At 36.1% G+C, this 72089-nt stretch overlaps 2 protein-coding genes and 2 pseudogenes across 2 annotated transcripts; 1 reads left to right on the top strand and 3 right to left on the bottom strand.

Moving 5' to 3' along the window:
* Positions 1-5262: 5262 nt before the first annotated feature.
* Positions 5263-7811, bottom strand: LOC114194842 (annotated as a pseudogene).
* Positions 7812-7917: 106 nt separating this feature from the next.
* On the bottom strand, positions 7918-10084 carry LOC114194841 (annotated as a pseudogene).
* A 14218-nt stretch (positions 10085-24302) lies between these two features.
* On the bottom strand, positions 24303-40708 carry LOC114193422 (LEAF RUST 10 DISEASE-RESISTANCE LOCUS RECEPTOR-LIKE PROTEIN KINASE-like 2.1). Its single transcript, XM_028083213.1, has 5 exons — positions 39782-40708; positions 38858-38878; positions 30925-30960; positions 25895-25918; positions 24303-25639 (listed from the first exon to the last, which is right to left on the bottom strand). The coding sequence occupies exons 1-5, from the start codon at positions 40566-40568 to the stop codon at positions 24378-24380; spliced, it is 2130 nt and encodes a 709-aa protein (XP_027939014.1). The 5' UTR covers positions 40569-40708; the 3' UTR covers positions 24303-24377.
* A 13418-nt stretch (positions 40709-54126) lies between these two features.
* On the top strand, positions 54127-55491 carry LOC114194840. Its single transcript, XM_028085251.1, has one exon. The coding sequence runs from the start codon at positions 54127-54129 to the stop codon at positions 55489-55491; it is 1365 nt and encodes a 454-aa protein (XP_027941052.1).
* The last annotated feature ends 16598 nt before the right edge of the window (positions 55492-72089 follow it).

Genomic DNA, 72089 nt, shown 5'->3' with positions numbered 1-72089 from the left:
TATAAAAATAAAAAAATGCGAACACATATACTGATAACACTTGTGTTTTCGCTAGTAATACAAGAATATCTTTGATTAATGACCAATTTTAGTGACTAATAATAATTAGTCATTATAGCGACCAATCTAAATATCAATTTATAAACTAAAAGTTATCGATAACTAAAATAGTTTCAAAAGTTAGAATTGATCTCTAAATTAGTAATTAAAATAGTTTCTATTATGAATTGGTCTCTAAATTAGTTAGTACCTTTAGCTATCTAGGTTTTGACTACCAAAAGAATTGGTCTATAAATTAGTCTCTAATTAGGAAATTAGTTTCTAAATAGGTCTCTAAACATATGTTTTGATCATAAAACTTGTCGTTATTTAATAATTTCTTGTAGTGATAAAATTTTAAAACATATGATTATCATTCACTATTATACCATAAAATAACTTTAAAAAAACTATCATTAAATATAAAAAATTATGTGATATAAAATGAACTAGAATAGTTGAAAATAATTTCTAAAATAAGTTGTAGATAATATAAAAATATAAATATAAATTTAATTTTAATATAATAATATGTAAACATAATTTTAAAATGTATATGATATATGAAATGAAAAAAATTGAGAGTCATAATTCCTCTATGTCATAAACAAGGTCTGTCTCCGACATCTGTCTCCGACATCTCTGGAGCGGATGGATACTACTCGTACCCGACATGTTTTCATTTATAATAGAATGATACTTTTTCTAAATTATGATAAAATTATGTTTATGGGAAATGTTTTTAAGTTTATTAGGGATGTTGAAATTTACTTATTATATTTAAGTTAACCATTTCTTTTCTAAATGAAAGAGAGAATACTTATCGGTCTTTATGTGTTTCTTAGAACAGACTTCAGTTATTTCTTGGAACAAACTTTTGGTATTGCCACATGTGGTATTCATTAGCCTTTGGCTTGACATTTCTGCGTCATTACTCGTAGAAGATAAATGACAACGTGCAGGAATTTAACTCACTGTACCAAGCTTCCATCACACAGTTGGACTTGTGTGGACGTGAATTTCGAAGAATTAAATAAGGTCGTCTTGAATATGACTCTCATTGAACTATTGTTTTGGGATTCAATTCTTGGCACTTAATATGCACGCACCTTGATATTGATAGAATTAAATGTATGCTTATGTATTTATGACACGTAATTAAGGGACTTCAATTTTTCCTTTAAAACAGCTGTTTGAAAACGCAGACTTTGGCTCCAGATAACTATAATTATTTTTTTATCTTTTTCTACATGGTTTCTCCAACTGATTGTTAAAGTACAAAATATAAATTAAAATTGCTAACATAAAATTGTATCTAACATCCTTTACCAAGATGTTCCACATCACTTCGCCAATCGTATCCAACAACGATAATTCTTAGCATTTGAGTTGGCCTGTTGCAATTCTATAAGTAAATGAAGAACTGAAACACTAACATAGAACCCAAAACTGTTTCTAGAAAAATATATTCAAAAGTAGAGAGAATTATAATATATATAAAAAAACTGAAAAATGTAATCTATTCTAATTTTTTCTATGTTCCTAAATTAATTCTAGAAAAATTACATTACATTATCTCAAAGATTTACTATTCTCACATAATTCATCTAAATAATAAAATACTAACCTTATCAAGGAGAGATTCAATAATAATACATATTTTGATCTTTTTCTCTTTCAAACTTTTTTTTTCAATCTATTTTTTTTTCTTAACTTTATTCTCTCACCCTTTCTTGATGATTAACAATGAGAAAATCTTATAACTAAGCACAAAAGTATAATATGTTTTTAACCTAAGTCCACCAAGTTAGTTAATATAAATCTTTATTTTTATTTTATTTTAGATTTTCATAATAACCAACAAATGTTTATATTTTATTAAATTATATTTGGACTCATCATAATATTTCACATGAATCATGTAATTGAATTAATTTATCAATTAATTCTAAGAAGAAGAAAAAACTCATGCAAGTTGCATTTGTAGCGGACAAATTTCATAACATGCTCAAACCCAATTGATTAATGCTAAGCAGAAGTCAAGAGATGTAAATGGAAGACCAAAAGCATCAGAGGAGGCTTTGAATGTTTACGAATAGAAGAGAATTCAGGTTTCTAAATCTTCTATTTTTGCTACTATAGGTAAGATACGAGACTCTTACATGTTCCGCTTATTAATATAGTTTAATTCCTTATTTCTACAAATTTGGATGTCAACAACCGAATGACATTAAAAAGTATAGGCGTAAGAATTGAAACAAGTTTAATGCTATGTTCTTTTCGGTAGATGTAGATGCACACGGAAGAACAAGTTTCATTTGTATTTGTTTCAAACTATTATCAATACTATAGCAATGCTCATCAACCACGGCTAATGAAAATATATGAACATGGTTTGAAATTCGTTGTTGATTAAGTCGTCGTTAAAAGTTTCTCACAACGACGACGATTATTACCACACCCGTCGTCAATATTTACTGATACCATGACGGTTTGGAGAGCCGTCGTTGAACTTTGAACAAGAACAATATGACCTTGGACTTGGACCAGAAACCCAAAAAACAACGACGACGGTTAGGATCATAATCGTCGTGGATTGATCTTTTTTAACGACGGTTTTGGTAATAACTGTCGTTAATTAGTGTTTTTCTTTTTTAAAAAGGCAGCTCTCTTTAATGTCTTAATCCGAACCTGTAATTCAAAAAACAGTTCCAATCCAAAATAGAATTTGAATCCAGACAAAGTTCCAATCCAAACAGTTCCATCAAAGTTACAAATAACTTATATGACAAAATAAGTCTAAACTACCTCTAAGTCTCACTAAACCTAACTCTCACTAACTACAAATAGAAAGTACTTCTCCCATGCTTTTTGAACATAAGCTATTGCTCCTGAATCCATTGGACTTGTGTCATTGAATTTCTGCAAAAGTGTTGAAAAAGCTAATAGCAGTACATATGTAAATTACTTCAAGTTAAAATTAGTACATTAAATAAGTTAGTATATTACCCCATCCCAACAACTTTCATAATTGCCTTGAACAATTGTTGCCATTAGGGATGTCAAAAAAATTCGTACTCATAGGCATCTACGAATAAAACCCGCAACAGGTAGAAAATGGATACTGAAAATGGATATCCACGGGTAACGGATACAAGTATTTTTTATACCCACATGTTAACAGGGCAGGTACGGGTATCATAGTATCTGTACGAGTGGATACTTGTACCCATTATACTCTAATTTAAATTAAAAAAATTAAAAAAGAATTATTAAAATATTAACACATTGATTTTGAATGGGTTATTTTTTATCAATTAGTTTTAAAAAATCTCCATTTATTTGTAAGTTGTATTTTAACACTATTTATATGATTTATTTGCACTTTGTTTGAAATTTATCAATGTTATGTATTATATTTTTATTTGAATTTATAATTAAAATTTGTTGTTTGTAAAACCCTAGAAAATGGTATTTTAGAAGTGATAGTTGTTTAAAAATAGTGAGACTTGATTATTTCAATATTAAAAGGTTTTAGAATAAATATAATTGTTATAAACGAGTTTTATTATTTTAAAACACATCATCTTTCTAGAAACCACTTTTCTAAAGCTCTATGACTTCTCTCTAAAAGTTTTGTTTTTCTAGTCGTTTAATTGAAGAACCGAGACCGTAGGATTGATCCTCTTAGTGAGCTCTTCAATTTGGACATATCTGTTGTCTTTTTTGGTCTTTTTCTATTTTGTGTTGCATGTAAGCCATCTTTCACTTGCATGCATCGTTTTATTTATCAGTATGAGTCTCTGCTGATCAATGATCATAATGGTATGTCCTGATCGTTCTTGTGATACTTCAATGTGTAAATAGAGCATCCTGTGGAGTTAGAGACGTTTGACATTTATAGAGTTGTTTAAGCATGATACTAGGTAAGGGAAACTAATTTCTCTATCTTAATTCGTAAACCTGTTAAGAATGCATATTGTATGTTTAATTTGTGATTGATTGATGTATCTGATATGTGAGATTGATTGTGATGTTGAAAACTATGAAGATGTGTGTTTTTCATGTTAATTGACAATACTTGGTGGTTTAAATGTGTTTTGCATTCAATTGGTATAAATAATTAGATAGAATTGATGTTTGATAATTGAATGATCTCTACACTGGTTTTGGAGTGGTATGGACTGGCTGAAGATGCATAAAATGGGTTAGATAAGTTTCTGTAAAATTCTGCAAAGTTGCACACTCGGTGGGCAAGTAGTACTCGCTAGGCGAGTGAGCTAATCTGTAGAATTATACATATTCGCAAACTCGTTGGGCAAGTAATTTTAGCTAGGCAAATTTCCAAGTTAGGAACTTCCAAACCTAGAAAATTAAATAATTAAATAAATAATTATTTAATAAATGCGGGTAGTAGAAGCCTTTATGGCATTTAATGTTAATTGTTGTGACGTGGAAAAGTACTAGCTCAAGTGGTTGAAAGTACTTGTTTGTGTGAAAGGACTTGGGTTCCAGGTTGAATTGGTTGTGCACTTGAACTACAAAAAAAAAGCTAAATTGCGGAGGTTTTAATTTCGTTTAGTGGGGTTTTTACCCTTCACAAAATAATTAGCAGGGGCTTTTCAAACCTCCAAAGATAGGTTCCCCACAAGTTATTTGTAGAGGTTTTCTACAACCCCTGGTACCAGATTTATATTGTGGAAGTTTTTTAATGGAGGGTTTATAACCTCTTATATTCATGACTATTATTTTGTAGAGGTTTAAAACCTCCTTTATTTCTAGAAACCTATTTGATTCCAAAATTCCTGTTTTTCATTTTTTTTGTGGGGGTTAATACCCTCCTCAATTCGAGGATTATACTGTAAAAGTTTAACCTAGTTCGTTTGTATTATTTAATTTGTGGATTTATTACTAAATTTTTCTTGCGTTATTCAAATCTCATAAAAACATTTTTTTTTTGTAATTAGAATTTCCTACTATACTTAACAATGTATATCACCATTTGAGGTACTTATATTTTTATATAAACAATATTTTTTTGCAAACTTCAATCAAATACTTCAACCAAAGTGCTCAAATATATATCATTAGAACTTTTGATTCTCAAAATCAACATATTAACATAAAAGCAATTTAAATTGAAACAATTACAACTTAATCCGTACTTACTCAAAGTTCATAATACACTAAAATAGTTTCATCCTAAAAAACATCATCAACACCCTAAATGTTGCTACCACCAGATGATCCTCTTGTACTCATAGAAGACTCATGCTCATTTGCATCACCGGTTTGCTAAAATTATAAAAGATAAATATTTGCTTAAATTAAAAGCGAGTTTGAAGTAATGTGATTTATTAATAAATTTAACCCATCTGAACAAAACCAGTATGCTTATTTACATTAGAATCATGTGTAATCACAAATTTCTGTTTGAAACATACATAAGATGCTTTTCAGAACAAGTTTACAAATGACAAAATCATGGTTAAAAGTTTGAGAGAAATGCAAGCATGCAACCTCGTGTACGCACAAGTCTGACCCCTGTGTATGCATAGGTAGGTCTGTCAGTGATCATTGATCATAAGTGGTACCTGATTTGCAGCATGTTTATCATCCCAGCTAAACCACGATATGCTTCCTAAACCGCCAAATGCTTTCTCATTCTGCTCTGTCACATAATTGAGATATGAAGTATCCTTAGTTGCATGATAGAGCCATACACCTGTCCATAAGAGTTCATCCCCAAAACCAGATGAGTTATAGTAGTTCCGCACTTGAGGGATGCTAACATTGTAGGAAACTCTACATGTATCAGCAAAAATAAACAACTGTTGAGCATGTCCGAGGAGAAACCTAGAATAAGTGAAGTCAATCTCCTTAAAAACAAGAGATGCTAAGGCCAATGCAGCTGTAGTTTCAGCCACAACTTTTGTTCCTGGAAAAGATAAGTTAACTTGAGTGAGTGGCCTTTATTCATCCATGTCTTCAGGCCTTTCCCAACAATTATGATCCACCTCAGGATCCCCCACCTTCAATCAACAAAACAAATACATGCTTGATTTAATTCAGTTTCTTTACAGTGTTTGATAAGAAACTTGGGAAATAAGTAGTTGACCTGAATGTAGAGCACTTATGGGAAAGGGTGTGCATTAACAAGATAATCAGTGATCCACTTCAATGAGTCAAGTGCATAGTGTAGCTGCTTCACTGCGTCCATGCGATCACCATATTCAAGAATCACCCAAGACAACACAGTTGCAGTCAAAGCCATGGGGAACCCAAATTTGATGTGGTCACCAGCATATTACATTCCTTTTGACAAATCCAAATCCGCTTCACTCCCATCTCGAAGCCCAGAATCCCCTCGCCACGAAATCCTCTGATTCTCCACCGTACCCGCTACAAGCACAATTTTTTCATCAAAAAATCAACTTGGGTATTTGCGAAACATAGTAATAACACCAGTGCAGTAAGGGCTTTTTGCCCCGGTTATTTTTCTCATTTTGCCTCGGGTCTAGAACCGAGGCATATTGGGGTGAGGCCAAAAGGTACCCCTTTTGGCCTCGGTTGTTACCTGAAGCCACAGAGTCACTTTTTTGCCTCGGGTCCATGAGAACCGAAGCCATAAGATAAAAATATTTTTTTTAATTAAATTTTTCGTGCCACAGATCTGAAAGCCAGCTAACGTCGAACCAGAACCAGAATCCTTTCATCCCTGCAACACCAGAATCAGAACGCGAACGCGAACCAGATCAGAACCCCCATCCCAGCAATGAACGCGAACCAGAATCCCCCATCAACGAACCACCATTGTCGCAGTGATGAACGCGAACCACCACTACAAGCCATCATCGGCGCCGCTATGACGAACGGCGAGAAGACAAGTCCGGTGACGGTGCATATTCACGACCTCTGTTGCAGTGACGGTGGCTTTCTGCAGCGGCGAAGATCTCGACGGTGGTTCCTCTAGTGGAGCGCGATGGCGATCTCGTGAAAGGTGCTGCCATGGTGGATCGCGTCGCCGCGTTGTAGATCTGGTGCCCTGTTTTCGCGTCTCAGTGGTGGTTCACGTTCGTAGTGGAGTTTCACGGTGGCTAGGGTTTAGGGTTCTCATATGGTTCTGTGCACGAGAGGAAGAAGATGGAGAAGATGAGCAGCGCGCGAGGAAGAAGTAGAGGGGTTCACGTTTTTGTGCCCTAATTAAACTATTTGGCCCCGGTTCAGTGCCACCCGAGGCCAAGGACGTAACCTTTTGGCTTCGGGTCTATTCAACAGAAGCATATAAGCACCTTTTGGCACCGATTTTTTTTGAACCGAAGCCTATAACCCCTTTTGGCACCGGTTTTTTTTGAACCGAAGCCTATAACCCCTTTTGGCCTCGGGTTTTTCTTGAACCGAGGCATAAAAGTTGCGTGAAATTGCAAAAATACCACTGCGTCGTTATATGCTTCGGTTCCTTGCTAACCGAGGCCTATAAGGCGAGGTAAAAATGCAATTCTGCACTAGTGTAATCTCAATGTTGATATATTACATTTCTGGACGTTGAAAAATTGCAGAGCCAATTGAAGAGCAGAGGCATATTTCTGAACAACATTGGTGGGATGAGAAGTGAGTTGAGCTGAATCAGAGTGACGAACCTCAAACTTGGTTACTACAGAAACAACAACAGCACCTAGTAGTAGACCTGTGATCATGGACACTGTTAACCACCAAAATAAGGCAACAACGTTTTGCATTTTGTTGGGTTGTTTAAGCTGTTGTAGTTCCATTCAATTGAAAATAAGGTGATTGCTATGGTTTGTAAGCTAAGTGATGGTGATTTTAAACCACTAATACATAAGAGAGTGTAGAGTAAGACAAGTAGAGGGTGTTGTTCTACTTTGATGTTGTAAAAATGATAGTGAAGTAAGACAAGTAAAGGGTGTACGCATCTAAGAATTTTTTTAAACCAATTGAGTATTCAATTGTATTCCGAGGCTTAGCAATCCAAGATTTATCCATTGAAATAGATACCTAAACAAAATGGCAATGAGTATTTTATAAAATACACAAACACTTATAAAACATAGAAGAATATAAGATTAATTTGTTAGGAAATGTACAATACACTTTTTTTGTATGATTGGAGTGATGCATGTGTAAGTATATATAATATGGTGGATGATTAAAAATAGAATAAATAGAATTCAAATTAAAACTCGTATCTTTTTCCTTAAAAATGGACTAGGATCCTAAATCTTTTTCTTGCCCATATTACCTCTCTCCCAAACACAATGAAGAAAGTAACAAGAGATACGGTATAAAAAATAATAGAGAGTTCCACCACAAGTAAAGTTTCTCTCCAAAAATTATAAATCTTCGTTAAGTTACACTAAGAAAAGGGAAAAAAAACAATTTCAGTTACTTAATACAGTTAAGTCACGGAAGCGAATACGCCAGTGTTAAGTTATCAACAAACATAGAATCTGATTCTAGACACTTACATGATGGAGATTTGTTTTCCTTCTGTACCATCAAACTGTAATTGAATTTCCACGTAGGTCTCTAAGGAAACCAACATGTAGGGGCTGCACCAGAAATCAGGAATGAAATAACATATCCTTTCAATTATAAGTTAACTGAAGAAAAAAAGACATTTAACCCCGCGATTGTAATTTTCACACAATGCATAGGAAATAATATATTGACTAATTACCACCAATGCTTATTTTAGAGTTTCAAGTTCTCATTTCTCAACTTACCTACCCATAGATAAACTCAAAGACTCTAATTTGCTACTCATACAAATCTAGGACAAAAGATTTGAAAGCCATAGTTACTTTTTGGACCAAGACTAACTTGTGTTTTTGATAATATTTTAAATAGGAAACAAGAAGAACAAACCTGATGAACATCCCCAGCAAAATGTGACAAGAACAGAAGTGCCTCAGTCAAATTATCTGTATTTGATAAAATCAGAACAGAAAATTAAAGGACATATCTTCATATGTAACTAGAAAATTAAGAATGCACTTTGTGAATGCATGCACATACATTTTAATTCAGATGAAGGGCCTGCATCAACTGATTTAAGTTGCATTGTATAGTTGTATATTCCTCCCGTTACACACCTATGTTTATGCTTGGAAGAATCATGGTCGTCTCCTTCAAGAATCATGAGAGTCGAATCATAGTAACTTGGAAAATGCGTGGTCATTGAACATTCTAAAGTCTTATTGGATAAACATCATAGGAAATACTAATAGAAGAAATAAAACAAGAAATTAAAATGAACTTAAAGTGTGTTATCCAAAGTCTTGTTGGACTTTTCTAGAAGTTCACAGTTTAACTTATAGAAGAAGTATAATTCATTTTAGCTTCTTATTTTATATTCATTTAAGTATCTGTTGATAAGTTTATCGAAAGAGAACCTACATATACAAAAATTCCATCAAAACCAATGTACCAAAGGGCCAAACATACTCACTGCAGTATTCGTAGTTACACTTGAAATTTGGCGTGTCAACATAATGTAAAGCACTACTCCAACGATAGTGGTAATTAAACCTAACCTCGTCCGCCTAAGAGCACACTGTAGCAAGATCACCTTCAGCAGAATCTGGAAGAAATTGTTTGACAGAAAATAGAGCATCTTCACTAAGATACCCCTGCAATTCAAACCCTCCAAGAATTTTTTACCAACACTGCGGTCTCAGGATAAACACATAGACATGGTAAAACCCCAAAACCACTTATACTCCTAAACCAACTAAGCTTCTAACAAACCCTTCATTTATAATTCATTGCTTTCACAGCTCGTTCTATACTACACTGGATCTATTATCATTTGTTATATATTGAAACTAATTTAAGAATAATTGAGACATTGATAATGAATCTAGAAAGAGATGTAAATGCAAAGAGTAGGGTGGTATTGTTACTTTACATGTGCAATCTTGTAAATGGCATAGTGACCCTCCTTTCCCTAACCCAAAACAGTTGGCAGTGGCATCAGCAACAGAAGAAAAAACACTGTTACTCTCTCATCACCCATATGCATCATGTTAATGTTAATATTACACAATCAATAGCAATAAGATGGAATCATAGTCAGACACAACAAATTTGTGCTAATACCAGGATGAATGACATGAATGAGTTTAGTGTTAAGCCTAAGATTCCTAAATAGTATATAAATCGTCTGTTAAAGAAAAAACAAAACATAAGCCATTGGAACATAAAATTTTAACCAGGAACATAAAAGATATATCGATAAGGAACCTCTAGGTAACAAAAAATTCCAGGTGTACCTTGACTCTACAGAAGCCACTGGATCACAACCACATGTGATGGAGGGCCAGAGTGACGGAGAGGGCGTGACAAAGCTGAATGACGGAGTTAGCGATTTGCTACGAAAGAGGCTACCACAGAGGCTACGACGGAGATGGCGCGACAGAGACGGGAAACAAAGACAGTGCGACTGAGATGAAGCGACGAAGAGAACGCCAACGAAGATGGTGCGAGAAAGACGGCACGACGGAGACGGTGCGACAGAGACAGTGCGACGGAGATGGTGCGACGAAGACGGTGCGACGGAGTTGGCACGACGAAGACGACGCGACAGAGATCGCTGCAACGGAGGCTACGACATGGCTTAATCACGGAGCGGAATCGATCGGCACTCTGAACTTAGGTTTTCGAGTGAAAGAACAAAATTCATTAATTTTTCTTGGGAGAGAACACGTGAATTCACTTAGAAGAATGTGTTCAATCTGCGGAGGTCATAAACCTCCTAAAAAAATAAAAAAACTCTTATATTATCAGTTTTTATAAAATCTATCATATTCAGCCCATATGATCTTTATTTGTGGAGGTCTTTTTAACCTCCATAAAATGACCTATGCTATATATCTTTTTTTTTTGTAGTGTTGCCTTGTGATTGAGTGATTATGTGTTCAAATCTTGTTGAGAACGAAATTGACTTCTTTATTTTTGCTAATATAGTTGTGGCCTGGGAAAAACAGCCCATAATGGCCTTTCAAAGGCAATTAGAGACATTTAAAATCAAATTTCGTTTTTTACCATTTACCATAATTAATGATCATATAAAAGGGCAAAATTAGGCAAATAGAAGGGTTTTGGAGACTGAAACCTAGAGTGTGGTAAAGAGCACGAGTTTTGGAGTGAAAAGTGAGTTAGAGGGAATCAAGAGAGCTGAACTTGGAGGGCATCAAGGGAAGTCAATTTTTGGGGCAAGAAGAGCTATTACCCTTCATTGTTTTAAGGAGAGGAAAAGCAGGTAAGGGGAGCTATTTTCGTGCTTATGACCATGTGTAGGATTAAGAAGCCTGCTCTTATGATTTTGTGCTTGCATGTCCTAAATTTTTCATGCTATATGTGATGGGATTGAAGTTTTGTTGTTTTGATGTTGGTTGAGAAGCATTTTAAGCTTTGGCATGAGAATAATAGGGGTTTTGTGGTGTATGATTGTTTATGACTCAACTCCCAGTTTGGGTAGTCAATTTGGGTTTAAATCACGTTTATAAAACTTGTGCATTATTGTGGATTGTTTGGCAATAATTGAGATGTGGTTTGGCAATGTTTCTACTAATCTCGCTCAGGTGAGTCAGGCTCGCCTAGGCGAAAGTAGCACAGTCTTAATTTTGATTCTGCTTGAGCCACTCGCTTAGGCAGAGAAATTGAGGGTTGTGAGGTTTTGGTTTGAGCATCTCGCTTAGGCGAGAGGTTCTTGCTTAAGCGAGAACTCGTGCGTGACTTTGTGTTCTTGTTTCACTCGCCGCCTAGGCGAGAGTTTTGGTTTTAGGCAAAGGGTGATCTCGCCCAGGCGAGAAGAGCTCGCCTAAGCGAGATTTCACAGTGAACCATTGGAGCACTCTTACTCAGCCGAGAATGTTTAGCTTAAGAAGGACAGGCTTGGTCGCTCAAACTAAGGGTTCTAGCCCAAGTGAATATAGTGCAGTTTGTGTGCCTTGTTTGTACGCCTTGATGCAGACGTGGATTAGGAGATGTTGCGCCATGAGCAGGTAGGTTCACGGATGGTGGTTAACATGTGATGGTATGAGCGGGGAGGTTCATACTTAGTTACTCTCATGTGGGGAAACGAGCGAGGTAGGTTCATATGTTCCATGCTCACATTTGAGAGATGTTGCATGCGAGGAGGTACGTAGCTGGTGGATCACATGTGTTGGACTACAGGCGAGTAGGTCCGTAGAGTAGGACTACGAGCGAGGAGGTTCGTAGAGGCAGGACCACGAGCGGGGAGATTCGTAGAGGTAGGACCACGAGCGGGCAGGTTCGTGTGAGCATCATAAATCCTGAGTCCATGGTTGACTATGTTATGTGATGCGAAGGTTGGAATGTCTTGGGGTGTTAAGGACTTGGCCAATGTCTAAATTTAATAATATATATCTGGGAGTAATTATATTATTTAACTGATGTGTTTTCTTTCTTATAATAATAAGCTTACCCTTTCTATTTGTGCTTGGCGATGATCAAGTAATTCTTTACACGGGAGTAGTTGATGATATAGGTGATGCTGCTGATGTTTAAGACGGAGAGTGGGGGCTAGCTTGGGATGGAGCTAGGAATTTTATTATGATTTTTATTATTTTATCAAAAGTGTGGAATTTGTAATAAGACTATTATTTAGGTTTAAATAAATGTTTACACATTGAACGATGTTTTAAATTTTCCCGCGGTTGGGAATAATGAAACTATGAGGTTTTTTATAAATTATGTATTCATTTATTTTAATTAAGTAATTTCCAGTGGGGATGTTAAAGTGGCTAGGCGAGTGTCACTCACTGGGCGAGCATGGGCTAGTGTTACTCGTTGGGCGAATTTCCAAGTTAGGAACTTTAAGACCTAGACTAGTGGCTGGGTGAGTACTACTCGCTGGGAGAGCATAGGCTAGTGGCTAGGCGAGTTCGACTAGTTGGGCGAGTAAGTGCCTACCTGAAACTTGTGTTGTTAATTGTTTTGAATGGTATTTTATGGTTATAGAAATTAATTGGGATAATGAATGATTGATTTAGATATGAATAATATATGCGGTGTAATATGAGATTCTTTACATGAGATTGAGAGGTGTTAACACTAATTCAAGGAGAATAAGTTATTAATTGTGGTAGTGTATGCATTGAGGTAGGGATTGTACCAGACAAAGATCCACGTTTCACCTCGCAGTTTTGGCAATCGCTGTAGGCAACACTGGGCACTCAATTGAGAATGAGCTCAGTCTATCATCCTCAGACAAATGGTCAGTTTGAGAGAACCATACAGTCATTGAAGGACTTGTTGAGGACATGTGTGTTGGATCACCAAGGTACTTGGAGTGATATGCTACCACTAGTTGAGTTCATGTACAACAATAGTTATCACTCCAGCATTGGGATGGCACCATATGAGGCTTTGTATGGTAGGAGATGCAGGACACCGCTGTGTTGGAAACAAGATGGTAAATCAGTGGTGCTTGGGCCAGAATTTTTACAACAGACCACTTAGAAAGTGAGAGTGATACATGATCAGATGCGAGAAACTCAGAGTACACAAAAGTCCTATGCAGATAAGAGGAGGAGGTCGCTTGAGTTTGAGGCAGGTGACCATGTATTCCTCAGGGTTACACCAACAACAAGTATTGGGAGAGCCCTCAAGTCGAGGAAGCTAACTCCTTGATTTATCGGTCTGTATCAGATCATGAGGATGATTGGACCAGCGGCATACGAGATTGCTTTGTCACCTCACTTGGCAAACCTGCACAATGTCTTTCATGTATCACAACTAAGGAAGTACATTGCAGATCCTACTCATGTACTAGAGGAGGAAAATGTTCAGGTACGCGAGGATCTGACCATTAGAGTTGGACCAGTGAGAATCTTAGATTCTCAAGTCAAGCAACTCAGAGGAAAGAAAATCCGGACAGTGAAAGTCCTCTGGGACGAGGTAACCTAGGAGATGACATGGGAAATGGAAGACCTCATGAGGAATTCGTATCCACATCTATTTTAATAATTAATTAATAAATGTAGGTAGTGGGAGCCTTTATGGCATTTAATGATGATTTATGTGATGTGGAAAAGTAATAACTCAATTAGTTGAAAGTACTTGATTGTGTGAGAGGATTTGGGTTCAAGTCCTATGTATGCCATTTATGTGCTATTTAATTGATTATATTTTTATTGATATGCTTGATTGTGATAAGTGATAATATAATTCTATAATTATATGAATTATCACAAAACATGAGTTGGTTGAATGGTTGTGCATTGATTTGATGTTGGTATGGTAATGGGTTCAAACCTTGGTAGATCCAAATTAAGCTTTCATTTATTTTTTGCTAAAATTAGTTTTGGCATGAATGTGAAAGAGCAAAGAAATCCTAGTTGACAATGGGTAGCAAAGAGGAGGTGGAAAAACAGCCACTAATGGACCTTGAATGGCCATTAAGTTAGCTTAATGCCAATTTTCGTTTTCCTTTCATCATTGCTAATTAAGACACCATTAAAAGACCAATTTTGGGTGAGAAGAACGGTTTATGAGTGTGTCATTGTTGAGCAAGGTGATGAGAGTAAATTGAGAGCTATCACTGTGTTCAGAGAAGAGAGTGAGTGTGGTTCGTCAAAGGAGAAAAGGTTGCCATTGTTGATCAAGGAAGACCTCTGGACATAGTAATTTTAAAGAAAGGAATCCAAGTTAAGGGAGCTGGAACCGTACCTTTTATTTCGTGTTGTTAATTGCATGAAATGTATGATAAATAAGATGCATATACTTTGCCTATTTCGTGTATTTTTGTGTTTTCTGGAATTTTCTAGAAACTGCCTAGCGTGTGATGAACCACTGCCAAGCGACTCATCATTTTTCTAGGTTATTTTAGGTTCCAGAGATGGAACTGCCTGGCAGCACGAGCTTATCTGCCAGGCGACGCATGCCTAATTCACCTAGTTTTTGGGTTTTGTTTGATCTGCCTGGTGGTGATGAACTTCCGCCAGACGACGCGAGCCAATTTTGACTCGACTTTGATGTTTTTGGGTGTTTTGGGCTATTCCGATCGGAGAGGATGAAACTATACATGATGTTGTACTGGTGAAGTACTATTAATGGTCGAATGGTAGGTTGAATTAAATTAATTGGAGCAAAATTTGGTACGGATAAATTTTAGGGTTGGAAATTGGGGATTTGGAGTTTAGTGATGATTGAAGCACAAATTTCATTGAGAACTCGTGGGTGCACTTTTAAACTAATAACAAATAGTGTTGGGTGTGCTTGTTACCTGCAGAATAGGGGAAACCATTAGAGGAACACATTTGGGGTATTCTTGGAGACATGGCTAGTGCAACAAAATCTAGGATTTTCCCAGAAACTGATGCACCGCCTGGCGGGGTGTAAATTGCCGCTAGGCGATAATGGTTGACCAGCAATTGGTGGTTGACTTGGTAGGGGCAGGTTGGAGTGTTGTGTGAAAATGTTCTGAGGAGTGAATTTTGACAGTAAGGTGAACTATATAGTGAGTTAGTGTGGTAATGGGAAGTGATATTATGAATTATGAGACTAAGGGTGGGAAGCCATAGAAGGAGGTAAAAGTCTTGAGATAAATCGAACCATATGATGTATGGATTGGTGTTAGTAGCAATTATAAGAGATTGTGATATTGTGTTCATAACAGTTGTAGAAGGCCTATTATAAACTTAAGGTTAAGTGTGGCTAGATATTACTAAAAACATGAATTTAAATGGGGATTTTGTGATGTGATAATTATGCTAGTGGGAAGGTACTGTAGGCACTCTTAATTTGCAAAGAAATGACCATTGAACTAGTTGAATGTCATTGTTTTGTATTCAGCACCGGTGTGTACATTCTTAAGGGAAATTGAAGGATATCATATTCTTGAGTGGAAAATGATAGTTGATTACATGTGATAGGGTAAATTGTAAGATGTGAAGGATGTGGATATAATTCCTAGTGCAGATATGGTATATTAGAATATAAGATTTAATAGAGTTGTGCTTGGATGCATAAACATCAGTACAACTCGCTATACTAGTGTAGCGCTTGGCGGTAAGGATTGGACCACCAAGCGATGGCTACAAAAATAGTGGGACTCAGAAACGCGTGGCGCCTGGTAGTGAAGCTGGTCCCACCAGGCGACACCTGCAAGTCAGAGGCATTAGGGGCGCTTGGCGCCTGACGGTACGTGTCCCCCGCTAAGCGGTCTGGAAGCAAGTTTCGTCCGCCAGCTCAAGAACAGCGTCAGGCGATAATGTAAAGGCCAACCTTGTGTTTGCTTGCTTTGGATGTGTGTGGTCTACAAGGCTTTGGTGATATCCCGAAGGTCGGCTTGCTGGTGTTCCTTGAGTTGTGGCTCTAAACATATCCCTTAAGTTGTTGCTCGGGATAGGGGTTAAACACGTATCATTCCTTGAGTTGTGGCTCAGATGACATCTTTTGAGTTGTGGCTCGGGATGGCGGATGAACACGAGGAACTCTTGAGTTGTGGCTCGGGTTGGCGAGTGTTGTCGGTGTGAGTGTGCGTGTTGTGGCACGTACGGATAGGTCCAGGTAGATTGCCTTCTTTAGTAATTAGCTGACGAGTTTGGTAGTCTTGGGACGTTACGAAATATGTTCGTATCCACCTAAAGTTACAGAGTATGGTCTGTAGTATGGTTTCCCGAACGTGCTCTACTAGTTGTGGCCGTTAGGTGAGGCAGCAAGACATCTCGACGTACTCATTAGAAGACGTAGATCACGAGTAACATGGTGTTGGCCATGTGGTATGGAATCAAAGGGTGGAATTCCTTTGGTGTGTTTGTGATATATATGGTGTATATATGTGTATATATGTGTGTGTGTGTGTATATATATATATATATATTTATATATGTTTATGTAATTGTAAGCTCACCCTATCTGTTTGTGTTTGGTGATGATCGTGTATGTGGTACATGGGAGCAGATGATGTTGCAGGTGGATCTGGTGAGGCGTAGAGCCGAAGCGTGGGCTAGTTGGGAAATTATCTTCATAGTTTTATTATTTTATGAATTTTAAGGATTATGTAAACACTTGGATTTTTGAACTTGGTTTTTATAAATGAATTTATAAATTGTGGATTTGATATACTTTATAATGTAATAAAGTTTTAAATTTTTCCGCGTTTTGGGAAATGGTATTTCAATTAAGGTAGTTTATTTATAATCTCTATTTGATTTTATTAAAAACTCGTAATATTCGGTTGGGATATTACAACAACCACTTATGGAACACATTATGCAAAGTTTCCCTCTAAACCTTTAGCAAATCATATAAAACACATCAAACAAAGCTTCAAATATGGCATTAATTGCTCAATGGTCCATCCTTTGTAAAATTTGAGATCTTGTATATATATACCTATTTTATAAAAAACTCATTACACATAGTCCTTTCTTCCGAACAGTTATAAAGTATAAATTTGGAAGGCAAGTTAATACATCTTTAAATTTGATATATATCAACAAAGATTCCAAATTTTATTATGATTGGGAAACTCTAATAATGATTAGGCAATAGCACAAAAAATAGTTAGGCTAATTTCATTTTTCACCTTTTTCATGACCTACAACTAACATTAACAAGCAAGGGCTATGTGAATTTGATTCTCATAACCCCAAGTGGAGAAAAATAGAGAAATCGAAGAAAACTCAACTTGACCAATGGCATCTTGGTCATCTTTCCAATTAGCGTGGAGTATGTCATTGAAGGATGTGCCCAACAACTTTAGCACGTTTACTTTAAATCATGCACCGTTGTGAAATTTCAATCGTCATTACCAAAAACAATAAAACTCAAACAAAAACCCATTTTAGGTCATGTCACTATCAATCTTTGCTACAAACTTACTACAAAAAAACATAGTAAAACACAAGACTCATATTTGCTATACACATTAGTTAAATCACTAAACTGGTTATGGTAGATGAATAAGGAACCTTACTTCATCCATGACCATTACTGAGCTTGCTTCTAAGAGTAGACTCATATTTCTGATGATGATCTTCACTTTCATACGGTTTAAGGTGAAAAGAATATTTCTAAATGTTTAAAAGCAACCATAAAGTGTAGAAGGTTTGTCAATATAATTTGTCATGTCTTAAAATTTCTACTACTGTTTATAGCAAAGTCCTTTCATTCAATTGCCCCCTTTTATTATATAACTTAAGAATTTAAGATCAGAGTCTTGTGACTTATGTAGGCTAACTTTCGTAAATCAAAATTGACTTAAACACACTTCAATTGGTTCTAATTTAACTTCTTCAAAATCTAATTTTAATTTATACATACAAATTTTAACATATGAGACAATTTATTCATTTTATCTTTTTGGTTTCTTTTCCTATGAGTATTTAGATTGAGTTGTTTATTCAAACAAGAACATAATATTGTGCTAGACTTGAAAATTGAATACTTTGAGGTCAATTTCTTATATCATACCGAACTTCATTTCTTTCATCACCAATGTTTGATTGCAAAATCATGGTTTGCATTCTTGCTTCTTTTGTTATAAATAGAATACTAGGAGTGCAAAAGATTAAAGACAACCCATCTACACAGATGCTACAGGTTACTTCAACATAAGCAGAATCTGCACGCAGAGTAGATTTTGCCAAAATTTATAATGAATCAACCTTATATGAGTAAGTAATCGTAGAACTTTATTTCTGCTGGATTGTCCTTGAATACTATTAAAATTGATCTCTTTGATTTTCTTGCAACTCAATTATCTGAAACTAAGGTTGTTTGACTCCATATTTGGTCACTAATACAAAATAGATATTTAATATCCTTTATTGTTATCAGTTTATGAAGTATGGGATGAAGAAATTGGTAATGCACCATGGAAGGTGATTTTAATTATGAAGATACTAATAGTGTTCCGCCATACGAGTTTAAGGAGTACATTTTTGTCGTATGGAATTGGTAACATTGGACACATGGTTTTATTTATACTTATTGAAGAAATTTAGTTATAAGAAAACCTGCAATAATATAAGTTAATATAATATCATTTTCAGATGAAATAGATTTGAAAGACTCATTTTATTTCACACTCATCAAAAACAATTTTACAGTAGACGCCCATTCCCCACAAAAGCTGATCCACACTCAGAAATTTGCGCAGCGTCGATCGTCACAAAACCACGTATCCCATGCCATATCGTTGGCTGTCTTGCAATCCAACAGTTGGGATTTTAAGTTGTGGCTAGTTGATGTGACAATCACACCGGAATGAAATTGGTGGTCAACAACTGACCAGTGCCAAGCCACATGTCCAGATCGGTTGAGCAGTCATGTGCTAAACTATTTGCTCTTTATCTTCAACCAAACGCGCGAGCAGGCCTATTACCAAATTTGATTTGTCCTGAAAATCACATTGATACCCTTCTTGGATGTTTTATTTTTCTTGAAAGCAAACCATCCACTTCCCACAGCAAGCGTGATCGTAGTTCGACATAGCATCGATCAACACTAGCCATAACTTGCCATTCTCATCCAACGGTTAGGCTTCGAAGTTATGGTCAGGTGATGTGGCAATTAATCCAGAATGAAGTTTGGAGTCCATGAACGAACGGTGATCCATGGGTCGTCTGACCACGTCAATCGGACGGGAAGGCCATTAACTAAGTACATGTCTCCACTACAAGAAAAATAGGAATTACCGACAGATAAATTTCGACGGATTTTGATCCGTCAATAAATTACCATTACCGACAGACAATCCCCTGATGACATTAGCGATGACTATATTTGTCGGCAATGTCAAGGAAAGAATTGTCAAGCATAGACCGACGAAATAATTCATCGGTAATGTCCATATTAAATTGGTCTGTTATTTACTAACTATGTTGTGCCATTACCGACGTATAATATCCTTCGGTAAATAAATAACTAATATTAGAATCGCATTTCACTTTCTTCCTCCCCCAATCTTAGTTTACCTAAAAAATGCGAAAACGCAAAAACGTTGACCCTAAATCGATCCAACATCGTTGGCCACCCTGCCGCAATTTCACCTTGCTGGTGTTGTGACGTTGCCGCTGCCATTTACTATGTCGTCAACCATCGTCGTGTTCATGGGTTGAGGGAACACAGTGGTCTGTGTAGGTCTTCTTGGCCGGTGCGTTCTTCGACCATCTCATGGTGGTTGTGGTAAGTCTCACTAGCAACGGTCACTCTGGTTCTATTATTGTTTGTCCCTCCACTATGTTTCTCACTCTGATTCTGTGATTGGTAGGGGTTGTTGTTGGATTCTCGTGCATTCTTCGACTATCTCACGGTGTGTTTGCCAAATACCACAGTCATTGCTAGATGTGAGTATTTTGCTCTCTATCGAGATCCTTGATTGCTTATGTTTTTGCTTGGATTAAATTGATTGATGTAGAATGTGATACCTTCTATTTCATTCTTTAAGTTTTTCAATACTCAAGCAATATCAGATTTTTCCCTTGCTTATGTTTCAATTGGTTCTTTCTCATACATGGCTTGTTATTGGCTTCCAATTAATTGATATATGGCATATGGAATTATGGGGTTTCTACGCATGCTTCCCCTTTTTCAAGGCTAAGATGGTTTTGTTTGATGTACAAAACAAGCGATGTATACTTGGTCAAGCATATAGTCATTCATTTGCATCTTGCAATGTCCAGTTCAGACTTTAGGCCTTAAATTCTTGCATCGTATTAGCTTAGAATAGATTGGTCATGGCTAACTCCTATTTTAGAACGTGTATATGGATTTCATCACATAGAAGGTGGTGATGAAGAGTTGGAACAGCAGGAGGAGGAGGATGATGAGGATGAAAGTGATGATAATGACTAACTTTGTCTTTTTTGTTTTTGTACTTAACTTTTTAATATGTTTTTTTTTTCTTTCATTTCATTAGAACTTTTTGTTGTTGTACTTGAACTTTTTTAATATGTCTAATGAATAGTTATTAATTTGTTGGTATATTCGCTTGTTATCATACACCATCTTAATTTGTTTTACACTTAGATCCTAAACTCCATACGCCATGTCATCGTGAGATCCACCTCGACCAACCCTAGTTGACAAGGGGAAAGGTATTACAAAAATAAGAAAGAGACGTAATAATTATTTACTTCAGATTCCACTCAGACCCATCACCCCTACCCCGGGCTTACATATGTCATCCTTATCTTCCCCATCTCCACACATAGGGTTATATAACCCTACTTCTATCCCTACGATTCATATGCCGTCCTCATCTTCTGAACCTCCACCCACAGGGTTGCATACCCCTATTGTTGCTCCTAGAACCCCTTCTATACCACCCGCACATATACCATCGTCATCTTCCTCAACTCCACACATTGGGTTACATACCCCTTCTACAGACATTGGAGCATCCACATCAAGTCATATTGTACCATCTCCAACCTCTATTGGTGGCCCATCTTCTGTCATTGGTCAATAGTCTGCACCATCCCCTTGTTGCAGGTGATATAGTTGCCCCACACCATATGGTTGATCCTAATAGAACCTGACCATCCTCTGCAAGACCGCCCAATGATTGAACCTATCAGTCGAGGGTAATATTTAAATTCAGTTATTCTCATTGTTTATATTATGTAACTTCTTTCATCTTCTGACAATTTTCCATGAATTCTAAGTTTTTCCATCTAGAGTTGCTTCACAGGCTATCACAAAGACAATCAAGCAACAATTTCTTAGTCCTTGGCCATCGTGGGGAGCAATACCTGAAAAAGACAAATACATTTTCTAGCAACGTTTCAAGGTAACGTGTTCTAACTTATTATATAGGTAAATTAAGTTGTTAATTACTATTCCATGCTTAATATACTTATAATGTTTTATATGTTTAAATTGTGTTATAGAGGAGAGTTCAATGGGCATCAGAGCATGTAAATGAAATTAAGAGAAATTTCAACAACAGAGCTTCTCATCGTCTATCTGAGCTGTTTAGAGACGCTAAAATGGCTAGAGAAATGCCAAAATGGATTCCTAATGATGTGTGGATAAGGCTGCTAGAACATTGGAATTCTCCAAGTTATCAGAGCAAATGCATTGTAGCGAAAAAGAATAGGGCTTCTAAATCAAGTGGGGCCTTACACATAGGGGATCCATTACCACTCACGAGCATGCCCTTCGTATGGTAAACACATTAATTTTTTGTATTTGTCACATTTGAACTACATTTTTAAAGTTTGAAATCAAATCAAATCTAACACTATAACATTTTGTTGTAGGCATGTGAGTTGGGACAACATGTGTTTCTTGATGAAGTCTTTTAGCAGACACATATACGGAAGGGTACTGGTGAGTATGTGGATGAGAGGTCTAGGAAGAAAAATGTAAGTCTCTTTTACTGTTCAATATTATTTACTCTTAAATGTATCCCACCACATAATAATAATAATAATAATTATTGTTCATTGTTTATTTACAGGAAGAATTTCAAACTAAGCTTTCTCAAGTTCGATCTGAGGTTTCCTCATGTGTTGATGGAACACAAGAGCAGTCCTTTGTTAATCCTACACAGGATGAGAATATCAGGACTAGGTGTTGGATTAAGGTAGTAGGAGGAAAAAAGAAAGGAAGACTTTATGGGACTGGTCAACTTGTTTCAAAATATACGGGTTCAAATGAAAGCCTGAACCAACTACTAGTTTCTTCCTCTTTTAATACTGAGGACCTCAATAATATTAGGCAACAACTTTCACGCGACCTAGAGGAAAATGAGCAATTGAGGCCTGAGTTTCGATCCTTTCAATCACTAGTCCTGCAATATCTCCTTCGCGATGCTCAGGCTCGTCTTCAGCAGCCACAACCATAACCATAACAGCCAAACCCTACTCAATAAAACTCTGAAATCTCTCAACCCCATTCTCATCAACAAAATAATGAAGAGGACGATAGTCTAAATGAAGAATCTTCTCCTGATTATAAAGATTATTAGCTCTTCATGTTCTTAAGAAAAAATTTCTTCAGCATGTACTTAATAAACTTGTGTACTATTATTCTTACTTGGTATTGGTCATGCTTATGTAATATTTGACAAACATTCCTGTGCTACATATTATTTTGTATGTTTTATAAACAATTTACTGTGGCATCTGATATATATTGTGATGGAGTTTGATAATGATACACTATTTGATATAATGGAATGCTGGAATGTCGGACTGTTGGATTTCTCTGTGTTGGAATTTTCTATATGCAGGTATTGTGGAATGTTAAAAAAACAAATAAACCCGAACAAAATTTGTACTTTTACTGACAGATTATCGATGAATGTATCCGTCGGTAATGGCAGCGGCTGCACGAAAGGATTTTCCGACTGATGTGGCCGTCGGTAATTAGCAACGGCCACATCCGTCATAAATAATCAACGGCGAGAACGACAGATGTGTCCGTCGGTAATTACCGACAAACTTGTATAAGTCGTTGGTAAAGGGTTACTGACGATAGGTTTATGGATGGATATTTGCCTGTCGAAATTTTGTCGGTAAAACATTATTACTAACGGATTGTGGCCATTACCGACAGATTCAAACCGTCGGTAATAAGCATTTTCTTGTAGTGCTCTATAATTAAGGTAAATAGGTCAATAATCAAGTTTAAAAAGCAATTGAGTATGTGACTCAATTAGGCCAACCCTAATTAAAGGCTCATGTAAAAAACTATAAATAGGACGCCAAGTTAAGTTGTAAGAACTTTTACTTCGCATTTTTACAACATTAATTGTTAAAACCGAATGAGTAGTTACTGACTTAAACATCAGAGCCTAATTGATAGGTACACTGATTGTCTGTATTGCCAAACGGGAGTAAGCGCGTAGAAGCAAGCAAAGTGTTTATGTAAATGCCCAATCCCTACGCCCGAAACATTTTTATTACAATACGTGTTTAGAATTAAATTAAAATAAAGCTAATTAAAGCAACTAATTATATTGATTTGATAAATTCCTAAATTGTTTAGTTACATTCACATATAATCCTTCACTATTACCAAGCTTACAACACAATCTCAATTATTCTAGAATTTAGTAAAGACACATAACATATTATATATTTATTTATTTATTTAATCTAAATTTAATTTCTCATTTGTATTATATTTATTATTATATTTGAGCGAGTTAGGTTTCTACATAAACTATAATATAATGAACACATCGAAAACTTTGAACACATGTTTAAATTTGGTAAATCATAATATTTAAAGTATGAAGTATAAACAATAGGAAATAACTCACACACTGTAAACATTACAGATGAAAAATGTTCAAGTCAAATTAGTTGGATGAAAATTAATAATTTACACTATCAAATACTTTCATCTAGGGGAACATTAGAGGCTACGGAATAAGTTGAAGAACCAACAAAGTCGGACAATGTTGTTTGGCGAAAGCACATTCTTTGACTATCTTCCAATGTTTCATGCGGATACAAAGAAGGTTTTGGAGGTAATTTTAGGTTTTCAATGTCTCCTTCAAGCATTTCCACTACTTTATTCATGGAAGGACGATCATTTGGTTTCAACTGTATACACCAAAGTGAAATAATGCTCATCTTTTTTATAATTTTGTTCTCAAAATCTCTGACATCTTCCATTTCTAAATCTTTCCCTTTATTAAGTTGATCATAAATCCAAAAGGGAAAGTAAAGTTGACTTGAATGTTCTGCATGGGGGTTTAGGTTTTTCCTCTTGCTTGCTATTTCCATCAAAAACATTCCAAAACTGTAAACATCAGATTTATTTGATATTCTTCCAACATTATTATAAAACAACTCTGGAGCCATATACCCAATTGTTCCTCTTGCTGCTGTCATAGTCACAACACTTTTGTCTGTTGAATATAGTTTGGCCAATCCAAAGTCAGAAATCTTTGGAGTGAATTTTTCATCAAGCAAGATGTTGTGGGGTTTGATGTCAAAATGCAAAATTTGCATGTCACACCCATGATGTAGATACGAAATTCCATGTGCTACTCCAATTGCAATATCATGTATTGTGTCATAGGTTAAATGCATATTTCCTTCTTTAGAAAATATAAATTTATCAAGAGATCCATTGGGCATGAACTCGTAAACAAGGGCACGTTTTGAGCCTTCGGCACAATATCCAATTAAATGCACTACATTTTGATGATGTATTCTTCCAATTGTAGCAACTTCATTGATAAAGTCTTGTCCATTACCTTTTGATTTTCGTAATACTTTTATGGCAACACAAGGTCCACTACGCAAATTTCCCTTGAATACAGAGCCATAACCTCCTTCACCCAATTTTTCATTAAAACCTTTAGTCATCTTCTTAATATCCTTGTATGAGTATCGAATAGGCATCAAGCTATTTTGCTGTAAATAATTTTCAATATTTTCATATACTGATGAATGTCTTCTTCTCCATTTGTATACCAAAAGAATAATAAACAATATCATGCCAAGAACATATCTAATTATGAAGTATCCAACGTAGTGTCCTAACTTAACTAATCGTGGTTCATACTCCATGTCATGTGGATGATTTGCAGTGTAATAAATTCCAACATATTGCTTTGGTCTAAATATTGCTATAAAAAATCCTGTGAATTAATATAACAAATGCAATCAGGTTGTAATAAAAGAAGAAAAAAATTATTGACACCTTTATGATAAATAAAAACCGCTAATTAAGTTTTTTTTTATTAATTTCTTCAAATAAATATATTTATAAAGAAACTTTTTCCATCAACTATAGAAATAAAAAATAAAGCAATGGAACCCTCTGATTGAGACAAAGTAAACTATATATTGTTTCCTTTTTACTTAAAAAAATGTATAGAAATAGATGAACTCACCTTTTAAGATACTAGAAATAGCCACTGCAAAACAAAAAAAGAAAACTGAGTTAATAAATACTATGACAAACTTAAAAGTAAAATATTATTTTATAAATGGGTTCAAATAAACAGTGATGTAAAATCTAGGGGTCCATTTGGTGTTTTACTAATTTTTTAATTCCATTATATCTTACTGTGAAATCTTGTTTGGATCTGTTCGATCAGTAATCTACACACTTATTTGGAATAACTATTATTAATGTGTTATTAGTTTTAATTTGGATATATATTTTTTTAAATGGGTTATGTTATTTGTCAATGGTTTGTTTTTTTTTTTTAATTTTTTTTATATTGTCACATGTCAAATGAGACTATCACGTGATATAAGTAGTGTGACATGACAGCGAGATATGACATATCATTGTTAGTACAAATGTCATGTGAAAAATCTCAATTTAGTCTATATATTAGCTATTTTGTCTCAATTCAATCTTAATTTATTTTAAACTAGAGCAATTTCATCACTTTAAATTAAGATCGGATTTAACTTTATACAAATATTATAATGATAGTTTTTGTTAAAGTTAATATTTTTAACAAGATTAAGTTTACTTAAATTTAAATTTTATATTGAACTTTATTTAAATCTTATTTACAAATTTTAAATAAATATATTTATTTTAAATTGTTATAAAACTATTTTAAAATTTTACATTTGAATATATAAAGTTGTTATTTTTAAGTCAAACATTTGTATAGAAATTATTGGACTTTATTTAAATTTTATTTCAAATATTTATATATCAATAATTTCTATACAAATGTTAGAGTCGATTTAAAATTAATAACTTTATAAATTTAAATATAAAATTTTAAAATAGTTTTATAACAATTTAAAATAAATATATCTATTTAAAATTTTAAAACAAAGTTTGTGACCTTTTTACACTATCTCAGTTCTATTATGTCTTGTTGTGATCTCTCGTGCGTAACTTTCTCTTCTTCCTTTGTGTTTCTGTTTTGGTTTGATTTAGGTCATGTACTCTATTTTTTTTTTGTTATCTTTTTTGCTTTGTTATTTTTTATTTTATTTTTCTTTGTTATTCTGTTATGTAAATATGTGGTCAGTTAAAATTAGGACTCTCTACATCCATTTAGCATATTTGATATTGTAGGACAAATTCAAAACATTTTATACTTCCATATGGATCTTCTTAATTTTGGTACCTCACATATTTCATATGATCCTAAATCATTGTTGTCCTCAAATTGCATCTTACCTACATCTTTTATTACTATGAAAGGCCATTTAATTCCATTAACATTACAAGAAATTGTTATTTTATCGACAAAAAAAAATTTAATAAAATAGAATTTATTAATGAAATTTATTGACAAATTTTACCAAAGAATTTAAGAATTTTAATTGTACCACACCTAGCCGGCCTAGCCAAACATGTCAACACTTATCATCCTTTACCGTCATAGCTATACCGGCAAAGGCTAGGGGACTGGTAAACCACACCTAGCCGGCCTAGCCAAATAATAACGATAAAACCCATCTTTGTAACCACCAGGGACGCAAATAATAACAATCACCATATATATGCTGAGCGAATAAAAGTAACTGGCCTAAGCCGCTAAAAGAGCAACCGGCCTAAGCCGCTAAAGAGTAACGGGTCTAGGCTGGTAACTTTAGGAAACTAAGTAAGAACTTGACAAATTCAGAACATTACTAGTAAGACCCATAGGGCCCACGATGATCGAACTAAAGGACTTAGGCTAAGGCCCAAGCCCACCTACATCCCAAACAGGGGCCCAACCCATGACGTGGCCAAACATAATTAATAATCTATAAATATGCATGGACCCCACGAATTAAAAGTACGCATTCATTACTCTCCTAATTACGAGATTTGACTTTCTAAAAGGTTTTGCTGACTTGAGCATCAGAGTCCCTTCTGCAGGTAACCCCTCTCGGGTCCAAACCAATTCACACCGAGATATCCACAAACAACATATACCAACCGGGAGGAAGCCTACTGAGGAGATTGTGGACTGGGTAAGGTAACACTTGTGTCTGACATCTTATTTTTTCTCTGCAGGAACATTAATTATGTCGTAATTTGTATGTTTCAAATGTTTACTATATTCCTAATCTCATTTTGAGTCTTGTTGTAGTTTATCAATTATGCGACTTTCGTTACCCAATCTTGTTTTCTACTATCTATTATATGTCGGATCTTCAATCTAGGAGCCTTATTGGGCAACTCATAGATAGGAAGGACTTTATATGTTGGATGATTTGAAGAATGTAGTTGTTGAAACCTCCACAACTGGTTTATTGTTTTTTTTTTAATTTGAATTTTGCCTCATCAATCCTATATTTACATTATTCTTGCCTTGGACATCTTTCTTTCTCTTAGTTAATTTCCTCAGTCTACACTAGAGTTTAAGGAAAGTAAACCATTGATACTTTTTATTGTTGTGGTTGTAAGCTTGTCAAATTTATTGTTTTTCATTTTACAAATAGTGTTTGTACCTCTCATACATTTTGTCTTAGTTCATTATCTAGTAGTGGTGTGCACAGGTGGGGTCCACCACTTTAGTTAGGGAGGGAATTATGTTTTCTGATGCAATATGGAAATCTGACAATTTTATTTTGTATGAAAACTACTTAGTGGGTTACAAGTTAACTGATCTTCAATTGCACGTTAAGTTTAAGAATGTGCCAGCCAAGTTTTTCCCCAAATGCACCTATACCTTGTGGACCCAAGTGGGATGAACTCTAGTAATGGTGTGCACAGGTAAGGGCCACCACTTTAGTTAGGGAGGGAATTATGTTTCCTGATGCAATAAGTAAATCTGATAATTTTATTTTGTTCAAAAACTCCTTCATAGGTTACAAGTTAATTGTTCTTCAGTTGCAACTTAAGTTTAAAATGTGCCAGGCAAGTTTTTCCCCAAATCTCTAGCCAGGAACAAGTAACACCACGTCGAGAGAGAAGATGCAAGGAGAAGACCCAATTTCTATCGAGGAAGAAGACGAATAACACCCTTTGTCACAAAAAAAATCCCCCAATTTCATGCGAGAACCCCGAAAAAATATGAACACCTAAAGTCTTGAGTTAGGGATTGCAAACTTGACACTAATATGAAGGGGTTGTTTTCGAAACTTTAAGGTTATGGGTTGTAGAGTTTAAACGAGAAGGAAACTTTATGGGTTGTCAACGAAAAGTTAGGGAGAAAGCAAAATAAAACCTCCCTAAACATACACATTTGGTGGGTGTCTTCGTGGGTGCAATGGAATGGGATTAGGGTTCCAAAATGGCAGCAAAGGATTGAGATCGAAAATAGGAGCTTCCACAAACGAGATAGAGATTGGGTAATTTTGAGTCCAAAACTGGAAGCTTCAAGGAAACAACAATGAGAAATTTTCACATGAAAAGGAACAATGGTTTTGTTTGGAAGAATGGAGGTAAATAAATGTGAATTTTTCCCACCACGCGCGTCTAACACTTTTACTTTTCCTCTACCAGACTGTACCACTAAAAGGTACATTGAGAAAAAAATTTAAAATAAAAAACATACTGCCACGTTAGATAGTAAAGAAAGAGGTAAAAAATAGTAATCATCCTATCATTTTCCTTTTTTATATTGTGCATGTTGTGAGACGATATATTTCTTCTCCTACAATAGTGCATTGGGTGATTATTATAGACATTCTTACATATCTTCATACTCAGTTTGAGAGTCTTCTATATCCCTTATCATCTTCTTTAGAGTTGTGTTGTGATTCTAATGTTGATTTTTTTTTTCATATTTCTAGGAGATTCTCATATCTCTTAGAAGTGCAAGAAACAAGTTGTTTCTTTTTCTATACTGAAGTGGAATATTGTGCAATTACTCTAACCTCTCCTAAGATAACTTGGTTACATTGGCTTCTTTTTGACATGTGTTTTTTCTCTTTCTAGATCAACTCCAATGTATAACAAGAATACTATTAAATTTCTCATAATTAAATCTTTCATAGGATACAAAACATATTGAAATTGATTATGATTTCACTGGTTATTATCTCCACATGTAGCCATTACAATTGGCTATCATCTTTTCATCTATTCATATGTAGTTGCTTTATTTAAAAAAACTTCATTTGAATAAATATTTTTATTTTTGAATGATAAATGTTTTATATTTCGCATTAATACATCGTGAGTTTTAAGAAAAAAATATATATATATATATATATAAATAAGATAATTTAACTTTTATACTATTGTTATATTTTTTGTTATGTCTTATATCTTTAGACTTCCTACCTCTATTACTCCTCTTTTTCTTTTTTGTGAATTTTTATCTTTTTGTTTTTTTATCTCAATTATTAAAAATCACTAAAATTCATATTTTATAAATTTTCAGAACGCACAATATTAAACTCATGAATTCAATATTTGACAAAGAGAAGAAAATTCAAAATTGAGGGGAAAACAATTTTATATTAGAAAACCAACATAAAAAAATCCACTGTTGTAGTAACCAATTTAGTGACCAAAAGTTGTTAGTTATTATAATTACTAATTTAGATACAAGTTTACAAAGTAAAAAAATTATTGGTTACTAAAATAGTTACTATTATGAATAAAAAATTATAATTGGTCACTAAATTGGTTTTTAAAATTTGCTACCATAGTTTTGGCTATCAAAGGAAACTGGTCACAAAAAATTAGCTACCTAATTAATTAATGACAAATTTAGTGACCAATTATAATTTTTTATTTATATTAGTGACTATTTTAGTAACCAATAAATTTTAATTTTGTAAATTGGTATCTAAATTGATCACTATAGTAACTAACAACTTTTAGTCACTAAAATTGGTTACTAATAAGATATTTTCTTGTAGTGATCAAATTTAAATTAAAAGATTATAAACATAATTAAACATGAAAAATGTATATTTGGTAATATGATAGGTATGTAGGATAAAAAGTTTATGGAAATACGTGCAAATTCTAACATAGGTAATCCAGAGGTAAAATTCTTACCTTCTAAAGAATGCAGTAGCCGCGGAGGTCTGAAGGCTATTCAGCCAAAAGAAGAAGACAGTATCAATATCAGAGAATCATAGCACAACAAGGAAGACTAGTTACATAATTTCACATAAATGCTTTTATTTCGTTTTGAACCCAAACAATGTTTTACATAAGTTCATGCATAATGCAAATAACTATAAAAGACTGATATATTTAGAAAACATTTAATTAATGGAGTGATACTTTATGGATATAATACGGAATCGTAATTAATCTATAAACATACACTTTTGAAACTTAGTTTTAATAGATAAAAGGCGGTTTTAGTCATCACGTCATGGATGTCAATATATCAAAATTAAAAAGATTATTTTTGTTTATGTATTAATTTATTTTATGTAAAAAAATTGATTTTCATTGTTTTTAATGAAAATATAATAAATAAAAAAATTCATAATTATAATAAAATTCTATATTAACTATTAAATTTTATATTAGTAAAATGTCCAAACAAGTAACTAAAATGATAGAGCAAATACAACTATGACATAAATTAGTAAAGAAGATATCAAACAATTCAAATAAAAAATATCAAACTTTGAATATTAAACAAATTATTTAAAAATATTCCAATTTAGTAAGAGTTTTAATTTAATTAAAAGTAAAAACAGAAAGCCTGTTTTATGTTTATATTATGCAATCAATCGCGTTAATGGAAGAATTGAAATAGCAGCCATGATCTGGATCACGCATTATTTTTTAATTAATAAAAAAATAAATAATTAATTAAAATTATTGAATTTATTTAAGCGTCATTACAAGGGTAAGTTTAAGGTTTGTCATTAGATTCCAAAAGTTCAGATATTTTCAATTACATTTGTCTTTAGTTAGATTTCTGGTTAGGCAAGGCTATAAAATAGCATAACAAATTGCAATTCCTTGTTGGACTGAGTGCATTGTTGTAGGGTGTATCAATCGTTCCATGATGGAGACTAAGTCGGTCAAGTTACAATTGAATTGTGGTATTTGTGTTGTTATGCTTGAAGTAAAAGAGCTGCAACATGATTATAACTTATAACTTTTGACCTGGAGGTAAGTGCTTAATCCACCAATTGGTATTAAAACCAAGATGATGAGTTTGATTTTTAGTGGGATAATTGTTTAGGGTGAGACTATATACTTATCCCCGTGGCATAGGTTAGGTGGGTTAAGTCACAATAAAAAAATTAAATTCCTAAAGAGATAACTGTTGCGGTGGAGAATATATATTAGATAAGCTAGAATAACTAGAGGCTAATGATACTGAGAAGAAAAAACAAAGGGATCAAGAAGATGGGGAGTGACAGTAAAATCAAGGTACTTGAAAGATATTATAAATAAGGGATAAGAATGATTTTCCTACAAGAAACAAAAGCACGTTTAATCACTAATAACATATGTTTCACAATTTGATGGGACACAAATATTGAGTTGGTATATAATGTGGTTAAGAATAAAGCAGGAGGGATCCTAACAATGTGGCGAAAATAGTGTTTTAAGTGTGATAGGTTTATTAGAGGCAATGGGTTCCTACCAGTGTTGGGCATATGGAGTAAGGATAATATACCTAGTGTAGTTATGAACATCTACTCACCGTGTCTTTTAAGAAAAAAAAAGGAAATATGGAAAGAGATAGTTTTAATGAAACAACAAAATAGTTGTAAGATGTGGTGTTTGTTAGGCAATTTTAATTCAGTAAGAAAACCAGAGGACATGAGAGGTATAACTATTGATGTGGCTAGTGGAAAGAGATTCGTGAGTTTAATAATTTCATAGACAAGATTAATGTTAGTGACATACTAGTAGTAGGATGAAAGTACACTAGGTATAGACCTAACGAAACACCAAAAAGTTGCCTTGATAAAATCTTAGTAACAAATGAGTGGTTAGAGTAGTGGCCAATAAGTAAACAACACATTTTAGATAGGGTAATATTTGACCATTGCGCATTAGTACTTAATCAGGAACAAATTGACTAGGGCCCAAACCTTTTAGAAGTATAGATGCTTGGCATAGTGTTTGTGATTTTAAAAAGTTTGTGAAAACAAAGTGGGGAACCTATAATGTGTATGGCGATGGGATATATGAACTAAAAGAAAAATTCAAGAAACTGAAAAGGGATCTCAAGGTATGGAATAAAGATGTGTTTGGATATGTTAATTTACAAAAGCAAAACATTGTCAATAAAATAAGGGAGTTGGACAAGTTTGATGATGAGAGCACTTTAGAGGATGATAAAAAAGTAGAAAGAAGGGACCTTTTTAGTGAACTCAGTGTAATGAGTCATAGGCAAGAAGCGGTATGGAAACAAAAGTCAAGAGCTAAATGGATAGGATCAAACGATTCTAATTCTAAATATTTTCACTCTATACTGAATTGGAGAAGAAAGAAAATCATATCAAAGGCTTGGATATCCTAGGGAAATGGTGTGAGAAACCAGATGTGCTAAAAGTGATTGTAAAGGATTACTTTAAACAAAGGCTTACATACTCAACATTACTTCAAATTAGGTTTGGAAAAATTAATTTCATACTATATCAGAGCAGGATAATGAAAAGCTCAGTAGGATGATTAAAGAGGACGAAATTACAGTAGCTATATTGCAATGTGATGGTAGTAGAAGTCTTGGACCAGATGGGTTTTATTTTGGATTTATTAAAAAAGCAATATTTTGGATTTATTAAAAAAGCAATGGGAAATTGTAAATAGGTATGTTATACAAGCTATAACTGAATTTCAGTCAAATAGTTTCATACCAAAAAGGTGCAATGCTTCTTTCATATCTTTGATTTCCCAAAACAGTTAACCTTATTGGCCTACATGAATATAAACTTATTTCCTTGGTGGGTTGCATATATAAAACAATAGCTAAAGTCCTATCTAATAAACTTAAGCTTGTTTTCCCTAGTATAATCGACAAAAATCAATTCACTTTTATTAAGGGCAAGGGTTTATTGGATAGTGTTGTTGTGACTAATGAAGTAATTGAGGAAGCACGCAATAATAGGAAATAATGCTTGATAGTAAAGTTGGATTTTGAAAAGGCATATGACTCAGTTAGTTGGGATTTCTTATACTGTATTTTGGGTACGTTGGGGTTCGAAACTAAATGGGTAGGTTGGATAAAGGCATGCCTTGAGTCATCCACAATTTTTGTCCTTGTGAATGATAGCCCAAATCAAAAGTTCACTCCAACAAGAAAACTAAGACAAGAGGACCCTCTAGCACCTCTCTTATTCCTTTTAGTCGCAGAAGGGTTGTTAGGCTTAGTTAGACAAACTGATAACATGAATTTGCTTGAAGGCATAAGGGTAGGGAGAAACAAGTTTAAAGTTAATACGTTGCAATTTGCGGATGATACTTTTTTTTTTGCAAGCTAGGTATTAATGATCTAATGGTTATTAAAAGTATCCACATATTCTTTGAACATGTATCAAGGCTTAGGATTAATTTCCATAAGAATAAGTTAGGAGGTGTGAGGGTCGGGGAAGATGAATTGTTAAGTGGCTCTAATATACTTAATTGTGGACTAATTAGCATCCTATTTAAGTATCTAGGTATATGTGGGGAGGAGGGGGAATCCTAGAAGGAAGAAATTTTGTGAGCTTGTAGTGAATAAAATAAAGAAAAAATTAACTCCATGTTCCTATCTTTTGCAAGGAGAGTGTGCTTACTTAAACTAGTTTTGACATCTTTGCCATTGTATTATATGTCTTTATTCAAAATGTCGATCTTAGTTATCAAGGACATAATGAGAATACAAAGCAAATCCTTATGGGGTTGGACTGCAGAAAGGAGGAAAATAGCTTGGCTGAAGTGGACAACATTATGTAAGCGCAAAGTGGAGGGCAATCTATGTATAAAAAATATACAGTTATTCAATGAAGCACTCTTGGCTAAGTGGAAGTGGAGATTAGGTATTGATGAAAAAGAGCTATGGAAAGATGTTATGGAGTCTATATACGGTTCTTGTTGAAGTCTGGATGATATAAAGGTTGTCCAAAGAGAATCTAGATGGTGGAAAGATTTAAGAAAGATTAATGGATCTAGTGATGACAAAATTATGGTTCGAAGAGAATATGAACTGGAAAGTAGGTTTGGGAAGTAGGATTTTGTTTTAGGAAGACAAATGATCGGAGGATAGATCACTTAAGGAGGCTTACCATAGGTTATATGCAAACACATATAAAAAAGACCAAACAATAAGTAAATGCGGGAAGTGGAACAATGATAGATGGAAAATGGAATTCTTCTTGGAGAAGACATTGGTTTGAATGGGAGAGACCTCAAATTGAAACATTCTTGGAAAGAATCAATAGCAAGACTCTTGTTAGAGGAAGAAGCGATACCTATATGTGGAATAATGGGGAAGATATGATATACACAATTAAGTCAACATATAAAATGTTGTAAGGTGTATGCCATGTAGATAAAAAACAATTCTTTGAAGGCTTATGGAGAGTAAAGGTTATCCCTTCTGCAAAGTTCTTTATGTGGTGGTTTATTCTAAATGAAGTGCTGACAATGGTTAAATTAAGGCATAGAGGGGCCATTCTAAGCAATGTTAGTTGTGTTATGTGCGATGAGCAGGACGAGACCATAAATCATCTTTTGTTTAGCTGTAAAATGGCTACCAAAATATGAAATATGTGCAACAAATGATTGGAAACTTAGGTGTAAGTCATAACCATATTCAAGCACATTTTAAGCAATTTCATCTATTCGAGCTAAATCATAAAGGTAATATGTTATGGAATGGGATGTGGATTGCTATAGTGCGAACTCTATGAAATCCTAGGAACAATATTGTCTTTAAGAATAATGTACCAAACCTATAATAGAATTTTATTTTGGCCTAAGTAAGGGTATGGGCATGGTTGAAAAATAAAATGACAAATGTCAATTTTTCGTTTTCTGATTGGTGCTTATGTCTCAGTCTTTGTTTAAGGTCTATAGCTTAGAAACCAATTATCCTTTTTTCACTCTGCGGTAGGGGCAATAATAGGCTAATTGTACGAGGTTTTCTAACTTATAACCTAGAATTTAGGGTTTAGAGTGTTTGCTTTCTCCTTGCAGGTGCAATCTTCAGCTTACTATCTATGGAATAATCACTCTATACTATGCTTTGATGAGTTCTTTGTAGAGTAGGTGCAGAGACAGTTACCTGATAATTCATTGGATCCACCTCCTCGACATGCATGTTCCATATGCAAGAGGAGTGTATGTAGAGCATATGATAGGTTGATATATTGTGCTTGAGAGTTGAATAAAACATGAATGAGTAAAAGAATAACCTCATATTTGACTCTACTTGTATAGAATAATTTATAGAGCTTTTCGTGAAAATTTATAGGAAGATGAGCATTATCTTGGTAGCTAAAGTTATATGCTAAATTTGTTGAATTTATACTTGATGAACTAGTTTTTTCTTTGTAAAAGGTTAAAGCACCCCAAGTGTTTTGTATTAATATATCTATTTATTTGCAAGAGCAAAAAAATAGATTAGATAATACAGGTTATAAAAAATGGCTTTTAAATTGCTATAGATGAATCCCGTGTACATTGGCCAAAGTTTATTTGATGTAAAACTACACCTTTTTAATGTATGTGGGTGATGTAGTCAGATGTAGAAATGGTTGTTTATGTCAGTTTGTTGTTCGACATAAATGGACTGTGTTTTTACATCTTCTGCATCTATGTCGACCTTTAATATGATGTTACACTAGTGTAATTTGTTGGTTTTTCATCGCCTTATATGTCTCGGTTATTGCAGAACCGAAGCCTATAAGGACACGGTGACACTTTTGCAATTTTTTGAAATTTTTTGCCTCGGGTCAAAAGTTAACTGAAGCCTAGAGGGCTTTTTTGCCTCAGTCAAAAGGCAACCGAATCCTATAAGGCATCAAAGTTTCTCAAAATTTCAAAAATGCCATTGCGAGCAAAGTTTTTTGCCTCGGGTGAAATAGGACCGAGGCAGTATACACTTTAGGCCTCGATTATTAATTGAACCGAGGCTATATATCTTATTTAGGTCCCCAAATCGTGAATTACAATATTGTTCCTCTTCATCCCCAAATCAAACCTCTGCTGCGTGATCTGGTCCAAGTGCCAATCTGGTTCGCGATTGCCATTGGTGGTGGTTTGCGATTTTGTAGCACACTCAAACGACTCTCCCATGCGGTGGAGGAAGATATGGTTTGTAGGTTCATGAGCTTCAATCTGGTTCGCAACGACGTGCCTTTGGTTCACGATATGCGATCTATGTTAAGTCACGTATGGGCAGGGCTTGCGAGAGAGAGAAAGTGGGTTTGGGGTTTGCCTTGCAGAGTGTTTTTTGTTTAGTTAATTAATTCTCTATTAATCAGGTTTTCAATTGGGATTAATTTGATTGGAAGAATTTTAGGTGAATATGGTCGACAAATTTGTACGTGGAGGAAGTGTGAGGAAGATGGTCGCTAGGGTTCGAAAACTGCAGATTGTGCTTTGGCTTGAGGCCAAAAGTCATGTCCTTTTGACCTCGCCTTAATATTCCCCGATTCTGGAAACGGGGCAAAATACAAAAAACAACCGGTGCCAAAAGTCCTTACTGCACTAGTGTTAGTTGAGCCAAAATAGATTAATGGAAAACACTTCTTTTTCACTAATGACACGTAACATAAAGTTAATCAAAATTAAAAAAAAATATATTAGTTATCAAAATGTTATTATATAATAGAGATAAAATTGCCAATACCAAAATCGTCCCACCTATAACTATTATGATCGTTGATGGTTCCTTAACGTCATTAGTAGGTACTGAATCTATCTCCACATTTACTTTGTCCCTTTTATATGTTTACTATATTTCTTTTGACTCTTCAAATGTTTACTATGTGACTATGATATCTCTTTTTCTTTTTTCTTCTACTCGCTATATTATGTGCAAGATCCTCATCCTAGAGGGTGATTGGTATAAGTTATAGATAGGGTGACCTTATATACTTGCCATCAATGACACTCTTCATCAAACTTCATGTAATAATACCTCTTAGCAAAATGGAGTTGCTTAAAAAACTATCCCTCATTCATGAATTTACTCATTCTCTGCTTTGTTTCTAAATACTCATTCTCGTGGTTGTACTATTCTCGCTCTGTATTTGACAACATAATAGTCACATGAGAGGATGTAGACTGGGTTGTGAAGTTAAAAGTACAGGTGGCAAAATAGTTTCAAACGAAGGATTTTGGTTCTCTTTTTTATTTCCTGGGGATTGAAGTTGTAAATTCTCCTCGAAGTTATCCTCTCTCTCAATCTGAGTATATTTCACTATCTTAGCACATGCTCGTCTTTTTTATAGTAGCATATTTGACACACTATTGAGTTCAAAATGTCAAATATGTTTCCTTTAATAAGTTTTTATCTGTTCGTAATACATATAGTACTATTGTTGGAAATCTATTCTATATACAACTTTTATACTTACATTTTTGTGGCTTTCTTAATGTCTTGAATCTTTAGATTTCCTAAATGGTTAATTAGGAACTCTATTACTCTTCTTTTTTATTTGTCTTTGTCTTTTGTTGTTATCAATTATCACTCTTAAAAATCTTCAGAAATAATATTTTCTAACTATAATAAGAGATTAAATATTTTATTAAAAATCATTAAAATTCATGTTTTATAAGTCAGAAAACACAATTTGAATCATATCGGTCAAGTATTTGATAATGTATACATCGATAGAAAAATCATTATAAAAATTGGGAGGAAAATAATTTTAATTTAAAAGATCAAAATAAAAGAATTCAAATCTAAATTAAGAGATTAAACATGAAAGATTAGAAAAAATGCATATTATACGGTTGATATGTAGAATCAAAATTGACGAATTAAAGAGTAGGTAATCCAAAAAGGTATGATATTTACCCGAAGGCTCCGAAGGTATCGCTGTTCCCCAAAAAAGAAAGAGGGTATCAATATAAGATAATTACAACGCAATAAGGAAGACTATTTACATAATTTCACAAATTCATAATCTATCTAATAAAAGTCCCTTTAGTCACTGATTAATGAAAAATAAAAGGTATAATTACTTATTAGTACCCCAATTTTTTTGTTAAGTTTAATTTGGTACCTAAATTTTTAGTTTGTTCAATTTAGTATCCAATTATCTAAAGAGATTTAATTTGATCCTCTCCGTTAAGTTGGAGTTAACACCATGTCCGTACTTGACACGTGTCCTGTACGGACACGATGTTAATTTCAACTTATCAGAGAGGATCAAATTGAATCTTTTTAGATAATTTGGGTACTAAATTGAACAAACAAAAAATATGGATACCAAATTGAACTTAACCAAAAAATTGGGTACCAAATCAGTAATTATACCAAGATAAAACTATCATTTTATTTTAACATAAAATATAAAATTTATTAGAAAGATACTTGTTGATATAAAACTTATAGTTTGGGCAATTAAAATTTTGAATCCAAACGCTGAAATGACACAACTAGCTATGACTATAGCAATAAATAAAATAAGCGTTGACATGTTAAAAGGAATTTAATAAATCATTTAAATCATACTAAAAGATCACAAGAAATTTAGAAAAACTAACCATTCAAAACACTTAAAATAAACTTAATCAGAATAAAAAAATAGTAATAAAAACGTTATTATAATAGGAATAAATATACCAAAATTAATTACATAAATTTGGTATGTTATGTATATCTTTTGCTATAATAAAAAAGTTATATAGATCAATTAAAAGAAATATTAAAAATATTGAAATTTATTTAAAGTTGAAATTTAATTAAAATTAAAAACAGAAAGCCTTTATGCCATACCATCATTTAAGCATTGAACGCTGTGGGTGGAATCATTGAAATGGCAGTAGGTATGATTATCAAATCCACAAGTATGCTCGCAGACGAGACGAATCCAAGAAAGGTAAAATCCATAGACAAGCGCTGTGTGCATCATGGCGTAGGAATAATTATTTGGGTTCAACCCCCACCAAGATGTGGGAGCAACCAGCTTTACATCACAACCAACTTCTAAGTCCTCTGCTTCAAGGTCACCAGCCATAGCATATGTGTAACCTTTGGAGTCCCAATTCAGGCATCCACCAGTATCCACGTACTTTCGGTTACCACTCACTCCATGGCTACAATTCAAAAACACTATATGCTCGTTAACAAACTTCTCATAACTTGTTTGGTAGGGATTCAAGACGTTGGCGTAAGAATCAGTGAAATTGGATGGAGACAAGAAATAGCGAGGAAGAGAGGAGCAGTTCGGTTGTTGAAGTCCAGGATCCACAACTCGAATTGTGAAATTATTGTAGTTGATGGCCTTCACATGAAACGTTCCCGAGAGCAAAGATAACAGCGTTGTATTGTTTTCACAAGATAGCTCGTACTCGCGGAGACCGCACCCTTCTGGATCTCCTTTCAATCGGAATGGATAAGATATGTTTCTGATTTTGCCGCAGGAAGAGGCGAGGCAACCATCTCCTCCGTCAATTTGGTGGAGTAGAAGCACCAACACTATCAATGCTCTCTCTATCCACATGCTCACGCCTAATCTCTTTTCTGTTTCAACAATTCTATTGTCACCAGAATCCAAGCTCATATTTAAAGCCCAATTCCACAGGCTTTCCGATAACTTGGGTGAACAAATTTTCTTATATATTATCACAAGTCTTTTTGTTTTAGTAACCAAAAGTCCATTACACGCCTCTAGACTTATGGCAAAGAAAAGACTTTCATTAATATCCGTTATTTATTATAAACAAATTCTATTCATTATCAATAGTTCTCTATTTCATGTCCAAAAATTTTAAATTTAAACTAGAACGTTCAATATGAGTTAGTTTACGTGTAAATTTATTTGTCATCTTTGAATATTCAATGAGTTAGGATTATGTGTAAGTTTCTTCGTCTTTTCTCAACATGTAATGAGCTATCATTTAACTATGTTTAATTAGTTATAGTTAAATATTATTGCATATATATATATATATATATATATATATATATATATATATATATATATAAATTTGTTCCTAAAATTGTTATCGGTATATTTCAGCGACGAAGTCCGTTGATAAACACAAAGAATCTTATTTTTTAACCTTTGTATACGAAAACATTAAATAATAATTACTGAAAAATACACAAAAAGTCACTTTAGGCTAAACTATAAAATCATAGCATAAAGCTCAAAAACTTTGACCTGAAATTAATTTTTAATCTATCTTTTTAGAATTTATATTTTTAAAGTTTATTTTAGACCACATAATAAGAAGGTCCGAAGTCACATTTTTTATTTTAATCCATACTTTTTAAAAGCCAAATTTAATGTGACCCTTAAAATTGTGGTCTTTTGACAATCTTTAAACTTCTCTCTCCATCATCTCCTGACTTCTTTGGTGGTGACCCTCTCAATATTTTATATAATCATCTTTAAATTTCTCTATTTCCTTCTATTTCTTTATATCCTTCGATTCCTTTGTTTCCTTCGACTTTTCTAGATAACCATATCCTCGACACCTATATATCGATTAGTCGCAAATTTCTGCATATCACAGTGAATCAGAATACATGGAATGTATATGGACATATGTTGAAGTATTTTAATCTTAATAATCAATCATAGCATTTGATGTAAGGCCCCCTTTCTTTTTCTGTCCTAAAGTTGGTGGGCTGCCCTTGTAAGTGGGCCTAAGGCCGGCCCAACGTATAAAGTCCTTAGGTCTGCCCTAATTCCACACCCACTCTCACTATTGCAGAACTCAGCAGCCGTCACCTTCTCCTTCCGCACTAGAGCTCTGCTAGGGTTCCTCCCCAAGTCTCTCGAGCTAGCTTCGAATCAGTTTCTACTCCACGTAAGTGCCCTCTAGATCATCGGAGTTCCCTTTTTGCTTTCCCTTGTATTTTCGCAGTTAGGGTTTGATACTAATCTGCCCTTGTTCCGGGTACCTTCTGTTTTCAGCTCTTTAGCGTGTTCTAGAGCTGCCGTACTCCTTGGTTACGCGTCGAACGTTCTGTACGAACCCATTTCCAGGTACGGGAAGTTAGGGTTCGAGTGTAGGTCGTCGTTGTTCTGCTTTTGTGCTTGTTGAATGTTTGTATGGATAAAACTGTTGTCTGTGGCGTGTGGAATGCCTTGCATGCTTGGTTGGTTCGAAATACATGGCTGTTGCAGGTGAAACAGTGGCGAGACCTGTTAATCTCGCCCAAGCGAGCCAGTCTCGCCTAGGCGAGACAAACAGGGATTCGCCCAAATCAGTTTGTGCGAAGGGTCGCCTAGGCGACCCGCTCAGATTTTGAGCGAGCAAACATCTCGCCCAAGCAAGAGGGGTCTCGCCTAAGCGAGATCCCGCGTTGATTCCTGGATGCTCTTTCGAGCCCTCGCCTAGGCGAAAGGGGTTCGCCTGAGCGAGCTCGCCTCGCCTGATCGAGACCCCTCAGCCTGAGCGAGGTATTGGGCGAGAACAGTGCTGTGATTGGATGCCTGTCTGTTCCTGAATGATCTGTTTTGGTTGAGTATGATTGTATGATGAGTAACATGTATATAATGGAGCATGAGGTATGTTCGGCATGATTCATGAAATTTAAATGATGGGTTGGTATGAGTTTTGGCATGAGAACTAAATGAGCTTGGTATTACTAAGGTGACATGAAAATGTGATGAGTTGTGTCTTATGAGCATGAATGGATTATGATGAGTTGGAATGCGTTGGACCTGGAGATGTGAAAGGTAACGGATTTAACGGTTGTCATAATGAAAGCACCCTTGCATGGTAAATCTTATTGGACCATATGACTGTATTTTGTCTGTGTCAGTGCATAATTCCTTGGGGGTCTCTAGGTGAGACTTTCAGGGTCGCGCTTCAGTGGTCGGGACGTAATTCCATGGCCCCTGTTAGTGGGTGTCCATGGTGGTGCCCCATCTGTATAACTAGGTAAGGATTCAAGGTAAGGACTGCATCCTGACACTCTAAGGGGCCAGTTAGTCTCACTTAGAGCGGACTGACTCCTGTGGTGAGAGTAGCAGGAGGCCTGAAATTCATTAAGGGCTAACCTTGTGGTGAGGGAGATTTGATTCATCGTAACACTTGTAACACATAGCTCGAAGATGAGCAGCTCAGGGTCGAGCAGAGGTATCCACCACAAGTGCGAGCATCCGCTGAATCCGACCAAGTTATACATATCCGGATGAGTCGAGTCGAGTCGTAGTGTATTGAATGAAGAGTCATAACATGCTTGGTTGTTATATGGATATGAGATGATCAAAATATATTTGACTGTATGATGAATATGTTGTTGGCTCTAGCTTACCCATTTTGTTGCATGGTTGTGTTGTATGTGGCTGTTCTTCCTTGCGATGATCATCAATTTGATTGATGAGAGCAGATGGGCGAGGTTCTCGTGGTCAACAAGGGAATGGCGATTCCGCTACCTAGCCATCTGGGCTGGACCTTATACTTCTTTCCTTCATACTTTCTTTAGGGCTATGGCCCCTGTATTCGTAGTTATTAGATTGTAAACTTTTAGTTAAACAGTTATTCTGCTTTTGTTGGCATCGTGGTGTGCCTAGTGTTGTAGGGGTGATGTTGAGAACCCCAGGACTGCGTTGTTATACTATCTTATGTGTGGCGTTTCCTTTAATTGCGTTTATAAATTAAATGGGACGTTACATTTATGGTATCAGAGCGGTCATTCCTTAGGTCTGTGGACTTGGGTTGTCCGCTTAGCTTTCTCTGTGTGTCTCTGAGTGTTTAGTTAAAATTCTTGTCTTTATCAAGTCTAACCAAGTGATTTTCTGTGTGCCAGTGGACTATGGCACCTCCTCGTCGAGCTTCTCAATCATCCCAGGGGGACGCACCCGATATCGCTAGAGCCATAAAGGCAATGGTAGCAGCTATGGCGCAGCAGAGTGCTGCGATGATGCAGCAGCATGAGGCATCCATGCAACGATAGGCGGCGTCGCTTGAGCAGCAGCAGGCAGTGATGCAGCAGATGGAGGCTGCAAGGGTAGCTGCTGAGGATGCTCATCAGCAGCATATGGAGGCCCTCCGCCAGCTGGAGGAGAACAGGGCGGCTGTCCCTGTGTTTGGTCCTGAACCATGACCTGCAGTCAGGGAGTGGAGCCTAGTGGATTTTCTGAAGCACCACCCGGCGAAGTTTGACGGGAAGACTAGTCCTGACGCCGCAGACCAATGGCTGAAGGACCTGGAGCGCATCTATTATGCGAAGATGTGCCCTGTAGAGCACAGGTTGGCGTTCTCTGTGTACATGCTCACGGGGGAGGCGGAGCATTGGTGGAGCAGTACCCGATCCATCCTGGAGGAGAGGGATGAGCCAGTGTCATGGGAGACTTTCAGGGAGAGATTCCTATCAGAGTACTTTCCTGACAGCATTCGGTACGCCAAGGAGGTGGAATTCCTCCAGTTGACCCAGGGAGGGAAGACAGTAGCAGAGTATGCTGAGAGATTCAAACACCTTAGCCGTTTCTACACCCTACCACTCGATGAGGAGTGGAGATGCCGTAAGTTTGAGAACGGCCTCAGGGGAGATATTCGCTTGATGGTGGCACCCTTGTCCATCAAGGATTTTGCCGCTCTGGTAGAGAAGGCCAGGGTGATGGAGAAGATGAAGCGCGAGGTGGAAGGCCAGCACCCACAGCAGCCACAGCCGCCTTAGAGGATCGGTGGACCATCTGGGTCCAGGCCCAGACAGGAGGAGCGGAGGAGACCGTATGATAGACCACACTATCAGCCTCAAGAGTCTAGGAGCTTTCCTCCTCAACAAGGCCGAGTTCGGTGTTTCGCGTGTGGAGGACCCCACCTGAGGTACGCTTGTCCACGTAGGGAGGGTTACCGTAGGCGCAACAACTGTGGCAAGGTAGGCCACTTTGGGAGGGATTGTCCCAACCTAGCTAGGGCAGCGACACGCCCTCCAGTTCAGACACCCCAGCAGCATCAGGGGAGAGACAGAGGCAACAGGCCTCAGGCGACGGGCAGAGTCTATGCCATGACCGGAGCTGAGGCTGCAGGTTCAGGTAACCTTGTTATTGGTTATTGTGTAATTTATGGGATGAGATGTTGTGTGCTATATGATTCTGGAGCGACACACTCTTTTGTGTCAAATGGATGTGTGGAACGGTTGGGTCTGCCGGTGCGCGAGCTACAGTGTGAGCTTGCGGTGTCTACTCCGGCTTCGGGTTTGGTCAGGACGTCGTCCTTGTGTGCTAGGCTTCCAGTGGAGGTAGAGGGGCGCAGGTACAGGGTGAACTTAATCTGCCTACCTCTACAGGAGTTGGAGGTGATCTTACGAATGGATTGGCTCTCTGCCAATCGCATTCTGATAGACTGTCGGGAGAAGAAGTTGTTGTTTCCTGACTTAGAGGAGCCTGAGTTGGTGTCTTCCCAGGGTGTTATGAGGGAACTACAGGACGGTGCGCAGTGCTACATGATCTTCACACATATGGAGGTGGAGAGAGGAGAGGCGACGTCTGTGATACCAGTCGTCCAGGATTTTGTGGATCTGTTTCCGGAGGAGGTACCAGGGTTGCCTCCCAGTAAAGAGGTGGAGTTCTCTATTGATCTAGTCCCAGGGACAGGCCCGGTCTCGATGGCCCCGTATCGCATGGCTCCGGCAGAGTTGGTAGAGCTCAAGAAACAGATAGAAGATCTGATGGAGAAACAGTTCATTCGACCCAGTACTTCGCCTTTGGGAGCACTAGTGTTGTTGGTGAAGAAGAAGGATGGGAGTTCACGCCTGTGTGAGGACTACAGGCAACTGAACAAGATGACGATCAAGAATAAGTATCCGCTCCCGAGAATTGACGACTTGATGGATCAGTTGCACGGGTCATTAGTGTTCTCGAAGATAGATCTGCGATCGGGTTATCATCAGATTTTGGTAAAGGTTGATGATGTACAGAAGACAGCCTTCAGGTCGAGGTATGGCCACTATGAGTACGTGGTTATGCCGTTTGGTGTGACCAACGCTCCAGCAGTGTTCATGGACTACATGAACAGGATCTTCCGGCCTTTCCTAGATAAGTTTGTCGTAGTATTCATAGACGACATCCTTATCTATTCCAGGACTCAGGAAGAGCATGCAGAACACCTGAGGTTAGTGCTTGGTGTTTTGAGAGAGAAGCAGCTGTATGCCAAGTTGTCCAAGTGTGAGTTCTGGATGGACGAAGTTCAGTTTTTGGGGCATGTGATATCCGCCCAGGGGATTGCAGTGGACCCGGCAAAGGTCAAGGCAGTGGTAAAGTGGGAAAGTCCTAAATCAGCCACAGAGATCAGGAGCTTTGTGGGGTTAGCAGGCTACTATAGGAGATTCATAGAGGGATTCTCCAAGATAGTGGCGCCTTTGACTTTGCTTACTCGGAAGGACCAACCTTTCACTTGGACGGACAAGTGTGAGGATAACTTTCAAGAGCTAAAGAGGAGATTGACGAGTGCTCCTATATTGGTAATTCCGGATGTGGGGAAACCGTTTGAAGTCTACTGCGACGCGTCTCATCTTGGACTTGGTTGCGTCTTGATGCAAGAAAAGAAGGCAGTGGCGTATGCTTCACGACAGCTTAAGGTGCATGAGTGTAATTACCCCACTCATGACCTTGAGTTGGCAGCGATAGTATTTGCCTTGAAGATCTGGAGGCACTATCTCTATGGTGCCCAGTTTCGGGTGTTCAGCGACCACAAGAGTTTAAAGTACTTGTTCGATCAGAAGGAGTTGAACATGAGACAGAGGAGGTGGATGGAATTCCTAAAGGACTATGACTTCGAGCTCCTATATCACCCGGGGAAGGCAAATGTGGTGGCAGATGCCTTGAGTAGGAAGATGGTACATACGGCGCATCTCATGATAAAGGAGGTGGAACTACTAGAGAAATTCCGAGACATGAGGATACAGGTGGAGTTGGGGTCCGAGTCCATTAGGTGTAGTACCCTTACTATATCTAGTGACGTCTTGGGCTCGATCAGAGAGAGGCAGTTGTTAGATGCTGGTCTGAACAGAGTAAGGGAACAACTTGGATCAGACGAAGCTAGAGACTTTGCAGTGAGTGATGATGGCATACTGAGGTTTCGAGGCAGAGTATGTATACCTGATGATGCTAAGGTGAGAAAGTTGATCCTTGAGGAAGGACACAAGAGCCGTCTTAGCTTGCATTCTGGCATGACTAAGATGTACCAAGACCTCAAGGAAACTTTCTGGTGGCAGGGGATGAAGAAGGATGTGGCACAGTTTGTATCCGCCTGTCTGACTTGTCAGAAGGCGAAGGTGGAGCACCAGAGACCCGGGGGAGTTCTACAGTCGTTAGAGGTTCCAGTGTGGACATGGGACAGCATCTCCATGGACTTCGTGACCCATCTTCCGCGGACCTTCAGAGGGCATGACGCCATCTGGGTGATAGTGGATCGGTTGACCAAGAGCCCACACTTTTTGGCGATGAACTTGAGGATGCCAATGGCCAAGTTGGCCCAGTTGTACATTAGGGAGATAGTATGACTTCATGGGGTGCCCTCGAGCATAGTTTCCGACAGATACCCACGGTTCACATCCCGGTTTTGGCAGACGCTGCAGAGTGCTATGGGTAGCAAGCTCACCATGAGTTCAGCTTATCACCCTCAGACCGATGGTCAGTATGAGATGACGATCCAGTCATTAGAAGATTTGTTGAGAACTTGCATATTGGATCATCTGGGTGCTTGGGACGAGGTATTGCCTTTGATTGAGTTTACCTACAACAATAGTTTTCATGCGAGCATTGGCATGGCGTCATACGAGGCTCTTTATGGTAGGAGGTGTAGGACTCCTCTTTGCTGGTATCAGGATGGAGAAGCAGTGTTGGTTGGACCAGAGTTGTTAGAGCAGACCATCGAGAAGGTGAGGATGGTGAGAAATAGGATGTTGGCTTCGCAGAGTAGGCAGAAGGCCTATGCAGATCGTAGGAGGAGGCCTTTGAAGTTTGCAGCGGGAGATCATGTGTTCTTGAGGGTGACCCGAACCACAGGCGTGGGAAGGGCTCTCCGCTCAAGGAAGCTTTCGCCCAAGTTTCTTGGCCCATATCAGATCACGAGGAGAATCGGGCCAGTGGCCTATGAGATAGGTTTGCCCCCGCAGTTGGCGAACCTTCATCCAGTGTTTCATGTGTCACAACTGAGGAAGTATGTATTCGATCCGGCCCACGTGTTGGAGGCTGAGGATATACAGATCAGGGAAGATCTCATAGTGGAAGTAGCACCCATCGCTCTTGAGGATAGCAAGGTTGAGGAACGTCGTGGAAAGACCGTCAGTCTTGTCAAAGTCATCTGGGATCGGAGAACGGGTGACTCGACTTGGGAGTTAGAGGAGGACATGAGAAAATCACACCCACATTTATTTACCTGGTGAGTCTTTATTTTCGAGGTCGAAAATTTTTCTTGTTGGGGAGAATGTAAGGCCCCCTTTCTTTTTCTGCCCTAAAGTTGGTGGGCTGCCCTTGTAAGTGGGCCTAAGGCCGGCCCAACGTATAAAGTCCTTAGGTCTGCCCTAATTCCACACTCACTCTCACTATTGCAGAACTCAGCAGCCGTCACCTTCTCCTTCCGCACTAGAGCTCTGCTAGGGTTCCTCCCCAAGTCTCTCGAGCTAGCTTCGAATCAGTTTCTACTCCACGTAAGTGCCCTCTAGATCATCGGAGTTCCCTTTTTGCTTTCCCTTGTATTTTCGCAGTTAGGGTTTGATACTAATCTGCCCTTGTTCCGGGTACCTTCTGTTTTCAGCTCTTGAACGTATTCTAGAGCTGCCGTACTCCTTGGTTACGCGTTGAACGTTCTGTACGAACCCATTTCCAGGTACGGGAAGTTAGGGTTCGAGTGTAGGTCATCGTTGTTCTGCTTTTGTGCTTGTTGAATGTTTGTATGGATAAAACTGTTGTCTGTGGCGTGTGGAATGCCTTACATGCTTGGTTGGTTCGAAATACATGGCTGTTGCAGGTGAAACAGTGGCGAGACCTGTTAATCTCGCCCAAGCGAGCCAGTCTCGCCTAGGCGAGACAAATAGGGATTTGCCCAAATCAGTTTGTGCGAAGGGTCGCCCAGGCGACCCGCTCAGATTTTGAGCGAGCAAACATCTCGCCCAGGCAAGAGGGGTCTCGCCTAAGCGAGATCCCGCGTTGATTCCTGGATGCTCTTTCGAGCCCTCGCCTAGGCGAAAGGGGTTCGCGTGAGCGAGCTCGCCTCGCCTGAGCGAGCTCGCCTCGCCTGAGCGAGACCCCTCAGCCTGAGCGAGGTATTGGGCGAGAACAGTGCTGTGATTGGATGCCTGTCTGTTCCTGAATGATCTGTTTTGGTTGAGTATGATTGTATGATGAGTAACATGTATATAATGGAGCATGAGGTATGTTCGGCATGATTCATGAAATTTAAATGATGGGTTGGTATGAGTTTTGGCATGAGAACTAAATGAGATTGGTATTACTAAGATGACATGAAAATGTGATGAGTTGTGTCTTATGAGCATGAATGGATTATGATGAGTTAGAATGCGTTGGACCTGGAGATGTGAAAGGTAACGGCTTTAACGGTTGTCATAATGAAAGCACCCTTGCATGGTAAATCTTATTGGACCATATGACTGTATTTTGTCTGTGTCAGTGCATAATTCCTTGGGGGTCTCTAGGTGAGACTTTCAGGGTCGCGCTTCAGTGGTCGGGACGTAATTCCATGGCCCCTGTTAGTGGGTGTCCATGGTGGTGCCCCATCTGTATAACTAGGTAAGGATTCAAGGTAAGGACTGCATCCTGACACTCTAAGGGGCCAGTTAGTCTCACTTAGAACGGACTGACTCCTGTGGTGAGAGTAGCAGGAGGCCTGAAATTCATTAAGGGCTAACCTTGTGGTGAGGGAGATTTGATTCATCGTAACACTTGTAACACATAGCTCGGAGATGAGCAGCTCAGGGTCGAGCAGAGGTATCCACCACAAGTGCGAGCATCCGCTGAATCCGACCAAGTTATACATATCCGGATGAGTCGAGTCGAGTCGTAGTGTATTGAATGAAGAGTCATAAAATGCTTGGTTGTTATATGGATATGAGATGATCAAAATATATTTGATTGTATGATGAATATGTTGTTGGCTCTAGCTTACCCGTTTCGTTGCATGGTTGTGTTGTATGTGGCTGTTCTTCCTTGCGATGATCATCAATTTGATTGATGGGAACAAATGGGCGAGGTTCTCGTGGTCAACAAGGGAATGGCGATTCCGCTACCTAGCCATCTGGGCTGGACCTTATACTTCTTTCCTTCATACTTTCTTTAGGGCTATGGCCCCTGTATTCATGGTTATTAGATTGTAAACTTTTAGTTAAACAGTTATTCTGCTTTTGTTGGCATCGTGGTGTGCCTAGTATTGTAGGGGTGATGTTGAGAACCCCAGGACTGCGTTGTTATACTATCTTATGTGTGACGTTTCCTTTAATTGCGTTTATAAATTAAATGGGACGTTACATTTGAGAATAAAGGATAATTAAATATGAGGGTAAGGGAAACAATTTAATTGTAGAATAAACATCAAATATAAAGTTTTAAACCAAAATTATATTACAGATGCGAAATAAATATCAAGTTTAATATATTTAAACCAGAATTCAATAATTTTGACAGTTCCATGGTTATTTCCATTTGCAAGCACATTTCCTTTGTTCAATTCTTGATTTCACTCACTCATTCATCTGTAATGTGTTGTTTCTTGTTCCTTTGATGATCGTATATCCAGTGGCGGAGGATAATTGTAAATTTTGAATTTTTTTTATATTAAATCAAATATTTTATTTCTTTTATAAACATAATAATTAATGGTAATAAATAATAAAATATAAAATCATATATAATAAAGTATAAAAAGATTTATCAAGATATTTTTATTATTTTTTTTCATTATAGTTTGAGTTTCTCATAAATTGTTCTCATATTTCATTCTCACCTGTTTCTTTTTTTTTTGTATTTGAAAATAAAAAGATATTTTATTTTTGCTCTTATTTCTCCTTTGTCCTCTTCCATTCTCGAGGAAGAAAAGAAGAAGTTAATTCTTTCGTCTCACTTGATGGTAAATATTAGTTTAATAATTTATTTAATGAACCTCTTTTATACTATTTTTATTTTATTTTATGAACATAGAAGAAAAAGTATTGTACTGTGTGTTTTTTATAAACAGATTTTAATTGTGATTCCATTATATGTCTATGTCTCTAGTTTCTCACAAATTATTCTCATATCTCATTCTCACCTATTTTCTTTTGTTTCTCAAGAGAAAAATATCTATTATTTTTTCTCTTATCTCTTAGTTGTTTTCTTCCATTCTCGAAAAAATAAAGAAAAAGGTAATTCTTTTTTGTCTCACTTGATAGTGAAATATTAGTTTAATAATTTATTTAATGAGTCGATTGTATATTAATTTTTTATTTTATGAACATAGAAAAAAAATTGTACTATGTGTTTTTTGTAATTGGATTTTAAATGTGATTTGATTATCATCCATTTTTCTTTTGAATTTTAAGTGTGGTTTGATTTCCTACTAATGATGGAGCTTATTGTTATACTAAGTTATGTATTCATTTTTATGGCAATAACTAAATGTATAAATTTTGGATGTATTATTTTGACTCTTTCATCAATATTGGTCAAAATTGGCCAGTCCGTATATCCTATTCTTTAGGCTCTGTTCACTTTAAAAGATGAATTTTAGGAAGTGAGAGGATGCATTTAGATGGATATGAGTAGATTTGAGTGGATAATTTTTTATGTTTCTTAGAAGGGATTTGGAGATGAAAGTAAATAGATTTAGAGATAAAGTTTGTGACAGTTTGAAAAGAATTTAATTGATATAATAGATAAAAAAATAATTTTAATAAATTAAAATATAAAATTACTAAGTTATTTGTATATTAAGAATTGATATAATATTATTATTAATATTATATATATATATATATATATATACACATATATATATATATATATATATATATATATATATATGTATATATATATATATATATATATATATATATATGTATATATAAAACGTGGTGGGGAGATAGCATATTACGGTAATCGTTGCAAATCTGCTCAATTTGGTGAGATCATAATTTTGCAAATTATCTCTCTCACTCACTCACAAATCTTTGCATACGAACAACCACCATCTTAGTAGATCTGCTCTCTTAAATTCATCTGCATCCTAAATTTACACAAACGAACAAACCCTTAGATAGGATTGAATTCTGAATAAAAAACAATAAAAAAAATATATTAGGTAGTTAATATCGTTGGTGGTTAAGTTCCTTTAATTCACAATTTTTATGTATTAATTCTTGTTCCTGTATGCAATTGTATGTGCTGTGAGTTAGTTCCACTCTTTACTTCATCATGATAACTCCTAAAAATCAAAAAATGCAAATTTAGAAGTTGGTGAACCTAAGTTGTGTTGAGTTCTTAGGGCTATTATGCAGATTCTCATATTGACAGTGATTTTATTAGTTTCATGTTATAAATAGGACAACTTTTCACTAACACAAAAAAGGCCTTCAACGTCACATGTTTAACGTATGCTCAAAAGAACACCAACGTAAAAAATGACCGGTGGCAGTTTTGTAAATAATTGGACAAATTTAACGTCTGCCCATCAGCGCCCTGACGTCAAGTAACGTCGGCCCACCAGAGCTCCGACATCATCTTCAAAAGGACGTCGGCCCTAAAGCTCCCCGACATCAAATTACGTCAGCCCTAGAGCTCCCCGATGTTAAATTACGTCGGTCTGGCACAGCACAGACGTCATTTTTTTCCTAAAACCAGCGCGAACCCCTCTCCTCCCCTCTGTTACGTTGCGCGTTCTTCTCCTCCATGCCGGCGACAGTGAGAGCCACCATTGTAGGTCAGTTTCTTCGTTTTTCACCACTAAAAATTGTTGGGTTTTGATTTGTGGATTGATTTAGGAGTTTTGAACCGAATATTTTTCATTTTCGTCACCATTTTGCAGTGTTATACTTCGTCTCTGTGGTGTGTGAAACGAAATATTGGCCTCGCACATTCTCCCCTCGGTGCCGGCAACGACGCCATTGCAGGTACGTTTTTTCATTTTCCACCACTGAAAGTTGTTGGATTTTGCTTTATGGATTGGTTTTGAGTTTTGAGCCCAATATTTATCGTTTTCGTTCCCATTTGGTAGTGTTTTTCTTTCCCATATTTGGCCAGCCTGTAGCACGTTCGGCCCCTAAGACCACTCTCCTCCAACTTCGATTTTGGTTTTGCAACATGAGGTTAGCTTTACTTATACTTCTTTTTGCATTTTGTTAGTGTGTTCATATTGTATGTATGTAATTGATTTTTTTTTTTACCGTTGTAGTTTAACATTTTGAATATTTTTTAGTTAGTTTTTTGGGCCTACTTTTTTATTTTGAATTTTTGTATTAATATTTACATAATTTTGAAAGAAATTTATGTTTATTGTTAGATTTCTTTTATTTAAAATATTTTCAATTTTATTTGATTTTTTAATACTATGGTTGCATTGTTGTTTTATATATGAAGATTTATTATAATTTTAATTAAATACTGAACGAACCTTAGTTCCTGTTTAAGATTTAGTACAAATGATTAAATTTTTAATCGTTTGTATTAAATCTTGAATTGTCCGATCGGACAGTTTGGAAGAATTATTTTTCATAATTTGTTATAACGCATACATTGAGGTTTATGCATAAATTTCACAAAATATCGATTGAGGCTAATTTGTGTTGTTCTCTATATGCATACTTGATTGTGATCATGATTAATCACTTTCATTTCGTGTACTTCAGAGACCAATGCAAAATGTTGTCGAAATTTTGTGAAATTTATATTGTTTGACTTATTTGTATATGGTTAGCAAATTATGAAAAATAATTTTTTCGAATGGGTAGGGCCTCACCTTGTGAGAGTTAAAAGTTTGAGATTGATTGAGTTTTTTACGAACATAGTATGGATCGAAGCTGGATGAATGAGCATCGTATAAGTGAAGAGTATGAAAAAGGGGGTTTCTGAGTTTTTGCAATATGTTCAAGAACACGCAATCTCAAGTAATGGGACATATTTTTGTCCTTGTGTTCGTTGTCTTAATCAAATACGTCATGACTTGGGAACAATGCGTGATTATCTATTCATCTTTGGTATAATGAGAAGTTATACACTTTGGATTTGGCATAGAGAAGTATTAGACAAGCCTACGACGTCACGAGGAAAAGATTATGTAGACGATTGGATGAATGATCATTTAGAAGATATGGTACGTGATGTTGGGGAGGAGAATTTTGGAAAATTTCATTTATATGATTCTCTTAAGTCCGATTCAGAGGAAGAATTATACCCAGGATGCACTAACTTTACGCAACTGTCAGCAACTTTGAAATTATTCAGTTTAAAAGCAAGGCATGGATGGACGAATACAAGTTTCACAGAATTGTTGGAGTTGTTAAAGGAGATGCTTCCAGAAAATAACACGTTACCTATCCGTAATTACGAGGCGAAGAAAGTTTTATGTCCAATGGGTTTGGAATATCAAAAGATACATGCATGCCCAAATGATTGTGTTTTATACAGAGACGAGTTTGTTTCACTGAAGGCGTGTCCAACATGTGGTTTATCGCGGTTTAAAAAGAAAATTGATGGAAATAGTGGCAATGAAGACAAAGATAGTCCACCTGCTGAGGTGATGTGGTACCTTCCTATAATACCTAGATTCAAACGACTATTTTCCATTAAAGAAGATGCAAAAAACCTGAAATGGCACGTTGATGGAAGAAAGTGTGATAATCTTCTTCGACACCCAGCTGATTCTCCACAATGGAAGAAGATTGATGAAACATTTCCAGAATTTGGTGCTGAGCCAAGAAACTTAAGACTTGGACTTGCTACAGATGGTATGAACCCTTATGGGAACTTAAGTAGCAAACATAGTTCATGGCCAGTTTTGCTGATGATTTACAATTTATCTCCTTTGTTGTGCATGAAGAGGAAATATATGATGTTGTCTATGATGATATTGGGTCTTAGACAACTTGGAAATGACATTGATGTGTACCTAAAGTCGTTGATCGATGATTTGAAACTGTTATGGGAAGAAGGTGTCGATGTGTATGATTCATATTCTCAAGAATTGTTTTGTTTGCGTGCAATGTTGTTTTGCACCATAAATGATTTTCCAGTATATGAAAACTTGAGCGGTTACAGTGCTAAAGGTCATTTTGCATGTCCCATTTGTGAAAAGAACACGAGTTATATTCAATTGAACCACGGTCAGAAAATTGTGTATACAAGACATCGAAAGTTCCTTCCTCGAAATCATCCTTATCGTAGAATGAAAAAAGCATTTAATGGAAGTCCTGAGGATGAAGTTGTAGCGAGACCCCGCAATGGTGAAGAAATATACAACCAAGTGGAAAACATTGACATTGTGTTTGGGAAACATCCAAAGAAAAAGACCACAGAGAAAAGCATTTGGAAGAAATGATCAATCTTCTTTAATCTTCCATATTGGTGTAAACTTGATGTACGACATTGTATAGACATGATGCACGTTGAAAAAAATGTATGTGATAGCGTCATCGGGACTTTACTAAATGTAAAAGGAAAGACTAAAGATGGAGTTAAAGCACGACAAGATTTGGCTGAAATGGGCATCCATTCTAAGTTACATGCACAATCAATTGGAAGACGAACCTACCTGCCTCCAGCTTGTCACACTCTTTCTAGAAAAGAGAAGCAAATTTTTTGTGAGTGTTTAAGAAGTGTGAAGGTTCCCCAAGGTTACTCTTCAAATATTAGTAGCCTTGTTTCTATGCAAGATTTAAAGTTAGTCGGTTTAAAGTCTCACGATTGTCATGTGTTGATGCAACAACTTTTACCAGTAGCTTTTCGAGCCATTTTACCTACTTCTGTCAGAGGTATTCTAACACGTTTGTGTATGTTCTTCAATGCCATATGCAAGAAAGTTATTGACCCTCGAGTGTTAGACGATTTGGAAAATGAGGCCATTAGACTATTGTGTCAATTGGAAATGTATTTTCCACCTTCATTTTTCGATATCATGGTTCATTTGATAGTTCATCTTGTGAGGGAAATTCGATTATGTGGGCCAATTTTCTTGAGATGGATGTACCCAGTGGAAAGATACATGAAGATCTTAAAGGGATATGTCAAGAATCAATATCGACCAGAAGCTTCAATTATAGAGCGGTACATTGCAGAAGAAGCCATTGAATTCTACTTAAGTTATATGCCAAGTTGTGAACCAATTGGAGTTCCTAAGACTATACATGAAGGCAAATGTGAAGGTAAGGGTGTGCGTGGAGTGAAGATTCAAAGTGTTAGTAGAAAATTAGTTGATCAAGCCCATTTGTACATCTTAAACAACACTGTAGAGGTCATTCCTTACATTACGCAACACATTGATGAAACGAAATCGGCAAATCCACGAATGAGTGAAAAATGGGCACTTAATGAACATAACAAAACATTCTTATCATGGTTTAAGAAAAAGGTTTACGCGACTGCAAATGTTTCTGAAACTCTATTGAGGCTAGCTCGTGGACCGAACAATGATGTCATTACATATGGCGGGTACTACATAAACAATCATTGTTTCTATTCAAAGATGGAAGATGACAAAAGTAGAGTTCAAAATAGTGAGGTTACACTTCAAGCTGAATCTGTACATTTTTCTAGTTCTAAGGATAAGAATCCAATTACAACATCCATGAGTTACTTTGGAATAATACACGAAATATGGGAAGTTGATTATGTGACTTTTAGAGTGCCAGTTTTCAAGTGTAAATGGGTTGATAGTAATTCAGGTGTTGGCACAGATGACTTTGGCTTTACTTTGGTGGATCTGAACAAGATGAGTGATACAAATGAACCATTTATTATGGCTAGTCAAGCAAGACAAAATTTTTATGTCATTGATCCAGCCAATCAGAAATTGTCAATTGTATTAGAAGGAAGAAACATGCACGTAAATGATGATGAAGATTGTCTAGACATACTTGAGACAACGTCTTTCTCATTAAGAACCATTCAAGACAAAGTTGATGATGTAATTGATGACATCCATGCTATTCGAAGTGATCACAATGAAGGCATATGGGAGAACACAATTTCTTGATAGGTGTTTATTTAATAATATTGCCACATTTACAATTTTTTATTTTTCTTGCTGTTGTAATATATTTTCATTATTAACATTTCTTAATGATATGTTTCAGGTATGACAAGCTCCGGATCAGACCAGGAGGGACCTGGTAGATCTGTGACTCGTCTTTCTCATCAAGAACCATTCAAGACAAAGTTGATGATGTAATTGATGACATCCATGCTATTCGAAGTGATCACAATGAAGCCATATGGGAGAACACAATTTCTTGATAGGTGTTTATTTAATAATATTGTCACATTTACAATTTTTTATTTTTCTTGCTGTTTTAATATATTTTCATTATTAACATTTCCTAATGATATGTTTCAGGTATGACAAGCTCTGGATCAGACCAGGAGGGACCTGGTAGATCTGTGACTCGGTTGCCGGATATCACAAACCGACGAGAGAGGATGCCGGTCCACATTGAAAGTACTGTAGCTACATAGGAATGTTGGCCAAAATGAAAGTTTCTATTACAATTGCATGTTGGGATGACATCGCGGAGGTCGAGAAGAACCTCCTATGGCAGGATTTTGTGGTATGTTTACTTAAACCAACTATAGTATTTTTTTATGTTACTGTTAACATAACATATTTTATGTTTTAAACATCACAAATTTGAGATTACTCCGAACACTGAGCGAATTAGAAAGAAAGTCTTATCTCACTTAGCCACCAGATGGAGGGACTTCAAGGCAAGGCTCACACATTTATATGTGTTTGGAGATAGACAACATGACACTCCTTGTGAGAAGTACAAAATCTCTAAGGAGGAGTGGATGCAATTTCGTGCATGTAGAGAGTCTAGAGACTGGCAGGTTTGTTTGTTAAATTTGTTTATAGTGACACTAGTCATACATTTGTGTATTAAAACTATTAAATAATGTTATGTGTGACAGGAAAAAAGGACAGCAGCCCAACAAAGAGAAAAGCTTAATGATACACCACACGTACTCTCTCGAACTATTGGAGAAAAAATTGTGCATTATTGGAGAAACTATTTGTGCATTATTGGAGAAAAAATTGAAAAAGTCTCGTGCACAGTCTCTGGGACTTGAGTCCCTTGACCTAGTGGATGCAATTCCTAGGTACGAGATGTGGAAGGCTGCTCGGACTAAGTCCGATGGGCAAATGACATCACAATCAGCTCAAATCATATCTCAAAAAATAGTAAGTACAAACCTTATTTGACTATCATAGTTCATATGTTTCTCCTTTTGATTAAACTTTCTTTTGTGGTGTAGGATGAATTAATTGAGTAAGAGACTCAGGGTTCGTTTGTTGGCCATGGTCGGGACGATATACTCACAACGACAATTGGAAGGCCAGAGCACCCAGGACGTGTGCATGGCGTTGGAGGTGCCATTGGTCTTCGAGATTACTTTGGTCCTCCACAAAGAAGTAATGAATCGTTGAGTCAAGAGGCCTTGAGGAAGATAGAGCAACAAATGAAGGAAAGATTCAACCAACGCATGGGAATTATGGAGCAACGTTTTATGGAACAACTTCAACAACAACAACAAATACAAAGAACACTTGAAGAAAAGCTTCAGTCCATGCAGCAACAGAACATGGAATTACCGACTCAAGCTCCAACAGGACAATGTGTGAGTACAAAAGGCTCATGCTTTGGTGTAGATCATATTGACTACACAAGTCAGTATGAGCTATTGGTTGATGAAGACCCCTGCGCGTAGTGGTCATAGGACGACAACTTCAGGGTGGGGAGACTATCCATGGTGTTCCTCTATTGCCCCAGTATGCGCGTGTGATGATTGATGAAGTTCGAGATCCCCATGCTCAAGTGCCTAGTGCCAACTTCAGAAATCCAATTTGTTGGGGAAGCTTTAGGCACATTTATTGCTTGGCCTAAAGCATTGATCATGCCATACTTTAGCCCACCAAAGATATTATGACATCATGTTTTTAGTATTTCAATCTTACAATTTATAAAACTTTTAACGTCAAACATTTCTAAATCTTTATTTCAGTCCACTCGTCCTGAAAAACAGCTGGTCCGACGTTCATGTGTTATATGTGAAGATGATGAAATGGCAGAAGCAGAAGATGATCCTCTAGGAAAGCTGCTTCTGAAATTACACAAGTTGAAAAGAGGACCGATAGAGCTAGAGTGGGAGTTAAGAGTATTTGGCCTCCATTGTCATGTCCCATTGTACATAAACCTGAATGATGCACTAGAGATTACAGGAGACAAGATGTTAAATATTTCAGTCATACAACTATGGTGCATGTAAGATTTTTTTTTATTGTATTTCATATTTAAAGCAAGGAATTGGTACCTTTTAATATTATACTTAACTGTCTTCTTGTAGGTACATGGACAAAGTCATTGTGGACCAAGGTCGATCTTCCGTCTTTGGATTCATTGAACCTCAAACAATTCAACCTTCGGGAAACTCACCTGACCACATCAAACTTTATTTGCAAACATGGATGGTTGAGTCAAATAGAGAGATCTACTTTTCAGCATACATTGATTCGTAAGTGGTTTTGCTAATAATATTTTGTGAAGTATTATTAATTATTTTGGCTATGTACTTGTGATTGATGGTAGGTATCATTGGCAACTTTGTTTCATCATTCCAAGACAATGCCTAGTTGTATGGTTTTGTTCATGCCATAGGAAAATTCCACCAACTTTTAAAAACATGTTACAAGAGTAAGTATTATTTTTTTTCAATCCTAACCTATGTATCTACTTAGTTATAAAAACTTACATATGTTTTATGTTTCCAAAATTTCATTAGAATTGTGGGTAAGCCTAGAGGCCAACAACTTAAAGTAATATATCCAAAGGTTAGAACTCATTCATTTTAAAGTTATTAATTTCTGTATGTCAACTTATGACTTTGATGTGTTTATTTTATTTGTATTGTTCAGTGTAACAAGCAAGAAGATTCATGGGAATGTGGATATTATGTCATGTCTTGGATAAGAACAATCATTCGAGTTGCAATTAAAGATGAATGGATAGAGGTAATTATATCTTTCACATATTATAAATCATATCAAACTTTAAAGAATGATATTCATACATAATGAAATTGTATTACTTTTTCAGCGATTCAAGAATCCATCACCTCTGCCAGATGACATTATCCACACACTAAGACAGGAATGGACAACATATCTATTGGAGAGATGGAGTTGATACCACATGAATTAGAACTCGTTTTAAAAACTTTATTGTACAAGAATTTCATGTTGAAACTTTTAGTTTGTTGTTATTTATATTAGTTTAGAATATATGTTGAAACTTAAGTTCTATTATATATAACTGTAACTCTAGAATTGTGCTGAAAGTATTATGAAATTGTTCTGGGAATTTTCTGATTTTCAGGTGTGTGGATGTTGTAAAAATAGTCAAATTTAAAAAAAAAATGGAGCAGTTTGACGTCTGGTGTGCCCTGAAAGACGTTATTTAACGTCTAACTATACCAGGACCGATGTTATTTAACGTCTGACGGGCTCTGACAGACGTTAAATTGCTCAGGTTTTTCCCTCTTTTTAGCGCGAAAATTGACGTCTGCTGTTACTGGCCCCGACGTTGGATAACGTCGGACTCTTAAAGGACCGACGCCAAGTGACGTCTGCTATTTTTCCGACGTTATTTTGACGTCACCCGGTACGACATCGGTGTTTGGGCAAATGTCAAAGGTCGAAAATGTCGGACGTTAAAAGGCTTTTTTGTGTTAGTGTTTGCAAGTATCAAAACAATTTAAAAAATACTATTCAACCTTCCATTCTTGTGTTTTTTCTTGTTTTCACATAGATATAGTTTACAATGTTGAAATTAGCTTATATTATTTATTAAGTTCACCATTATTTTGAGACCAAAGAGAGAGCACTTACTAGTCTTTATGTATTTCTTGGAAGACTTCTGTTATTTCTTGGAACAAACTTTTGTTATTGTCACATGACAATTCATTAGTCTTTGGCTTTACTTTTCTACATTATTACGAGTACAAGATATACGACAATGTGGATAGAAGGAATATCACACATATACCCAAACTTCCATCACAGAATTGGACGTGTGTGGCCGTGAATTTCGAAGAATTTGATAAGGTTTTGTATATGAGTGTGACTAATGAATTATTGTTTGGGGACTCAATCCTTGGGACTAAATAGTTATCAGTATTTATGATGCAGTTCTTATTAAGGGACTTCATTTTCCCTTCAACAAAATTGTGCAGACTTTGACTTATGAGAAACCATAAGTTTTTTATCTTTTCTATGTGGCTTCTGCATCTGATTTCAAAAATAAACAATAGAAATTAGAAGTGTTAGCATAAACTAAAAGAGGCACCCAACTTGGTTTGTTAAAAATAATCACTAAGTAAACGAAATGACAAGTGTGCTTCTCCTCCAACGTGATTGTGTATTGATGAAGCTGTTGCTAATGCTTATTCTTATCAGAAGTGGCAGTGCTCATAACGAGTGCCATGAGAATTTGTCTTGTGGACCGGACGAACCCCTTATTAGATTTCCCTTCCAACTGATGAAGGAGATGGAGGAACCATGCACTTATCCCCCTCACAACTATGTGGAGATAACTGCCAAATCGACGATCTCACAACAAACTTCAAACTTCGCTCTTGGCAATGCTTTAGTCATCATATCAGCACCATTATCATCTGTATGAACTTTTTCCAACTCCAACAACTTAGCATCCAAAGCATCACGTATCCAATGATACCTCACATCAATATGTTTGGATCTAGAATGAAAAGTTGGATTCTTACCAAGATAGATAGCACTTTGACTATCCATAAATAATTGATAGTTGTTCTGCACAAAACCAAGCTCCTGCAAGAATTTCTTCAACCATAGCAACTCCTTGCATGCTTCAGTAATAGCAATGAACTCTACCTCTTCAAAACACTCAGGTTTTCCACCGACAGTCAAGGTTATGTACTCATCACAAGAATACCTTGTAGAAGGTTGTTTCTGTCTATTAGACCTCCTGAGTTGGACTTGAGATGGTTTAGGTACATTACCAAGATCATCATCATCATCATGTTCCTCTTGAGTATCATTAATTGGAACCTCTACTCCACTTCTAACCTGTTGATCATCAATATCACCATGTTGTTCATTGTCTTGAACTTCTGTTTCAACATTCTCCAAATTGTAAGCGGGCAACCTCATCAGATTACCATCAATGAGATTACTATTTTTCTCGGGTGTGGTCTTCTCCATCTTATCAATGTCTTCAATGGTATGGTCTTCCATGAATTGTGCATCACGACTTCTAACAAGCTTCTTCTCAACAGGATCATAAAACCTATAGCCAAATTCATCCTTAGAAACATGAACAAATGCCCTGCAACCAAAGACACGCAAATGATCATAGCTAACATTCTTACAAAACCAAATTTTGTCTGGCACCTCAGTATTTAAAGCATCTGCGGGACTGAGATTAATAACATGCACAACTGCAAGCATTGCCTCTCCCCAAAAGTGCTTAGGCAACTTTGCTTCCGAAAGCATACATGTAACCCTTTCAACCAAGGTCCTATTCATCCTCTCCGTCAAACCATTCAACTGAGGAGTTTTAGGAGGAGTCTTCTCGTGTCTAATACCATGCTGCCTTCAATAAACATCAAAAGGTCCATGGTACTCACCACCATTATCACTAGGATGTATTTCAGCTTCTTGCCTGATTACCTCTCAACCATAGCATGAAATTCCTTGAACTTTTCAAGTACTTGATCTTTCCGCTGAAGAGCATAGACCCATAGCTTCCTGGAACAATCATCAATAAAAGTAACAAAGTAAAGTGCAACACTAAATGACTTTACCTTTAATGGGCCACAAACATCAGAATGCACCAATTCAAGCAATTATGACTTCCTTAAGGGAGGATGCTTCTTAAAAGATACTCTTGTTTGTTTACCAGCCATGCAATGAGAACATTTCTCCAATTCTGCATTTCTTAATCCCATAAGCACATCCTTTTAGCTAAGCAGTTAAGCCCTTTCTCACTTATATGACCAAGTCTTCGGTGCCACAAAAATGCCTCCATATACATAGCATTCACACTGTCTTTAGCAACCAAAGCTTTAGTCCAATACAATTTAGATTGTTTCTCCCCTCTGGCCATAACCATGTTACCTTTAGTGAGCTTCCATTTACTAGAACCAAAGTGATTGTCATTACCACAATCATCAAGCAACTGCACAAAGATTAAATTAAAACGGACATCTGGAGCATGTTTGACTCCTTTAAGCAACAACCGCACTCCCATGTTGGTTTGCAGGCAAACATCACCAACGCCAATCACTTTAGACTTACCATCATTACCCATCTTCAACACTCCAAAATCACCAGAAGTGTAAGATGTGAAGAACTCCTTCCTAGGTGTAACATGCAATATAGCACCACTATCAATAATTCACATGCTCTCATTAGATACAAGATTAACAGACTCAAAGTCATGAAGAAGAACAAGATCACTATCTGTAGCAGTAGTGACATGATCATCATCATGGTCATTCTCTCTACTTGCCCTTCTTGTCTTTGTTCTCCTTTTTTCCACTTAAAACAATATTTCTAAATGTGCCCAGTTTTATGACAAAAATGGCACTCTAAATTCTTGTATTTTGACTTGGACTTGCTCCTACTTTTCTCTCTACCACCTTTATGTTCCTTTTTCTGACTTCTTCCCCTAGCTTCTGTAACAAGCATCTCAGACTAAGATGAAGAACCATGTGCCTTCCTTCTCATCTCTTCATTAAGAGCACCACTCTTTTCTATCTAAAAAGAAACAACACCATTCAAGGCAAAGTTCGTAATTGACACCCGAAATACCTCACAAGACTCTAGTAGAGTATTAAGCAACCATAATCCCATAACTTCGTCATCAAACTTTATGCCCATTCCTGACAATTGATCTAGGAGCCCTTGAAACTCATTTAAGTGATCAGAAATAGAAGAATTCTCCCTATATCTCAAATTCATCAAGCAATTTAACAAATACAATTTATTATTGCCCGACTTAGAAGCATGCAAAGACTCAATCTTCTCCCACAAAGCTCTGGCATGTGTCTCATTAGCAATATGATTATAAACATTATCTTCAACATATTACCGAATAAAACCACATACCTGTTGGTGCTCAAAGTCCCATTCTTCTTCAGACATAGAATCTGGCTTCTGTGTAGTAAAGACCAGAAGATGCAATTTCTTGACAAATAATAAATCTTTCATCTTGCCCTTCCACAAATCATAATTTGTACCATTCAAAGCAACCATCTTTGCATTTGCCTCCATCATTCAAGCAAGTAAGTATAGCCTAACCAAGAGCTCTGATACCACTCTGATGGGGAAAACAACAACACAAACAATATACCAGAGAATGTAGTGGATATAATTTCCCCTAACTTGCAAGAATAATCAAAGAGTGGCACTAATAAATCACCAAAGGCACAAATAAAGGCACTAAGATTTTTAACGTGGAAAACCCCTCAAATCAAGGGTAAAAACCACAAGTCGTCCAGACCAAAGAAATGGCTCCACTATCATCAACAAGATTACAAAAGAGTCTCAATCAATAGCACAAATTAGTGCCAACACCCAACCAAATAACAAAGCAACAAAGCTTTCAAAATAAAGAAGAACAAGAGAGGAAAACCTATAATATCACTGCTGCAGTGAGAAATTAATATCTCCCAACTAGGACCTCGTATCAACGATCCGACCGGTTAGAATGAAGAGCAATGAGTTCCAAACCTACTGTAAAAATTTCAGCCCGATCCAACGGTCAACGAATCCGCAGTGCCGAATTTACGGTGACAGCTCTGTGAAAAATGTGAAGAGAATTTTCCCTCTACCTCTCCCTCTATGTGTTAGGGCTTTCAGTGTGTTCTGACTCTATTGTTCTGCCACTCTATTTATTTTATATCCCCCTCTCCACTAGGTTAAGTGAGACATGGGCTTTTTAAGTTTTGGGCCTTTTCTCCACATAGGAAGGGAGCCCAATACCCAACAAAGACCAATAACGACACAGAAGGATCGAATATTTTGAATGCAAACAGAAGGGAATTCACGTTCCTAAATCTTTTATTTTTGCTTCTAAAGGTCATGTCAGACACTCTTACACGTTCGGTTTTTAATATAGTTTAATTCCTTATTCCTACAATTTCGGATGTCAACAATTGAATGGCATTAAAAACTAAAAGTGTAAGAGTTGGAACAAACACTATCATAAGTAAATAAATCTGTCTTTCTTTTCTTAATGAAGTCTCCAACTTCTATTATAGGTTCGATCTTTTTTGGGCTGGTCATCATTGCTGTCTTTAAGAGCTTCCTCTATTTTAGAGAAAATCAAGAACACCAAGAACGAGTGGACAAGTTTTTAGAAGACTATAGAGCAGAAAAGTCTGCAAGATTTACCTACACCGACCTTAAAAGAATCACCAATGGCTTTAAGGAAAAGCTTGGAGAAGATCCTCAACAATATAGAAGGAGAGGATGAGTTCCTCAATGAGGGGATTATGGGCCAAATCCATTTTGCTCGGCTTCTGTGTAGAAGGACTCCATTGTGCTCTTGTCTACAATTTCTTTCCAAACGGTTCCTTACAAAGCTTCATATTTCCACCAGAAGACAAGGACCATTTCCTTGGCTGGGAGAAGCTTCAACACATTGCTCTCGATATAACTAAAGGAATTGAGTATCTTCATCAAGGTAGCAACCATCCCATTATCCACTTTGACAATCCTCACAACGTGTTACTTGATGATATTAAAGTATAATGCAAATTCTAGAACAATCTAGAAAAATCTAGGATAGAGTTATTGAAATGTAATGAAACTTCTAGAATATTGGAGAAAAGCTTTAGATAGGAAGAAAAGTCAAGAACATTCTACTATGTAGAAAAATCTAGAACTATTTGCTCAAGTTCTAGCTAGAAGTTTCTAGAATAATCTATGAGTCTATAAATACCCCATGTATCCTACCATTTGGAACATTAAGAACAACTAACACAACATCCAATACAACTACTCTCAACTACAAAATACACTTCTCCAACTACTACTTTTACACTCTACTATCTACACATTTTCTTTATCCCTTCAACTAAAAACCTAAAAATACTATCAGTGGTACCAGAGCTACGTTCGGTCATCTACCGGGCATAGATAAATTTTTCAACTACTTCAAAAAAACTAGAACTCCATTCTATACTACTTCCAAAATATTTTCTCAACCCATGGCCACTACCAATCAAACATCATCAATTCTAGTACCTATTTTCACAGGAGAAAATTATGATTTTTGGAATGTCAAAATGAAGATATTATTTCGCTCCCAAGACTTATGGGACATTATAGAAGAGGGATTCACTATTCCAAAAGACACTTCCATTCTTACTGCAGCTCAGAAGAAGGAGTTTAAGGAAAACAAACAGAAGGATTCAAGGGATTTATTTGCTCTTCAACAAGCAGTTGATGACACAATCTTTCCGAGAATAATAGGTGCCACAAGTGTAAAGCAAGCTTGGAACACAGTACAAGAAGAGTTTCAAGGAAGTGATGAGGTACGAAAAGTTAAACATCATTCTCTAAGACGAGAGTTTGAATTAATAAGAATGAAATAATCTGAGACCATTAAAGACTACTATTGTAGAATAAAGGAAATAGTTAGCCAGATGAGAGCCTATGGGTAAACTATTCTTGACAAAAAAATCGTTGAGAAAATTTTAATTTCTATTCCCCAAAAATATGATGCAATCGCAACTACGATTGAACAAACAAAAGATTTGACCACATTGTCAGTAACACAACTAATGGGCTCTCTTGAAGCTTATGAACAAAGATTGAAAAGGCATGAAGAAGACTCGGTCGAAAATGCCTTTCAATCAAAACTAAAATTACAGTCTTAGAACAAAGAATATGAAAGAAATAAAAGTAGAGGAGAAATTTCTAGAAATAAAGAAAATTCTAGAAGCTTCCCCATGACCCGTCAAGGAAAATATCCCCCATGTGGCATATGTAAAAAGACAAGTCACATGGAAAAAGATTGTTGGCATTATGGAAAATCTCAATGTCAATACTGCAAGAAATTTGGCAACGTAGAGAAGTATTGTCATAATAAAAATAAGCATAAAGCAAACTTTGCTGAAGAACATAATCAACAGCAACGCTTATTTTATGCCTATCAAGAATCTCCTAGCGGAGGAGAAAGTTGGTACTTGGATAGTGGATGCAGCAATCACATGGCCAAAGATCAAAGCATCTTCAAAGACATTGATAAATTTGTGAATGTTAAAGTTCGACTAGGAAATGGTGCCATAGTTGAGTCTCAAGGCAAAGGAATTGTCATGGTGGAGACAAAGAAAGGTATGAAATTCATCAAGGATGTTTTAATGGTTCCCAATCTTAAAGAGAATCTTTTAAGTATTGGCCAAATAATGGAGTATGGATATTCTCTTCACTTTGAGAAAGATACATGCAAAATTGATGACAGTACACTACAAAAAATCTTGAAAGTTATGGCAGTTTAAATATGGCGGTTATTTAAAACAACCATTTTTTACAACATAATATGACATTTTTTGAACTACCATATTTTACCTGTGATATACGACGGTTTTAACCATCATTTATAAATTGTGGAAAACTGCCATATTTTATATGTAAAATATGTCAATTTTAACTGCCATATTTTAATAAATCACATCATAAACATTTTCCTGTTCGAATTAATTAGATTAGTGAATATTGACTATATTGAAGCCTTCGAGCAAATCAGTTTGCACATTGACTGTATTGAAGCCTCTGAGCACACTACACATAGATTTGAAGCCTTCGAAACCATTTCCCATGTAGATATGAAAGGTTGTCGTCGCCATTCACTCTTCAATTTCTGGAGCTCACTGTTCGGTTCGTTTTGCAGAATATTGTTCGTTTATGGAGCTCACTGTTTCGTTCGTGGTCGCGGCGCCATAACCCCTTTCATTCTTCAATTTCTAAAGTTCGTTTGTTATGTTCGTTTGCGAAGCTCGTCGTCAACACCGTTCTACGAGGGAAGTTGTTGGTTTTAGGTTTTGGTAAGTTTAGCAAAATAAATGGTGATTTAGGGTTCTTAGTTTTGAATTTCTCGTTGTTCACTTTACTAATTTCTCGTTGTTCTAGTGCTAGGTTAATTTGCTCATTGAGATTTTAGGTTAGATGTTAGTTTTGGTCTCATTATTGTTCTGGATTAGAACCATTGTTTTATTTCTTAAGCATATTTTTGTGTGAGAGAGACCTCTTCCGATCCGAACCTTTTTGTTTCCAATTTCAATCCGATTCTAAGGGGGTCTGTGTTTGGTGTTGTTGATGTAATGCAGGTGGGAAGCTCGTTTATCAAAGCACCAAAAAGAGGGCTAGTAGACTCAAGTGCCCCTTCACTGGCAAGAGGATTCAAGGGTGTGCTTTTTGTTACCCTTTCAATTCCTTCTTTTTCATTGTGGTGTGTAGTTTCAATGTTTTGTTATTGACTTATTTTGTTCATTATTTGCACCTGTGCTTGCAACTACTTCAAATATTCTATCACCTCATCCAACATTGAAGCTTTATCAGTCTGCATAGTTAAACAAAATCTAAGTCTATATATGTTTATGTAAACCATAATACATAATACGAAATTCCATAGCAAGCCACGCAAAAGCAGTTAATTATATGATGAATCTATTACTCAACTAGCTAATATTGCTTAATTTTGTTAATTAATTAATCCATAAATATGATGTACTCGACATTGCATGTTTCTTTGCTTTCCCTTGTCTATATATGATATGGTTAAGTGTGGGTTCTTTTTCTTTGTCTTTCTCCCTCTTCTTTGCCTTTGATTTGTATGTTTTTGGTGGAAAATGTTTGTTGTTTTAGTGTTTATAGTATATAATATCTTATTCTCTCACAGATTTGGGACTAGTAGATACTAAATAATTGGCTCAGATACCACATACACAATATCACGATTTCGATGAAAAAAAAAAAGTTGAAACAAACAATACCATGATTATTCTATTTAAGTATATCTATAAGCATTGGATTATAAGGTGTTTTTTGTATTATAGAAGAATGTTATGTTTCTTGTGTTTTTGATTAAATTTAACCTTTTAGCTCTGAATTCTAAATTTTGCCTGATAATTGTAGATTCCACATTTCAGGCTTGCGGAATACAAGAGGTCAAGGCTACCTAGAAACCATAGGAGTATAAATCGTGCATATGGAGGAGTTTTTGCTGGAATTGCTGTCAGGGAGAGGTTTGTCTTCACTTTTAACATCTAGTTATATTTGTAATAACTTTTTTCATTTATTACCTAGAAAGTATTTCATTGCAAGTTGAGGAGTCTCATTAAATATTATAATTTCTTTTACCTTAAATAATTAAGAATCAAATGTTATAATTGACTAAAAAACAAAAATGGTGTAAAGAAAATAAATTAGTTTTTCTTTACTGTTAGAAAATGGTGTAAAGAAAATAAATTAGTTTTTCTTTTTTATTACCTTGGGAACATTTACAATCGGGTAGAATTAAATTTTTGCAATAGTGGGCCCATTTCTTTATTACAATGTGAATTTATAACGTGTGTAGTTTACATCAATATGATAAAGATGGTTTGGACTAAATTCTTATGAATTGTTTGACATGGAATGGCAAAGGGGAGGGGACTCATTATTTTTTGCTTTCGAAATTGATTGATACTAATTGACAAGCACAAGATTATTTCACAGATTCTTCCTAAAGCTAACTACAAATTAATTTAATCTAATAATTTCATCTAACTGCCAAAAGGAGAAAAATGAATTTGAATAAACATACAAAAACTTAGTGCATCCTTATTTTTTCATTTAACTTTTGATTTTTATTATTGCAATACTTTTTTAGTTATTATTAATATGTATAATTTACTTCTCTTTTATAGGCTTAATCTCATAACATTAAACCATTTATTGGATCAAAGATAGTTATCCAGGTAATTTCTCACTCTCTATCTTACTCTATTAGTTAAATATTCTTATGTTCTTCGTGTTTTGGATTATAATATTTTTTCAAAATAATTGGTAATATAATTAGATAGTCAGCACACTCAAAATTTCTCACTCTCTCTCTGTCTCTCTATTGTTGGCCTTCAACCAGTATTTGTTATATAAATAAATTTTTTTTTATTTTTTTGTGTAGTTATGCCAATAGATAAATCGTGGATTTCTAAACCACGAAACACTATTGAATATGCAAAAGGATTGAACGTCTTTTTGGATTTTGCTTTTGAACATGGTAATGGTCTTGTCATCAAGTGTCCATGTTCAAAGTGTGGTTTTAAAAAATGGCAAACTAGGGATGTTGTTGAAGAACACTTAACATGTAGAGTTTTTCCTGAAAACTACAAAAAATGGTATTTTCATGGTGAAGGATCAAGTGTAAGCAAACCTTTGACTACTACAAGTGCAGATGTGGTTGAAGATGTTTTAGAATCTCGAAATCAAATGGAAGATATGTTGAATGATGCCTTTAGGTTTGTGGGGCATGATGTTAATGATTTTGACGAGGCTATTGAAGATGATGATGTGCAAAATAATATGGTGCGTGATGAAGGAAATACAAACTTTGATGCTCTTTTGAAGGACAATAACCAACCATTATATGAAAGTTGTACAAAGTATTCAAAACTATCATTCATGCTAAATTTGTATCATATTAAGTACATGTGTAGAATGAGTGACAAGGCAATGACAATGATTCTAGACTTGCTAAAGGATGCATTTGAGCATGCTAAGTTTCCTAAATCCTTGAATGAGGCTAAGAATGTTATTACCAAACTTGGTCTTAATTATGTCAAAATACCAGCTTGCCCAAAAGATTGCATGCTATATTGGGGTGAAAAGAATGAAGGCTTAGAAGAATGTAAAAGGTGCAAGACGTCTAAATGGAAAGATAAAAATAAGAAGCAATATGCAAAGATCTTGCGTTACTTTCGATTAAAGTCGAGATTGCAAAGATTGTTTATGTCTTCTAAGACAGCTGATTCAAGACATGGCATTCATCCAGAAATAACCAAGATAGATTAATGAGGCATCCTAGAGATTTTGAGGCTTGGAAAACATTTGATCTATTGCATCCAAAATTTGTAAATGATCCTCGGAATGTACGATTAGGATTAGCTACTAATGGTTTCAATCCTTTTGGGAACATGAGTACAAGTCACAGTATATGGCCAGTGGTCCTCATACCATACAATCGCCCTCCTTGGGAGTGTATGAAGCAAACCTCCTTTATCCTCTCTATGATAATTCCTGGTAAACAAATGGCAGGGAATGACATTGATGTCTACTTAGAACCACTAATCAAAGAATTGAAGGAGTTATGGTATGATGGAGTACAAACATTTGACTATTCGAAAAAAGAAATGTTTACATTACGAGCGGCTTTGATGTGGACAATTAGTGACTTCCCTGGACTAGGAAATTTATTTGGATGGAACACACACTGGTCTTGCTTGCCCTACTTGTAACTTTGATACAAACTCATGTTGGTTGTACATAGGCAAATTTAGTTTTAAAAAGTCTACTACAAGATTAAGTGGTATGAATTTTTCTTTATCTAGTGGAACTTCTCCAAATACAAACGACAAGTTTGTGAGGATAGAAAATGAGCTTGCAACTATGAAAATCCAAATGCAAGCATTACTTGCCTACATTGCTTTTAAAGAAGATGTTCCAGAATACCTAGCTTCTATTGCTACAAGTTTGCAACGTCCCTCAGTTATTGAGGTATAATTTACTTAAGTAAATGACTTAAAGTTGTTTTATTTATTTCTTAATTTATTTCAATAAAACATTACTTATATGTTTTATTTACTACAGGCACCAGATATTGGAAGTGGTGTGCCATCTGCAAA

Source organism: Vigna unguiculata, chromosome 8 (assembly GCF_004118075.2).
Source record: "Vigna unguiculata cultivar IT97K-499-35 chromosome 8, ASM411807v1, whole genome shotgun sequence".
NCBI lineage: Eukaryota > Viridiplantae > Streptophyta > Magnoliopsida > Fabales > Fabaceae > Vigna > Vigna unguiculata.
The sequence above is the reverse complement of the archived record's forward strand: the minus strand, read 5'-3'. Positions and strand labels throughout refer to the sequence as shown.

Bases quoted from the DNA above. Each gene is read 5' to 3' on its own strand.
- LOC114194840 (XM_028085251.1), top strand. From the start codon at position 54,127: ATGCGTGATTATCTATTCATCTTTGGTATAATGAGAAGTTATACACTT.
- LOC114193422 (XM_028083213.1), bottom strand. From the start codon at position 40,568: ATGAGCTTGGATTCTGGTGACAATAGAATTGTTGAAACAGAAAAGAGA. The intron at 38,879-39,781 runs GTATGGCATAAA...TTTGGGGAACAG, and splicing joins CGTTCAATGCTTAAATGATG to CGATACCTTCGGAGCCTTCG. The intron at 30,961-38,857 runs GTAAATATCATA...TTGGCTGAATAG, and splicing joins GATACCTTCGGAGCCTTCGG to CCTTCAGACCTCCGCGGCTA.